General features: G+C 42.6%; 2 protein-coding genes across 2 annotated transcripts in view; one reads left to right on the top strand and one right to left on the bottom strand.

Annotated features, from left to right (window-relative positions):
- The first annotated feature begins 28,937 nt into the window (after window positions 1-28,937).
- Window positions 28,938-30,725, top strand: LOC133825086 (uncharacterized). Its single transcript, XM_062258077.1, has 3 exons — window positions 28,938-29,289; window positions 29,428-29,675; window positions 29,874-30,725. Exons 1-3 carry the CDS (start codon window positions 28,938-28,940, stop codon window positions 30,723-30,725), a joined length of 1,452 nt encoding a protein of 483 aa, XP_062114061.1.
- Window positions 30,726-67,709: 36,984 nt separating this feature from the next.
- Window positions 67,710-72,089, bottom strand: part of LOC133823173 (DExH-box ATP-dependent RNA helicase DExH15 chloroplastic) — a 5,761-nt gene continuing 1,381 nt past the window's right edge. The window contains exons 4-8 of the mRNA XM_062255791.1: window positions 72,039-72,089; window positions 71,868-71,954; window positions 71,585-71,703; window positions 70,472-70,649; window positions 67,710-70,332 (exon numbers count right to left, since the gene is read on the bottom strand). The exon at window positions 72,039-72,089 is cut by the window's right edge and continues 58 nt beyond it. Coding sequence (XP_062111775.1) covers window positions 68,086-70,332; window positions 70,472-70,649; window positions 71,585-71,703; window positions 71,868-71,954; window positions 72,039-72,089 — 2,682 coding nt within the window. The 3' untranslated portion in view covers window positions 67,710-68,085. The remainder of the gene's footprint in view (window positions 70,333-70,471; window positions 70,650-71,584; window positions 71,704-71,867; window positions 71,955-72,038) is intronic.

Below are 72,089 nucleotides of genomic sequence, written 5' to 3' on the forward strand. Positions count from 1 at the left end.
TTGGGCCTTTCAGGGAACTCACCTAGGGTGACCTACCTATTTGTGAATCTAGTCTCGAGGGAAAAATGATAATGCGTCCATTCTCCGTGATGGGAGAAAGGGCCAAAGAGTCACTAGGGCTAGTATATTAAAATGTCTAGGGACAAATGAATGTTCAAGCGAGGGGTGGTTATGAGTATTTTGTCACCTTCATTGACGATTTCTCTAAAGACTCATGTAAGTACCTAAAGCATAGGAATTTTGAGAATATGTTAAGAAGTTCAAAGAATTCATTGCTATGGCTTTAAAACCAAATTAGGTAAAACATTAAAGATCTGGCGATCTGATTGGGGTGGAGGATATATGGATAACTAGAACCAAGATCGTTTAATTGAACTTGGAGAATTGTCTAAAGAAACTACCCCAGGTCCATAGTAGAACGATGTTGCTGAGCGGCGTGAATCGTGCGTTTACAAAAATGTGTGTTCTATGATAAGCTATTCAACTCTACCAACTTCTTACCCAGATATTTTCTGGAGTCATACTACCTAGACCGCATGTGACATTTTTTAAATGTTGTGCCATCTCAAAGCTGTCTCCTAGACACCACTAGAATTATGGAATGATCGTGAACCTGGTTTACGTCATTATGGAATTTGGGGGTGTCCTGCTCATGTCCTGAGGAAAAAGGTAGGAAATCTAGAACAGCGAACTGAGGTTTGCTTGTTTGTTGGCTATCCTAATGGTACTCAGGGTGGTCTATTTTATAGTGCACTAGACAAGAAAGTGTTTGGCTCTACAAACGCTACTTTATTGGATAACAATTACATAATGAATTTCAAGCCTCATAGAAAAATAGTATTAGATGAAAAATGATAAACTATTGTTCCATCCTCACCATCGCAAGTCGATGAAAACAAAGTAGATTTACAAACCACAAATCTTAGTCATAAAGTTACAATGCCACCTCATAGTGGGAGGGTTTCTCGGAACCCGGTACCTATGAGATGGATAGTGAAACCCACTAGTTGGTTGGGGACACAAGTAACAATGATTCATTGGACTTTAAACATGCAATGAGTATGTCTAAAAGGGATCTTTGGCTCGAAGCCAAGTACTAGGAAATTGAGTCAAAGTACCCTAAATTTGTTTGAGATCTTGTAGATGCGCCATTTTACTTTAGGCCCATGGGGTGAAAGTGGATCGATAAGAAGAAGAGATGAACTGATGGAAAGGTCGAGAAATTTAAGGCTCGACTCGTGGCAGAGAGAGAAAGTTGACTTAAGGAAAACGTTTTCTCTAGTAGCCATGTTAAAATTCATTTAGTATACTTTTATCCATAGCCACAACTCTTGATTAAGAGATAAGGCAAATGAACATCAAAGAAGCATTTTTAATGGATTTCTTGATGAGACCATTAAGATGGATCAATCTGAAGGATTTAAAGTAGCTAGACAGGAAAGTCGGCAAGTTGAGTAGGACAATCTATGGAATTAAACAAGCTTCACGCTCCTGGAACTTAAGGTTTACTGGAAACATTAAGATGTGTGGTTTTGAACAAAATGTAGTTGTGCCTTGTGTTTAGCCAACTTAGGGAAAAATATATTGTGGTGTTCTTAATACTTTATGTAGATGATATCTTACTCATTGGAAACAATGTCAAGAAATTATTAGACATAACGAACTAGATGGAAAAGCAATTTCAGATTTCGTTGTAGCAAGTCGTGTTCTTGGTATCCAGATCATTAGGGATAAAAAGAACTAGATTTTGGCTCTAACTCAAGCGGCCTACTTAGGTGAGGTGCTTGGGCGTTACTCTATAACAAATTCCAAGAAAGTATGTTTAGCGTCTTGACATGGAATTTATTTTTCTAAGCAACAGTCTCCTTAGAAGAAAAGAAGAAACGAATTCCTTATGCATTTGCAATTGGAAGTCTAATGCATGTTATGTTGTGTGGAGTGGTGAGCAAGTGCTAGTGAAACCTTGGAAATGAACATTAGATAGCGGTCGGTATCTTAGATAGACTGGAGACTATATGTTAGTCTATTTGGGTGTATCTTTGAACCTATTAGGCTACACAGATTGAGATTTTAGACTAATGTTGATAACAGGAAGTCTACTTCTGAAAAAAGGTGTTTACTCTTAGGGGTGGAGCTATGATTTGGAGAAGGTTTTCTGCCATCTCAGTACCTGTGATTTGGAGAAGCGTTAGGCTATCTTCCATTTCAGATTCCACTTTGGAGGCTGAGTAAATAGTTGCCTCTGTGGCGGCTAAGGAAATAGTCAGGTTGAGGAAGTTCTATATGGATCTCGGTGTTATTCCAAAAATGGATAAACCACTCATTTTGTCTAGTGACAATAATGAGGCAATAATGAATTTGAAAGAACCTCGAAGCCACAAAAGAGCAAAGCATATAGAGAGAAAATACAACATTATCAAGGATGTGTGGCAAAAGTGTGATGTGAAGGTGATGAAGATAGCATTAGAAGGAAATCATTCATATCCCTTTACAAAGATATAAGCAGAGAGCATAATTGTGAAGCATGCAGAATGAATGGTTTTGAGAAACATGTCCCGTTTATTTTAAAAGGGAAAGTGGGAGTTTGTTGGGTTTTATACCCTTATAAAACAATGACTGACATGTAACACGATTTTATATTGTCAATAAAAGAAGTAGAAATTATTTATTTTGACAACCGTGTTTCTTGCTTGTTTTATTATATGATTATTGTAATTATACAAATATTTATAAAATCTCGAACATATAAATAGTTGCAATTATAGTGACTAGGTCCTGAACATCATAAGAACAAGTCCTATGATTAAGTAAATGCATTAGATTTTCACTGATCTGGTAATCTATGATATGAACTACTTACACATTCAGGGTGTGATGTATTATCCAAGGCATTGACCAAGTAGATAATATTAGATGCATATGGGTACATTGAATTGGGATCGATATTGAATATTGATGGATAAATAAGTATCATTGTTATCGAATCTAATAAATGTCACAGTGTTGACCATAGGTCAAGTTGATCTTAATTCCAAGTGATAATATTATGCTAATTATATTATTTCAATCTTTTGACTTGTTCATTACCAGTTTACCCTGCGGTCTAACCCATACTTACATCTTGGAGATTTAGTAGTGTAATTCAATGGGAGTGTTATTCATAGATATGAAATCTATAGCTTTTGTATGAGAGGTGAAAAGATGAGTTCCTTAATAGCTTAGTCCAAAAGGGTAAATGATTGAGCGCTCATATATTTGTGATTAAGTTCACGGGTTTATCATTTACAAGAGACTTAGTGGGAGTTAAGGATAAAATACAAATGAGGGGTAAAACGGTAATTTTCACCCAACTCGTTAGTAAGTAATTGATAGAGGATTTGACTGACTGTAACAGTTATAACAATGGATACATATTTTTGGTTTGGTAAAATCGTTCTATGAACTCAAGAGTTCAATTCTAAGTCTATAGCGGAGTAGAATGCCTAGCCGTAATAACCTTACTCATGCATGCATTCTATTTAGATAAGTGACTACAATGTCATACCGGGGTCCGTTGGCCTAGATGCATGACCATAGAGTCACAACGGGGCTTGTTGCCCTAGGATATGAGACTATAGAGTCACCATGGAGCCCAATGCCCTATCCTCTATAAAACTAGCCTTAGAGTTGGCCCAGCGTACATGGCGCTTAATTTCCAACCGACCATAGGGTCGGTCAAGCGTATACAATGCTCCTGATTATGCCTAACCATATCGGCCTACGCTCAACGCGCTATTGCCACCCTTGACTTATAAGTCAATGCTTTCGACCAGCGCTCAGCGCGCTATTTCCGTCCTTAACTTATAAGTCAAGTCTTTTCAATTAGATAATGCAAATAAGCATACATCATTTAACAATGATTCAAATACAAAGCATTCAAGCATGCTTAATCAAACAATCACATGCATAATCATAATCATAGTCATGCTCATTCATAGGGGCCCGAGCCCTAATCATATCCATATTTAACAATCGGGTCAAGCCCTAATCACATATATCACGTATTGGGTGTAGTTTTCTTGTCCAAGCACAAGCCAATTAACAGCAACCCCCAAGCACAATCCCGTTTCGAGCCCTAGAGGTAGCCTAGTCACAAACATAATAAGCGATATCCATCAATATTGAGTAAATAAAGACTTCTGGACCGAGTCCTAGCCTCCCGAACCTCGAATTCTACTAAACCGGGTAGTAGAACCCTTCCCGAGCCCTTAGGTTTGAGCTCCCACCACCCGAATCCTAACTTGGCCAATAACCCAAATTTGAGCCGCGACGCCCCTCACTAAGTGTCGTAGACCTCCACAAGTCTGAGAACCCTGACCCTATTTCACTGGACATGCGCTGCGACGCCATTCAGATTCAAAGAACTGTCCTGGCCTCTGAATTGATGAGAGTCACAGCACCCCAAGAACCCAGTTTTCAAACATTTCTCTGAGCCAATCCCTCAAAATATCACCCCAAAGCATTACCAAACCCATAATTGAGTCCTAAAACATCATCAATACATTATAAACATAAAAACCCAACCTTAAACTTAACAAACTATCCACCAATTACAAAATTCAAGCCTTGAGTTCCAAAACTCAAGAATACTTAAGACCAACCAGAAGTTCAGCAAAAACATGGTATGGGATCTTACCTCAGCTTCGTAAATCAACATCCAAGCTGCTCCTAATTTAGAAACCTAGCTCCAAACCTTCAATTCCCAAGTTAATCTTCTCAAAAGAAATTTACAACCAAGCTAAGGGAGAGAAAGAGAGAGCAGAGAACGCAAGGAAAAGAGAGAAAGTATAAACTTGTTTCTAACAGGTGCCCTTGGCTGAGTATATTATTCATTTAGGCAAGTAAATGACTAAAGTTCCCCTTGCCCATTAGCTTACTCTTCAATGCCCTCAAGGGAAAAATAGTCATTTGCCACCACTTCCCGCTAATCACAATTAACGCCTCATAATTTCCCCGTTACCTCCAATATCCTTAAATAATCACCAAATAATTTCCCATTACCAGATAAATCTCGTAATGTACTAAATCTCCAAAACATCCCTAGGCTCACCTCGAGCCGGGTATTTGACCTCGTTATGACTAAACCGCTAACTTGCTCCTTAGGATCACCTCATGCTGATTAACCTAAACATATTCAGATAATAATGAGGTCTCTATCATAAAACACACACACACATATATATATATTCAAATATTCCCTCAACGGGCCAAAATTACAAAAGTGCCCTTCTAATAAGAAACGGGCCCACATGCATGCTTAATACACCTAAACATGCAAATACAGTCATATATAATATAACTCACATAATTCATATAATCATGCATATAATGATAAACATGCACATAATATTCAATTATTGCTCTCTTGGCCCCCTAATCAAGGCACTAAGCCTTATTAGGGAAATTGGGACGTTACAATTATCCCCTCCTTACAGGTTGTCCTCGAAATTTACCAGAACAACTCGGGATACTGATCTCGTACGTTGGACTCTAATTCCTAGGTTGCCTCCTCGACATTGTTGTTCCTCCATAATAACTTAACCAAAGGTATAGTTTTATTCCTCAAGACCTTGTCCTTACTGTCTAATATCTGGACTGACTGTTCTTCATAGGAAAGATTTGCCTATAGCTCCAAATCTTCGTAACTCAATACATGAGCCTCATCTGATACATACTTGCGAAGCATTAAAATATGAAACGCATTGTGTACGATCGACAATGTCGGAGGTAAGGCCAATTTATAAGCTACTTGATCAATCCTCTCTAGGATCTCAGAAGGTCCTACAAATCTAGGGCTCAACTTTCCTTTCTTTCCAAACCTTTTAACCCCTTTCAATGGTGAAACTCTAAGGAAGACATGGTCTCCCACTTGGAACTCCACGTTCCTGCGCTTCAGATCTGAATAAATTTTCTAACTACTCTGAGACACAAGCATCCGAGCTATGATTTTCTCAATAGCCTCATTAGTCCTCTGAACTGCCTTAGGACCCAAGTATTTCATTTCTCCCATCTCATCCCAGTGAATGGGCGATCTCATTTCCTACCATACAGCATCTCATAAGGAGCCACTCCAATGGTCAACTGATAGTTGTTATTGTTGGAAAACTCTATCAAAGGCAAATACTTACTCCAGGACCCTTCAAAGTCCATCACACATGTTCACAACATGTCCTCTAATATTTGTATCGTGCTCTCAGATTGTCCATCTGTCTGAGGATGATTAGCGACACTAAACTTCAGTTGTGTACTCATAGCCTTCTGCAAACTTCCCCAAAACTTGGAAGTAAATGTGGGGTCCCAATCTGATACAATCGACTTCGGAGCCCCATGAAGGTGCACTATCTCTCTCACATAGAGATCTGCATATTGATCAACTGTATAAGTCGTCCTCACTGGTGAGAGTGAGTTGATTTGGTGTATCGATCCACGATAACCCACATCGAATCATGTTGACCTATAGTCTTGGGAAACCCAACCAAAAAATCCATTGTGATATCTTCCCATTTCCACTATGGGATATCCAGAGGCTGTAATAGCCCCACTGGTCTCTGATGCTCAGCTTTGACCTGCTGACATGTCAGGCACTTAGCCACATATTTGGTTACATTTTTCTTCATCCCAGGCAACCAATATAGCGCTCTTAAATCCTGATACATCTTCGTGGTGCTTGGATGCAAAGAGTAAGGGGTGGTATGAGATTCATCCAAGATCTCCCTTCTGATAACAACATCCATCGGAACACACATCCGACCCTTGTACCTCAGTAAGCCCACATCTGATATTGTATAGTCCTTAGCCACTCCAGCTAGGACATCCCCTCTTATCCTCATTAGTCGTGGATCACTCAACTGACTTTCCTTTATCCTATCTACAAGAGTAGAATGTAGGGTGATGTTAGCTAATTGGCACAATACTAACTCTATCCCTGCTCTAATCATATCCTCTGCAAATTCCTTAGATATATGTATCGCATTGTATAATTGTCCCAGGCCTTTCTGACTTAAGGCATCTGCCACCACATTGGACTTTCCTGGGTGATACAAGATTTCATAGTCATAATTGTTAGGAAAAAATAGATTATTGCTCAATGGAAATATGGAAAAACCAATACACAACTCTATGCAAAAATACAAAAGACAAGGTAATTGATTAAATAAATATGACAACTCAATTGCTCAAAATACAAGTAAATAGAAATAAGAGAAGGAAGAGAATTATAAGAACTAAAACCCTAAAACAAAAGATACCAATGAATATGTAAATAGAAATAGAGGAAGAGGATTATAAACTCAATACACTAATAATACAATAAGAACAACGTAATGATAAGATCAATGGAAAACACAAACTCTCACACAACCAAAGTGTAGAGTAGTGGGGATCACCAACTTGAACAAGGTTCAAAACCTTTGTCCAAAAGCTTATTTCCCCTTATTCTCTAAGCACTAAGGGATCTCTCACAGATTTTTGGAAATGCTTTTTGGAATAATCAAGCCTCAAGGTGTATTTTCCAGCCAAGTGCTTTGTGGATGGAAAATAGTGTGTCTTACAAGTGAGCATTAGGCTCCTATTTATAGAGTTTGAGATACCCCTTTGAATTTCAAATTCCACCAACCCCCATGGTTGTTACCAATGTTTAATTGGATGTTTATGGAATTAAAATGGAGATTTGGGAGTTATTTGGGATGTTAGAACCGTTCAATTTGGAAAAAACTGAAAAACCACATAGGCTGCCAGCCTCACTGATGATTCTGGCCGCGGCCACTGGCCTCTGTCCCCCAGGCCGTGGCCAGGGAAAGACAGTGGCTGCGGCCACAACCTTTTTTTAGCCAAAAATGTGATTTTTCCAAAAACGTCCCAAATCCTTTCCCACATGATTTTGTAACCTCCAAACACCTATTGGGAGTTAAAAACATGTCTCCAACAGTCATATATCATCATGACTTTGTGAAATCCAATCTCAAATGTGTAACATATAATATACACATTATTGGGTAATATTTGGGAGTTACAAATTTGTAACTGATTTTGTCACTCCAAAATATGTCACATTTGGGCACACACATGTGTCCAATTTTGTGACTCTCAATAATGTGTTACAAGGTGTGACAAATCACATTTTGTCACATTATTTAATCTAATATTATATTATATGAAATAATATAACAATAATCATTCACCAATTCTAACCAACGCCTTTGTCTCATGTTCAAATCCTTCTGTGTGAAGAAATACTTCAAGCTCTTGTGATCAGTGTATATCTCACACTTTCCCCATTAAGTTAATGCCTCCATACCTTTAGTGCAAAGACCACCGCTGCTAACTCCAGATCATGCGTAGGGTACCGCTGTTCATAATCCTTCAGCTATTGTGATGCATAGGCAATCACCTTCCCTGTCTGCATAACATCCTAACCCTTGCCTCGACGCATCGCAGTAAACCACGAACTTCTCCTGATATGCTGGAAGGCTCAAAAGTAGAGAGGTAATCAAACGCCGCTTCAAATCCTAGAAGTTGTTATGTAACGCCCTGGATAGCCAAGACCGCCACACTGTGTACTTGTAAAGGTGCAAGACTTGCTAATCAAGTCATTAATTTAAAAACGTGTCACTAAACATGTATGAGCTAGGGTTAAAAAGGTTTTGGTCTCAAAAGTTTCTCTTTATATAATTAAACAGTTATATACATGGGATCCCAAAAGAAACAGAGTTTAAAAGTCGGATTATAGACTCCCCAAAATACATACAACTGTCAGCCATACTAAGGCAAAATGAACATTTATGGGTCTCGCGTCCCTGGCTAAAACTCAACTGTGGCAGTTGAGCAGCTGGTCATGTACATTCTGCTCGCAAAGCTCTCCAAATCAGGGCTGATCAAGTTTTCCCTTGCCTTTACCTACACCACGTAGCACCCGTGAGCCAAGGCCCAGCAAGAAAACATAATGTGCAACACAAACAATAATAAAAAATAGTCAACTCTTTAAACACGATCATCCATCAAATAATCCACATTAGCCATTCAGCATATACTCAAAATCAAGGGTGCAACTATTCACATATAACATTCATGTCTCATGATAACTAAGTCACATAACAATCAGGGCCGACAACTTAGGCCGCACCCTCTGTTTACCCCACTGACTTTGGCCCACTTAAACCGAGCTCAGTGCATATTAAGCTGTCCTCGGCTACCAGTGGTAAAGTTGTGCCCTGTGCGCTAGTGTAACCCTTGGCACTCTTAGGCCGTTGGTTCACTATTTAGTTTACATGGCATAATACCATCCTTTCAAGCATACATATTAGGGAACCCTTATCCCCGTTACAAATATACAATCGGGGTGCAGTTTTCTTACCTTTAACTTCTTCATTCACTAATTACGAGCGACGTCCCTTGAGCACGATCTATTTCCCGAGCCCTAGCTTTAACACCTAATCACAACCAAGGTATTGGATTCCATTAATATTCAAATAAAGGTTTTCGGTTACAAAACTAGCTTCCGGGAAATCGAATTCCACCAAGCACGGTGGTGAAATCAATCCCGAGCACTCTAGGCTAGATTCCCGTGGTTTAAAACCCTAAATGTTCAAGTACACACCTAAGGGTTGCGGCCCTTGAAGCTTAACCGCGGCCCTGCCCTAAAATAGAACCAAGGCCACTCCTGAAAGAAGACACGCGTCACGACGCTTACCCCTGGCCAAGCCTCCCTGGCTCCTTTGCATCCTAGGGCCGCAGTGCTCTAGAACAGAGCCGCGGCCCTTCCCTTCGTGCCCAAAATTTCCACCATTGCCAACCTCTAAACCTTACCCAAAATCATCCCAAAGCTTCCTAATTCAAAACCAATTAATCCCAACACTTTTAGAATGACTCTAACAACTTAATTCAACTTAAAACTCATTGAAATCCTACTTTCAATTTCTGAAACTCAAGAACTTCAAAACACCAAACCAGCCATGCAAAACTCAAATTTAATCCTCTAATTCACAAATTGAAGCTTACCTCTTCTGCTGAACCACTTCTCTAAGCAAAATCCAAGTTAATTCCCAAGCTTCCAACTTCAATTCAACCTTAAACATCAAAATCACAATTACCTCCCTACACAGAAAAACTTAGAGTTTCCAACCTCAAAAACACAATTTAATTCTCACCTTGGCCTTGATTAAATGGTCCTTGGATAATCCTTGGGATAAACTTCTAAATCCCCACCGAAATCCTCTGAGATCCCCGCTCAAATCCTCCAAATTTTCTCTATTTTTCTTGTGTTTTTTTCCTAGTTTCCTTGAGAGAGAAGAAAGAGAGAAAAAGAGTTGGTCTAATTTTCTTTTCCCTTAGCTTCTGTTTAACTAAGTCTATCCTTTATCCCGTTAAGTCAATCCCGAGGCTCGGGGTGCCGGAAACGTCCCCGAGGGCAAAACAGTAAAATTCCCCAATATTCCCGCCTAGACCTCCTAACCTCAAATATATCTCCATATATTTATTTTCATAACCCGATAGTCTAAATAACTACCCGATACCTAAAATACCCCTGACTTATCCAAAGTCAAATACTAAGCCTCGTTGTGACTTTTCCCGCTATCTAGCTCCCCAGGATCGCCTCAAGTCGCACGCTGCAGATTTGCCCACATAATAATGTGGTTCTCACAATTATAACATTTAATCACAATTTAACATCCATATAATCAAACAAGCATACTTAACATATAATCATGTATTTAATCAATTAATTCACACATGGACCAAATATGCCCTCCCGGCACACTAATCAGGGCCCTTAAGCCATATTAGTGATTTTGGGTCGTTACATGTTCTCACACCTATCTGCGTGTCAGTTCCGTCAATGGGGTAGCAATCCTTGAGAACCGTTCCAAAAAGCGCTTGTAATAACCTGCCAAACCAAGGAAATTCCTGATCTCTGAGGTGTTCCTTGGCCTTGGCCAATCTCTGACTGCCTCAATCTTAGCTGGGTCCACCTTGATTCCATCTCTACTGACAATGTGACCAAGAAAAGTCACTTGTGGTAACTACAACTCACACTTCTTGAAATTCGCATACAATCTGTGCTATCTCAGTATCTGTAGCGCCAGCCTGAGATGGTGCTCATGCTCTTCCTCTGATTGAGAATAAACTACAATATCGCTGTAGCATCCCAAATTCGCTAATAAGGCTTAGGGCCTTGATTAGCGTGTCAGGAGGGCAATAATTGATTTAATTATGTTAATATGTGAATTTGATGATTATGTGATCTGAAATGCATGTTTATGTGAATTAATTATGCATGTGGGCCCCATATGGCTACTAGGGGCATAATTGTAATTTTAGCTTATTGAGGGCATAAATACAATAATTGTGAATATTGTGATCTTTACCACCTGTAAGTGGTGATATATTTGTGACGCACGATCCGAGACAGTCCTAGGGAGTGGTTTAGTTAGAATGTCACAACGGGGTCAAATACCCGGCTCGGGAGGAGCCTAGGAGGGTATTTTGGGTATATAATAAGTGTTTGGAATTTATGGTGTAACAGGTAGTAATTTAGTAACCATTTGGACATGTCGGGGTTAAACAGGGATTTATAGGAACACTCGAGGGGTTAGTGGGACACAATAAATCACAGAAGTGCCTTTGGGTCACATAAAGATAGAGGTTAAGCTTAAAGGGCAGTTTGGTCATTTGGCAGGGGTAATACTTAACTTAGAAGATTTGAGAAATAGCTGGAACTAAGTAAAAGGAAGCAAATTCTCAGCTTCTCTTCTCTTGGTCGGTTCAGCACTTCTCTCCTTGGAGCTTGATTTTGAGGGATTCTAGACAAGAAATCTAAGGCTTAGAGCTTGGGAGGAGTAAGCTTGGGAAGTTGAAGAGCAGGTGTAAGCTTGAATTCATCATTGAGGTAAGGAGCCTAACACTAAATTCTTTTAGGTTGTGCTGAGTTTTGGTTAGAATTGTAAGTTGCATGTGAACTAGATTCTTAAGTTAAGTTTGATTATGGGTTGAGTTTATGGGATTGTGTTGGACTTGTTATGGAGCCTAGATGGTGTGGTAGGAAAGTCCAAGCTTAATTATGGGTTTAGATATTGATTTGGGTTGATTTTAGAAGAATTGACTCGAAGGAAATGCATGTAAAAATGGAGGCTTTCTGGGTTTGGGGGTGTGAGCCGTGGCCCGCGTGTGCATAGAGGCCTGGGGAGGTCTCTATTCTTAAGGCACGCCGCGACCCTAGGAAGGGCATGCCGCGGCCCATGCCTCCCAACAGGGAGGGATGATGCCTCTGTTTTGAGGCATGCTGCGACCCTTAAGGGGCTGGGCCGCGGCCCTAGTTCAAAGTGTTGGTCATTTGTGGGTTTTTGGCTCGAGAACCCAAAAGTTAGGGCTAGGAAAGGATTTTACCACCCAGATTGGTAGAATCCAAGGTCTCGGAGGCTAGAATTATATCCTGAAGTTATTTATTGGACTATAACTTGATGGATGGCTATTATTAATGCCTTGTGACTAGGTTTTCTGCAAGGCTCAGGTTAGAGGACTGTGCTCGGAATTGTGGTGCTCAGGAAGCTTGGGACATAGGTAAGAGAACTGTTTGTACCCGTAGAGCTATGTGGTGTGTATTACTGTATGTATTTTTTATGGTTTGTTATGTCATATATGTGAATGTGACTGATCGGCAAAAGCTAGGAGCAACAAGAGCTGAGAGCGACAAGAGCTGGGAGCGGCAAGAGTCGGGAGCAGCAAGAGCCAGGAGCGAAAAAAGCGAGAAGCGGCAAGAGCCGGGAGAGGCAAGAGCCGGGAGCGGCAAAAGCCGAGAGAGGAAAAAGTCGGGATCGACAAGAGTTGAGAGCAGCAAGGGGCCGAGAACGATGTTGAGCACGTGGAGTGCAAGCCGTTAGGGCGAGACTCTCCTAGGGTGATGGAGTCATCCTCTCGGTGCAGACCGCAAACCCAGGGCTCAGAAAAGCACTTGGGACGGCATGGCCGCTATGTGTTTAGTATGTTGGTTGCTTCGTTATATGTTGTTGTGATATTGAACTGCTGTGATATTATACTGCTGAGATGTTATGCTATTGTGCTTATGTGTTAATATATTGCTATGATGTTGTGTTGATGTACTTATGTGCTACTATACTTCCATGATGTGATCTTGTTCTGCTATCATGCCATTGCGTATTCTAAGAACAGTTTTTAGATGGATTATTGCCTTGAATTAAGTATTTATTTGTTGAGATAAATTATAGTATGTTTTGCTTTAAGGTTCTCTTGCTAGGCCTCGGCTCACGGGTGCTCTGTGGTGCAGGTAAGGGCAAGGAAAAGACCAATCAACCATGAGTTAGAGGACATGGAGCGGTGCGTACATGTTTGGCCTACCTGGCCACCACGGCTGGGGTATTTTGAGGAGCTGGTCATGAGCATTGATTTTGTCGCTTAGGCCGACTGTAAAGTAACTTTTTGAGTTGTAAAAAACTGTTTCTAAATAGTATTTTTGGATCCCAATGTAACCCTTTTCATGATCTAAAGGAACGGCTGACTTTTTACACCAAAATCTTATTTAAATGAGTTTATATTTTAACCTAAAACCTCGATTAGCAAGTGATTAGCACATTTTAAACTCACTTAGTAACGACTCTAAGGAAGTAGGGCGTTACAATCGCCCATGAATACGATCACAAACCGATGAAGATAATCTTTGAACACCCTGGTTATCATATCCATAAAATTTGCTGGGGCATTAGTCAAACCAAATTACATAACTAGAAACTCATAATGCCCATATCTGGTGCGAAAAGTAGTCTTCGGTATATCATCCTCCTTAATCCTCAGCTGGTGATAACTAGATCAAAGATCGATCTTCGAGAATATCGTCTTACCCTGCAACTGATCAAACAGGTCATCTATCCTTGGAAGAGGATACTTGTTCTTAATGGTTAACTTGTTCAGTTTCTTGTAATCAATACACATCCTCAGAGAACCGTCCTTCTTCTTTACAAATAGGACTGGCGCACCCCATGGAGAGAAACTAGGTCTAATAAAATGCAAGTGTTACAACTCATGTAACCGTACCTCCAGTTCTTTCAACTCTGCTGGGGCCATTCTATACGGTTCCCTAGACACTAGTTATGTCCCTGGTACCAATTCAATAACAAACTTTATCTTTGTGTGTGGCAGAAACCCTAGCAAATCATCTAGAAACACATCCAGAAACTCACAGATTAGTTGGGTCTCTTCTGGTCTCACTGGCACGACCTGAGTGGTATCCACCACACTAGCTAGGAATCTAATGCAACCACCTCGCAGTAGGTCTCTAGCCCTCAACGCTAATATCATAGGTTCACGGGGTCCATGCACAGTGCCAACAAATACAAAGGGACCCTCACCCTCAGGCTCAAAGGTTACCATCTTCTTTTTGCAATCTATGGTTGCCCCATATTTCACTAACCAGTCCATTCCCAAAATCATGTCAAAGTCATTCATTACTAGCTCAACAAATCAACTGATAACTCTCTGTTATTCGCTGTCACTGGCAACGATCTAATCGATCTCCTAGAGACTACTAACTCTTAAATGGATAGTAAAGTTCTTAACCCCACAGTACAATAATCACATGGTCTACACAGTCTCTCAATTGGCCTACTATAAACAAAAGAGTTTGTAGCACCAGAATCAATCAAAATAGTATAGGAGGTTCCAACACTAGAAAGATGACCTGTCACTACTGAGGGACTAGCTTCAGCCTCTGCCTGCGTCAATGCGAACACTTGAGTTGGATTCGAGCTGTCCACCTTCCTTGGTTCTTCTTTCCTTGCTCTCGAGTAATATTTCTTCAAATGTTCCACTATCCCACGCAAAAAACAGGCATTTTCCTGACACTCTCACGCATGGTACCTCTTACATTTAGCACACACTGGGTAGGTCCTCAAGACCTGATTGTCGCCCTGGCGGCCTATCTGTAAACCCCTTGGCCTCCTGTCGAGGTCTGAAGATGAAAAGGTATCTAGAGTCTTCCTTTTCTGGTCACTAAGGCCTCCGTCTCTACTAAAACCCATAAATGGAGGTCCCATCCTCCTAGTGTCTCTCCTGGCCGCGTTCTTGCGCCAAATTTTGTTCTCTGCACCCTCAACAGTAATGGCATTCTCTACCGCCTGAGCATATGTCGTCACCCTAGGCACGGTAGTAATGCGAACATCTCGGGCTATCATAGGTTGTAGGCCCTGAAGGAACCTTTCCTTCCTAGTCCCATCAATGGGTACCAAGTCTACAACAAACTTGGCCAGTCTATCAAATCTCAGTGCGTACTTTGTCACTGACATGTTCCCCTATAACAATTTACTGAACTTTTCTGCCTTTGTAGCCCTAACTTTATCATTGTAATACTTCTCATTGAACAAAGTTCTAAACTCTTCCCAATCCAGAGTATTGACGTTCCTGGTCTGGGATATCACTTCCCACCAAATTCGAGCATCCTCTCGAAACATATATGTGGCATAGGCCACCCTTTCATTACCAACTACCCTCAAGAAATCCAGGATACCGGTAACCATACTCATCCATTGCTCGGCCTTTGTAATACCCAAATACCTTAGAGTCGTTACCATGTGATTTAAAAATGTTCCATTAGCTCGCTAATCGAGGCTTTAGGTTGAAAAGTATGATTAAATTGAAATAAAGACTCATTGGATAACATTAATTATAAAGTTTGGACATTCATTTAAAACCGTAAAAGTTATACATTTAGGATCCCAAAATAATGTTTGAAAATGTTTTACAACTCAAAATGTGAATATAGTTGACCTAAATGACAAAACCAATCATTACAGCATATTCCTCAAAATAACCCTGGTCGTGGCAGCCAGGTAGGCTAAACATGTACGCGCCACTCCACGCTCTCCAACTATTGGTTGGTCAATCTTCCCCTTGCCCTTACTTGCACCATAGAGCACCCATGAGCCGAAGTCCAGCAAGAAAACTCAACGCATAACAACTCACAATTCAATCCAATAATATATAGCATAAACAGTCAACAGATTAAACATATAGCGGCCTATGCTGACCCAGGTGATTTACCAGGCTCTGGTTTTGTGGTCTTCACCGAGCGGGTGGATACAACACCCTTAGAGGGCCTTGCCCTAGTGGCCTACACTCAGTGTGCTTTTTTCGTTCCTGGCCTTCGTTGTTCTTGACTTTCGTCGTTCTCAGCCCTTTGTCGTTCTCGGCCTTTGTCATTCATTCATAATCATGCACAACATAGCATAGTATTTACAAGTATTCGCACATACATTAAACACAAATATTAGGGCCACACCCTGAAACACAAACAATAGGACCATGCCCTGCTCTACGGGCACAAACATTTTTCTTACTTGTGTCCTGGGCTAACTGACTACTGCGATCCCGAGCACAATCCCTTATACCTGAGCCTTGGCATAAAACCTAGTCACAACGCCATAATAAATAAATATCCATCAATCCCTAACCAATTAAAAACTTCAGATTAAAATACTAGCCTTCGGGACCTCAAATTCTACTAAACCAGGTAGTGGAATCCTTCCCGAGCTTAAAACCCTCAAATGGCCAACCTTTCCTATTTGAGCCGCGACCCAGCCCTTAAGGGTAGCGATGTGCTCAAGTCAAAGATCCTTGGGCTCACATCAATGGGACACGAGCCGTGATGCGCCTCAGCCTGCGCCACGGTGCTTGGGAAAAATTTGAGGCTCCCTCAAGCCTCTCAATTCACGCGGGTTGGATCACCTGATGAACAGGGTCGCGGCTCGAGCCTCAAAACCCCGAAATCCCACCATTTTTCTTCATTTTTCCCCGAGCCTAAACCACCAAATCACACCCCAGAAAACATCTAAACCTAGAATTAAGTCTAGAACCCTCATCCACACAGCCTAAGCATCACAACAACTCAAAAAATTATTCCATATCCTCACCCAAACTCAAAATCAATCTAGAGTTCAACCCTCACGCAAGCCTTTGGTTCACAGTAGAATTAAACAGAAAAAGATCAAGTTTTAACCCTTACCATACTGAGAATTCGACCTAAGCTAGCTCTCCGGCACTTCTAGCTTCACAACCTCAATTCTTTGCCCCAAATTCTGAACTTCACCACCAAAATTTCCCAAAATCCTCTAAGTCACCAAGAGAGGGAGAGAGAGAAAGAGAGACAGGATGAAATTGTTCTATTTGTTGTTTCTCCTTAGTTCAAGAGTTTTGATCAGCTTAAGCCTATCCTCAGCTACCTAATGACCAAAATGCCCCTAGATATAACCTTAGTCCTTTAATGCCACCAAGGGAAATACCGTCATTTGTCACATCCCGCTAATTCCTCAAGTGTTCCTATAATTCCCCATTTAATCCCCTGACATACTCAAATGATCGCTAAATCGCCACCCATTACCCGGTAGACCAGAACACACACTATGTTCCCATAATACCTCTAGGCTCACCCTAAGTCGGGTATTCAACCCCGTTGTGACTATTTCGTTATTCTGCTCCCTAGGACCGTCTCGGATCACACATCACAAATACATCACCACAAGTGGTATCAGGCACAACATACATATAATTCATATTTATGCCCTCAATGGGCCAAAATTACAATTATGCCCCTATTAACTAAATTGGACCAACATGCATATTTAATTCACCTAAACATGCATTTTTAGTCACATAATCATTTAATCCACATATTAACATAATTAAATAAGTTATTGCCCTCCCAGCATGCTAATCAAGGCACTAAGCCTTATTAGCAAATTTGGGACGTTACAGCCTTGGCCGGATCTGCACTGCCCTCAAAGACTGGAGGGTGCTACTTTCTAAACCTTTCATAAAGAGGTTCTCATCTATTCCAAGCCTCAGATAGTTGTACCACTGTCGGTACCAACGCAGGTGGCACCTCTGGCTGAATGTTCCCTGTTGGAACCTGTTGTTGTCTAAGTAGACAGATCTCTTCATCCTGCCTCTGTAATCTGGCTTGCATATCAGCAAGCACTTGCTGCCAGCACTCTAGAGCTGGCGAAGGGGTCTGACCATGATTATCATTCTCGGCCTGTATTTCTTTGCCGACCAATGCATCTGACTACCCTGGAAGCATACTTCCAAGCTTATATCTTTCTGTAGTAATCAACTCGACCTGTTAGGTAGTAATAACAATACCCCTTGCCGCCCTGTGGCCCAAGACTGAACAAACAAGCATTCACACTCAACAGACATGCTAATAAGCATGTCAGTTCATATTCATACTCAAACATTGTGCTAATGAGCACTTCCTAACATTTATAAATAGATAACGATGCTAATAAGCATTTCCTGGTATACATATGCTTATAACAGCGCTAATAAGCATTTCCTTCACATTAACAAGCAATAATGGCACTAATAAGCGCAACTTTAACATGCATACTGCAGTCAAGGGCTAGGCCCTATCAGAATATCTCATGCTCCTTAATAAGGCGGGCAGATAAGGCATTTATATCTTATTTAAGTAGTTAAACACATAATCACATACATAGTTACCAAACCCTGAGTCGAGCTTGTCTGTAGTGGCGAGTGTACATGCCCAACTAGTCTTTAGGAACCCTTAACATGGCACGCTCTGATACCAAGTTGTAACGCCCTGGATAGCCAAGGCTGTTACACTGTGTATTTTAAATAGTGCTAGACTCTCTAAACAAGTCATTTGGCCATAAACGTGTGACTAAACGTGATTAATGGTTTAGGGTTAAAAAATTTGTCCAAAGGAATAACCATTTCATAAAAATGTTTACGTTCGTACATAGAATCCCAAAATAAACATTTAAAAGGTTATTTACATCTCAAAAGTTACAATAAGCCGACCTAAGCGGCAAAATAGGGTTTAACCCTAGTTCCACTGAGAAACCCCGGCCGTGATGGTTGAGTAGCCGCATATGTACACATTGCCACCGAAGTTCTCCAACTCATGGTTGGTCACAAATCCCTTTCCCCTTACTTGCACCACAAAGCCCTCGTGAGTTGAGGCTCAGTAAGAAAACTTAAACATGCTCATAAGCAGTTAATAACATATTAAATAATCATAATAAGCATGCCTAGTAGTAATAACCATACTCATGCATGCATTCTATTCAGATAAATGAATACAGTGTCACACTGAAGCCCCTTGCCCTAGATACATGACCATAGAGTCACAGTGGGGCCCGTTGCCCTAGGATATGGGACTATAGAGTCACCCTGGGGCCTAACTCCCTATCATCAGTATAACCAGCCTTAAAGCTGGGCCAGCGTACCTGGCACTTAGTTTTGAAACAACCATAGGGTCGGTCAAGCGTATACCATGCTCCTGATTAGGCCTAACCATATCGGCCTGTGCTCCACACGCTATTGCCACCCTTTATTGCCACCCTTGACTTATAAGTCAGTTCTTTCGACCAGCGCTCAGCGCGCCATTGCTGCCCTTGACTTATAAGTCAATGCTTTCGACCAGCGCTTAGAGTGTTATTGTCGTCCTTGACTTATAAGTCAATCATTTTCAATCAGATAATGTAGACAAGCATACATCATTTAACAATTATCCAAATGCAAAGCATTCAAGCATGCTTAATCAAACAATCACAGGGGCTTGAGCCCTAATCATATTCATATTTAACAACCTGGCCAAGCCCTAATCACATATATCTTGTATTGGGTGCAGTTTTCTCATATTTAGTCCAAGCAAAAGCTTATTAACAACGAGCCCCGAGGATGATCCAGTTCTGAGCTCTAGCGGTACCCTAGTCACAACCATAGTAAGCGATATCCATCAATATCGAGTAAATAAGGACGTCTGGACAGTGTCCTAGCCTCCGAAACTTCGAATTCTACTAAACCGGGTAGTAGAACCCTTCCCGAGCCCTTAGGTTCAAGTTCCCACCACCTGAAGCCTAACTTGGCCAATAACCCTAATTTGAGCCGCGACGCCCCTCACTAAGCGTCCCGGCTCTCCATAAGTCAGAGAAACCTAACCCTATTTTACTGGACATGCGCTACGACCACTAAGCATCGTGATGCCATGGCGGTTTAGAGAACTACCCTGGCCTCTAAGTTTATGAGGGTTGCGGTGCCTCAAGAACCCAGTTTTTCAAACATTTCTTTGAGCCAATCCCCTTGTGGTGGATATCCCAGTCCAAGGGTCAAATCTCACCATGTGGGATCTAGATAAAGCTTCCGGGTCCATCCTCCCATTTCAACTCACTATCAGGATACACCTTTCGATCCATCATAGCTAACTGATGTCTACCTTGGTAAATGAACCTGAACCTTGGTAAATGAACCCGGACCATACGTCCTGGTAGAACTAGACCAATATTCCATCTGGTTGACGTGTCCCTGAGAAATCCAGTAGTTGGTCTCCTTAACTAACCTGCAAAAGGGATACACACGAAATGTACAATGTTCCTAGGGATCGGTACTGACACTACTCTGACAGATCCTGTCCCCAGAATCCCCCTGATGGCTCACGCGCACCAATCTGTGTCAACGTACAAGAGACAGTTGTAGTGCCCTACCACGCTTAAGACAACCCAATGGGCCTAGATTAAACACTATGTATTTAAATTCTCCACTTGTATTATAGATCCATTAGAGGGTAATTATGCTTATATCTTTATTGGGCTCAGATTAGTCCAACCCAAACTACAAGGCCACCTATAAATAGGGTCATTAGTGCACTATAGCAAGGATCTGATCCAACCTTTTCATGCATGCAAAAATGCTACTAAACTTGATAAAACCTCCATTGTTAAACTCTCTAAAGCTCAATACAACTGACTCGTGGACTAAGGCTCATTAACGCCCAACCACGTAAAAAATTTGGCCTTGTTTACTTCCTTTCTTTCTTTTTAGCTTTCTTAATATATTTATAGTTTTCGAAAAACTCAGTATACATTTTGGTGCTTTAATTGAGAACTATAAGAAAGCATGAACCAATCTTTGTCATCTACGAAGATAGTGAATACCAGACACACTGTGTTCGATCCCGCTCAACAGCAACAACAACAAGACAATGGAGAGTCATTGCAAGACCAGCAACTTCCTCAAGACCAACCGGAGGATGTACCTTATAACAGGCCCTTACCTGATGACTCCCAGCACTTCGAAGAAGGGGTGAATACGACGAAGAGTATTACGAAGAAGATGGAGAGGGGTATGAAGACCATGAGGCTGAAAATCCCATCAACCTAGACGAGGATGATGTGGAACCTAAGCTCGAGGACCCGGAGATGGTTCTTTTAAGACGGCAGGTCCTCGATCAAAAGGCAAAGATGGTGAAAAACCAAGAGATCACTCACCAGATGCAAGAATCCCTCCTGGCTCTTCAAGCATTTATTGCTTCTCATGGCTTTACAACTGATCCCACAACAGTTCCTCCCCCAGGGACTCAGCTAGTTATCCCACCTACAGGGACTGGCTCTCCCAACCATGCGACCCCCATTTTTCCTCCGAGACGATCCAATCATCCTGGATTCAATCCTTCTAACCCCATTCAAGACAAAAGGAAAGCCAAAGCAACTAATCCCATAGAAAAAAACAAACCCCCAAAAGAAGACTCCTCTAGCTCCTCCCGCTCCAAAGGCTAAGGTGGACCCTAGGAAAGAACGGGTGAATATTTTCCTAGGACGGAATCACCCGAACAATCCGCAGGGGAAACTCCCGCAGGGTACCAGGCCTCGGAATGCTCTAGGGCATGACGCTCAAGGAAGACGTTTTTATCCCATTGCTTCTGTGAACAAGGATCATGGAGGGCATAAGCACAGGGAGGAGCTAGAAGCCGTTAGTTCAGGAGATGAAACATCCCACGTAGATTTACGAGATGGCATCAACGCTTGAAAGAAGTAGGCTCATAAATAGAAGATTTGCCCTCGGGGAGGCCTTTTGAGGAATAACCTTAATGACAGGAGAAACAAGAAAGTTCCCATCGATGATAGAATGGTCAGGAAATTCATGGAATAGCTGGCCAATCTCAAAAAGGTCACGGACCACCTAGTCCGTAAACAAGAAGACGAAGGTTTCTATTCAGAAGACGCGGAAAAGGAACCATGTGCAAAACACATCCTTGACGTCGTATTACCCAAGGGGTTCAAGATTTTGGATATATTCGTCTACACCAGGAACACTGACCCTAGAGACCATATATCCCGCTATAATCGCCTGATGATTGTAGCCCATGTCTGCGACAACAGCAAATGTCTGTGTTTTTCAATCACCTTGGCTGGATCTGCTGAAGAATGGTGGAAAAGGCTCAAGACAGGATCAATCCAGTCTTGGTTTGGTTTGCAATCAACCTTTCGTAAGTAATTCATGGCCACCAAGAAAATCAACCTGGAGGTCAGTGCACTGGCCAACATCAAGCAACGTCCCATTGAGACCCTTAGGGCTTACATCCAATGCTTCACAGAGGAAGCTTCAAAGACTAAGATGGATGATGGGCAACATCTAGTAGCCCTCCAAGTCGGTATCAGAACTGTATCCCCTCTCTGGGATGACATGCAACGCCATAAGACAGACACCCTAGAAGAGTTTATAAGAAAAGTTCGAGGCTTCATCAACTGGGAAAAAGCTCGAATCCAAGCTTTTGGATGGCCTCCAGAACCACAGGCGACAACACAGACCATTCCTTGATACGAGATGCAATACTCGATAAACACTTATCTGGCACCACCAACAATGTCCGGACCTGCTAGAACTCCCGGGATGCAGTTCATGACCCCGACTGTTTATGCGTCTGCTTCATCAGGATATGCTCCAATGTCTACAACCTCTTTTCTGGATAAGGAGTGGCACCAACAGGATATAGTGTCGCTCCCAAAGAAATTCAACCATCCCAGACGGAATCAGCAAAATTGAACGTAAATCATTCCCAGGGAAAACATTCCAACAAGAACCAAAGCTGAACTAAGTCCGCAAAGAAGGGAAAGAGGGGGTACGAGCCCCAATTCACAGAATACACAAACTTGGTTGATACCCAGGAAAATATCTACCTCACAACAAGCAACGTAGTTCATTACCAGAAACCAAGCCCCATGTTTAAAGAGGGAAAGAACCCGAGGGACGCGAGTAAAAGATGTGCCTATCACAAGGACATCGACCATACAACTAAAGAATGTCGCCAGCTGAAGGATGAGATTGAGAATCTAATCAAGTTGGGGCATCTCCACCAATGGGTCGGGATGGTAGCTGGAGTTCCGGGACAGCCTATAGCTCTCGGACAACCTCTTGTCTAGGGAGCAACAGGATAGTTTAGACCTCCTCAACAAGGATGTGCTTCAGGACTGGGAGCACATGCCCCTCAGGGGGGCCCAATAGTGCAACCACCTGGAGGCCCTATGGCTCCTGGACCCAGAATGTCGTATCCACCCGAAAGTGTGCCACCTCGAGTGGATGGCCACGTAGCCACCATATTTGGAGGCTTGCGTCTGGGAAGACCATCCCAGAATGACCAAAAGAGATTCTCAGTGAGCTTGACCACGAAGACGAGGTGTGCACGTTAGTTCAGACTCCGGTCCAGTGCCCGAAGCTAATGAATCTTCTAATAACATTCACGGAGGAAGATGCCCAGAATGTCCATTTCCCGCATCACGATCCCTTGGTCATTGACGCCAACAAAAGAGTATCCTGAGTGTTGGTAGAAAATGGAAGTTCCATCAACGTCTTGTTCAAGCCAGCCTTTACTGCAATCGACTTAATAAAGGCAGACCTAGCCTCGTGTTCTACACAAATATATAGCCTCAGTGGACTCATTGCTCCCGATGAGCAAAATACAGCTCCTAGTTACATTGGGAAATGATGCTCAAAGCACGTTCAAGTACTGCACATTCGTGGTGGTGGATTGTCCCACTTCATATAATGTGATTTTTGGGCGTCCCACTCTGGTCAATTTTGGTGCCATTACCATCATCTGCCACCTATGCTTGAAGTTCCAGTGTGATAACAGCAGAGTGGGGATAGTACAGGGAGATCAGAAGAGCACCTGAAAGTGTTATCACGTGTCTTCCAGACCAATCTTCATGGTCCGCGAAGAGCCCCTGGAAGAGGAGGACATCGCTCCAGTTCCATAACCACAACCAGCATTGGGGGTGGTCCGGGAAGACGACGAATTGGATCCCCAAAAAGAGGAAGATATGGCATTAAAACCAATGGAGGAGACAGAAGAGGTGTGCATCAGTGACACTGATCCAACCAGAGTAATCCGAGTAGGAAGAAATTTGAATCCGGAGGTCAGGGCTGCCATAGTCACCGAGTAAAAGAAAATTAGGACGTCCTGGCCTGGTCCCATGTGGATATGACTAGGATTGACTGTAACATTATATGTCACACCCTGAACATTGATGAAAATGCAACTCCATTCTGGCAGAAGTGCATGCCATTGGGCACGGAACGAGCAGAGGCCCTCAAATTAGAAATTGAAAGTTATCCTTGATCAACTTCATCAGGGAAGCACTATGTCGCGTAAAATAAAGCTAAGTGCAAGTGTACACTGTCAACAACAATTAATATAGTAGCAAGTACCAAATATCGTCTCCACAAGGACTATTTTTATGCTTTTACATGTGCAAATAAATACTAGCAAAATGATTCAAAAGTACAAAAATAAAATTGATGGTAACTAAACTAGGCAAAGAGAACTAATTAAATGCATAAAAATAAAATAAAATAAAAACCAACTAGAAGAATAATAACACGAAGTTCCAAATATGAGATGTTAAGCTAGAACAATTTTCCCCCTAATATGCAAAATACTTACAGTAATGCTGGATCAATCCTGCAGCAACAGAGCGTTTATTAGTCAAGAATTCCAATTAATTTCATAGGCTTCCGTCGAAGTCACTATGGTTTCAATCCTTTAATTAAATCACATATGTCTATGCTAATTTAATTTCAAGACTACAATTATCGTATCAATTCTCTAAGACTATGCATGGTAATAATATATGTCTATATCACTACAATATTTAAATAGAAGAATTCAAGTAATGCACCATTCAAATTGTGTGTCAATTAATTTTAACCTTTTCAGAATTGAAAATTAACTCAATTATTTACTAAAGGTGATCAGTCAATAGAAAATATTAAACAAGATAAATATTTCAATGAATAAACCTTATATTGCATTAGCATTAATATAAAAGTGTCAAGACAATCACATATTAGGGTTCCAATTATCCTAGCTAATTAGAGTTTAGCCCATAATCATAATCTCAAAAACACCCAAATAATAACAATCCATAATCTGAATCTTAGAGTATAAATTAAAAGAAATAGAAATAAGGATGAGAAGTTCAAGCCAAATTGATGTCTCAAGTGACTTTGTCTTCTTGCTTTTTTTTCTTCTTTTTCTCCTTCCTCTCTTTTTCCTTTACGTTAATGGCTCTCCAAAATTGGGTCTGAATAATTGCCTCAGCTGCTGCCCCCTTTTTCAGGTCTGGTTTGTGTCCCTCCTAAAGGGGAAAGATGACGATGTATATAAAACTTAGGGCATCTCCTTCTTGTCACTTGGGCCTTGTCCACTCATCCTTTAATTGAATTTGTCTTTTTATCACCAATGGATACAAGGCAAAATAAAGTCCAATCATCTATTATTTATTTATTATTCAGCCCAATTAAAATAATTCCCAAAGTGAGCTGGAGAAATAAATAGTAGCTTCCAACATGGGTCATCCAAATAAATTAGCTGGCAGAACACGATATTGCTGCAATGCTGTAGCATTCCCTCCGGCTGAGACCATTTAAAACTTCAATTTCTTTCCAAATGTCCAAAATTCTACCAACTATCTGCCAAGGCAAAATTTCACAATTTAGGGTATAATTTCCAGTATTATACTAATATTTAATATTATCTTATTATATTTAATATTTGACAAAACTAAAATAAAGACACTACAAAAAGTTTGAGGTTGAGTGATGGTTTGTTCTCTCCCATGGCGAAGAAGAAGAAGCTAATACGTAAGCCAGTTCTTTGGGTAGGAGAGCAAGATCTACAGCTGAGTTCGGAAGAGAAGACTCCAATTCATGCTTTGGACAACGATCGGGTGCCTGAAGGCCAAGAGATTGCTGTAACAGGTGAAGAAGAAGAGACCAGTGTTGCGGATTTGAGTAGCCAAATTGAAGAGGTCTATGGGTCGGGAGAAAAAGGAACCCAGGTTTCTACCACTGTAGGGAATGGAATTGGTGCTTCGACTTCTACGATGGCTTCATGGGCAGACAAGGTGGATGAAGGAGACTTTCAAGCTTCAGCTCAGAGACAGTGGCAAAATTTCACGGCAAGTAAATTTTCCTTTTCAGACCAAAAGCTTGAATTCACTGAATTGTTATACAGGGAGGGACGGAAATTTGCTAGACTTGATGTTGAGGAGGTAAAAATACAATCCGCAAATTGGAGCTCGGCAGTCATTTGCATGGTGCTAGGTGCTAAACCCCCAATGGCTGTATTTGAAGGGTTCATAAAAAGGGTTTGGGGTCATCTAGGGATAGCTCAGATAGCAAGAATGACTATGGGTTTGACTATGGTCAATTTCAATGATGATGCAACAAGGGATCATGTTCTAGAAAATGGCATTCTTCAATTTGATAGGAAACCTGTAATTGTTCGGCCATGGATGACAGATTTGAGTGCTATTTGACTTGTGCGATCTGTTCCTCTTTGGATTCATCTACAAGACTTGGGGCTTCAGTATTGGGGTAGTAAATGTCTTAGTTCCCTAGTGAGTACAATTGGCAAGCCAATAATGGTGGAAAAATTCACAAGGGAGCGTTCACGTATTTAGTATGCTAGAATTCTAGTAGAAATGGAAGTTACTGATAACCCCCCTAAAAGTATACAATATATCAATGAGCATGGCCAAATCATGGAGCAGGGGGTTGAGTATGAATGGTTACCGATTAAGTGTAAGACTTGTGCTAGTTTTGGTCACTCAATGAGAGACTGTAGGAAGGACAAGAATACTCAATGGGTTGTGAAGGAGCCTACAACTAATACAGAGAAAAAGGATCAGAGAACTGAAGGACTTCAGGATGTAGAGCTGGAGAAGCTTGCGACTCAGGCTAGTTCAGACGATGGCAAGGTTCAGGTCATCCCAGTCGAGACTGTACAGCCTAATAGTGAGGAATCAGCTGCTAGAGATAAAGGTAATCAGGCAAGCCAACCTTGGCTTACTCCGAAAAGAGCTGCTGTTCCAGCCAAGGAAGGACAAAGGTCAGAAATTACTGCCAAAAACTCAGGTCAAAAGATCAAGAAATCAAACAAGTTTGTGGTGCTACAAGAGCCAATGGTGAGTGGTAAAGAAGGTAATACTAATTCTGTTTCCTCAAATGGATAACTGTAATATTTTGAGTTGGAATGTCAGAGGGATTAATGGTTCTAATAAACATAGCCCTGTTAGTGACCTTTGTAGTAGAAATAAAATAGGAGTTGGTGGTCTTTTAGAGACTAAAATGAAGGGAAACAAAATAAGTAGGTTCATGGAACATCAGTTTCTGAATTGGGATTTTCACACAAGTTCAGTTATTGAAGGCTGACTGTTGATAGTTTGGAGAAAGTTATTTGTTAAAGTCAATATTATAGAGGAATCTAATCAATTTGTTCATTGTTTGGTGAAGATGGCCGGTGTTCAGCAAGATTTTGGTGTCACTTTTGTATATGGTTTTAATTCGATTGAAGGTAGGAGAAATCTCTGGGAAGGGTTGCAAAGGCCTGCTCTTATGAACAAAGCTTGGTTAGTTATAGGGGACTTTAATGCCCCTTTTTCAGGCAAAGACAGATCAGGTGGTAAGCCTATTTCAGACTTAGAATTGGTTGATTCCATTCGGTGGCTTGCGGGTGCTCATGTTGAGCCTTTAAAAAGTGTTGGTTCGTATTTTACTTGGACTAATAACCAAAATGGTGCAGCTAGAATTTACTCTAAAATAGACCATGTTCTTGTGAATGAGAAATGGATTGATTTGTTTCCTCAGTCCACTGCAGTGTTTAGTTGGGAAACCATTTCAGATCACTGTTCCTGTCTAGTAAGAACTCAACCTTTAGAGAAGATGGGGTTAAAGCTTTTTCGGTTCTATAACTCTTGGACAGAGCACCATGAATTTTGTGATCTGGTTTTATATAGCTGGAGGTCACCGCTTAGAGCCACAAGTATCAAAGCAATATTTCTTAAGCTGCTGAGACTTAAACACTGTTTGAAAACTTTTAACAGGGACAGAATTGATGATCTGAAGGTTAACTATTATAAGGCTAAAGAGACATACCAAGAAGCTCAATTGCAAGCCCAAGCTTACCCTCATGTATTTAGTTATCAGGAAGATGAGAGGATAGCAGTTGAAGCCTTCTCGGTTCAGGAAAGGCTTTATCATAGTTTTTCAATCCAGAGGAGCAAGATAACATGGCTGAGATAGGGAGATATGAACACTTCATTATTTTATGCTTTTTTAAAGAAGCGTAAAGCTGAAAAATGGTATTGTCTCTTTCATCACAGAAGAAGGAAAGTTAGTTGATAAATTCTCAGAAGTTGTTTCTCATTTTGTGGGTCATTTCAGATGCTTTTTAGGTAGTCCTAGCTCGGCTACAGGCAGATTAAAAATCCAGAATGTTGAGATGGGTCCTAAGCTTTCTGTTGAGCAGCAAGTGAATCTTCTGAAACCTTTTTCAAAGAAGGAGATTCGGGATTCTTTGTTTGGCATTCCTATTACCAAATCTCCAGGACCTAATGGATTTGGTTCAAGCTTTTTTAAAGCTATTTTGGCATGATATAGGGGATGAGGTCTGTGCTGCAATAACTCAGTGTTTTGAAACAGGTCATTTCCCATCTGAGCTTCATGAAATAACCTTGTCTCTGATTCCTAAGGTAGCTAACCCCTCCTGGGCTGTTGACTATAGACCCATAGCCTGCTGCTCTACATTGTTCAAGTGTATGGCTAAATTGATTTGTAAGAGACTGGCTTTAGTTCTCCCTGATCTTGTACAGCCAAATCAGGGAGCGTTTGTTAAAGGTCGCTCAATAGCCCATAATATAATGATTTTTCAAGATCTCATCAAAAACTATGGGAGGACTTCTACTTCATCTAGATGTGCTATCAAGATTGATCTAAGTAAGGCCTATGACACAGTAGACTGGGAGTTTCTTGATGACCTGTTAAAAGCTCTAAGATTTCCTATGAAATTCATAGGATGGGTTATGTCATGTGTTCGAAATACATCCTATTCTCTACTGATGAATGGAAGAATTCAAGGCAATTTTAAAGGTGAAAAAGGGCTGAGACAAGGTGATCCCATGTCACCTCTGTTGTTTGTTCTTATAATGGAATATTTGACAAGAAGTTTACAACTAGCAGCGCTTAAATCCCCTTTTAGATATCACCCTATGTGTAAAAGTCTCAAGCTTATTAATCTGTGCTTTGCAGATGATTTGCTTTTATTCTGTAAAGGTTCTATCTCAGCTATAAGAAGTGTCAAGGAGGTTCTTGATGAATTTGTTGCTGCTACTGGGCTTTCAATCAACTCTGGTAAATCTCATATTTTTTTTGGTGGAGTCACTAGCAATGACAGAACTCGGATTGCCCAAGAAATTAATCTGACTAAAGGTACTTTTCCTCTTAAGTACCTTGGGGTTCCCATGAGGCCTACCAAATGGAGACATGAATATTGTGAGGTAATTATTCAGAAATTTCGTTTAAAAATTCAGAACTGGGCGAGTAGACATCTCTCCTTTGTTGGCCGCATACAACTTATCAATTCTGTTTTGCTTGGGCTTCGAAACTATTGGATGACCATTTTTGTTTTGCCTCAAAGCATTATCAAGGAAATTGAAAAACTCTGTAGGAGTTTTCTGTGGGGCACATCTGGGTAGAGAAGCAAGATTCACATCCCCTCTTGGCAGAAGGTTTGCCTCCCGAAAGCCTATGGTGGACTGGGATTCAGAGATGGAGGAAGTTGGAATCGAGCTGTTTTAGCAAAGTATGTATGGGCTATATCTGCTAAACCAGATTTGTTATGGGTTAAATGGATCAATTCCATTTATCTGAAAGGAGTCAATATCTGGAATTATGAATTGAAAGCAGATTGTAGCTGGTACTGGAGGAAGCTCTGCCATCTCAAAGATCGTTTTAACCCTGCTGCTATTCTCTCTGTTGGTGCGCAAGGGAAGTTTCAGTCTTCAAAATTGTATAACATCCTTTTAGACCAGCAAAGGGTTGATTATTATCGGACTGTTTGGAGTAAACTAATCCTTCCTAAACACAGATTTATGCTTTGGCTGGTGGTTAACTCTCAGCTATTAACAAGAGATAATCTCAGTAGGCTGCATGTTCATATAAATACATTGATCTGTCCGGTTTGTGAGAGATATCCTGAGAGTCATTCTCATCTATTTTTTGACTGCATTCTCTCTAAAGTGGTGGTTAAAAGTGTCTTTGAATGGCTGGGGTTCGATGCTTGGCCTATTGAATTTAATAGCTGGATGGTGTGGCTGGCTAGAGCTCGGATTGGAGTTTCAGCTGCTATTGTGAATATGGATTTTGCTGCTGTTATATACAGCATCTGGAGAAATAGAAATAGATGTTTTCATGATGGTTATTCTTTGATTGTTGTGAATCTAGTACAGGAAGTTAAATACATAACTAAATATAGGCTTTACATAGTGACCAATAGTCAGCTGTCTGTTAAAGACCAAGTGTATATTCGGAACCTTCAATGTAATTAGTTGAGTATCTTGACTGGTTTGTAGTTGGCAGGTGTTCCTGTTTGTTTTCGAGTCTTTGACTCTCAATTGTAATGTTCATTTGTTCAATGAAGTTCATTTTTCTTCTTGATCAAAAAAAAAATACCCTAAACCACTCTTTCTTGATAAAAATATAAGTTTAAAAGCATAAAAATAACTCTAATTCCTAGAGTTATCACACTATATCCCATATGGTTGGCGAACCCGGTGTTGGTGCCAAAGCCAAACGGGACGTGGAGAACTTGTATAGATTTCAGGGACCCCAACAAAGCATGTCCAAAGGATTGCTTCCCACTGCCCCGAATAGATCAAATGGTGGATGCCACTTCTGGATACGAGTTGCAAAGCTTCATGGATGCCTACTCCAGCTACAACCAAATTTCAATTCATGTAGCAGACCAGGAACACACCAGCTTCTAGACAGACAAGGGTGTATACTACTACATTGTCATGCCTTTTGGGCTAAAGAATGTCGGAGCCACATATCAAAGGCTTGTTAACAGAATGTTCCGGGTTCAACTCAAAAAGAATGTGGAAGTCTACATAGATAACATGTTGGTTAAGTCCAAAACATCAGCCCAACATGTAGACGACCTAGCAAAGGCATTCACCATTATTCAGAAGTACAGGATGAAACTAAATCCCAAAAAGTGCACTTTTGGCGTGGCATCTGGGAAGTTTCTAGTCTTTATAGTAAACTTGAGAGGAATAGAAACCAACCCAAATAAGATCAGAGCATTGATCGACATGCCATTGCCACGGAAACACAAAGAAGTTCAGAGCTTGACGGGAATAGTAGCTGCTTTAAGCTGCTTTGTGTCAAAGTCCACAGACAAGTGCATCCCATTTTTCAACATACTTTTCAGAAACCAGAGGTTCAAATGGACAGTCAAGTGTGAAGAGGCTTTCCAAAAATTGAAAGTGCATTGAGCTCAAGCACCAATCTTGTCGAAGACGGTGGATGGGGAACCACTGTACCTATATTTGGTCGTGTCAGAACATGCCATAAGTGTCACCTTAGTGCGTGAAGAGGGAAAGGTCCAACTACCAGTCTATTACGTAAGCAAAAGGTTGCTGGGCACGGAGTCCAAATACCCTTTGATCGATAAACTGACATTTTCCTTACTGACCGCTTCCAGGAAGTTAAGACCTTACTTTCAGGCACATGCCATCAAGGTACTAACGAACCATCCCCTACAACAAGTATTGCAGAAACCAGAATCAACAGGAAGACTATTGAAGTGGGCCATGGAGTTGAGCCAGTTTGATATCGCCTACATTCCCATAATCTCCATCAAGGGACAGGCCCTGGCCGACTTCATCGTAGAATGTACGGGGATCACTCAAGACGAGGATCCAATCGTTCCTGTAGTGCCTATGTGGAAAATATTTGTTGACGGAGCCTCCAATGAGAACGAGGTTGGGGCCGGGATTATCCTAATATCGCCCCAAGGTCACCAATTGCAAAGCGCCCAATGTTTCCGGTTTGAAGCATCAAACAATGAGGCTAAGCACGAGGCCATGCTGGCCGGATTACGCTTGGCTCAAAAAGTGGGGGCAGGGAATATTGAAGTCCATAGTGAATTCTAGTTGGTGGTAAGACAAATATCAGGAGAATACAAAACAAAGGGGGAGAAGATGGTCGCCTACATGGCACGAACTCGAGAGTTACTTCAACTGTTCAAGAGATACATTATCTACTATATCCCTAGGGAACATAATGTGTTCATAGACACACTGGCCAAGTTGGCCACGGATGTTGAAGAAGAACTCTCCGAGGTAGTTCCAATCAACCATCTATCTACACCCAATATTCAAGCCCCCACAATCGTGAATGCCATCTATTACACCACGTTCTGTATGGGGCCTCTCATCTGGTATCTAACCACTTAAGAATTGCCCACGGACAGGGCTGCCACAAGAAAGCTCCAATACCAGGCCCCCACATACGTCATAATGGATGGGAAGCTCTATCGCATGGGGTTATCCATGCCTTATAATTGATGAGTATCTGGGACCAAAATGAGTGCAATCATGCATGAAGTGCATGAAGGCTTTTGCGGAGATCACACAGCCAAACTCATCTTGTCCAAAAAGATCCTAAGGCAAGGATTTTTCCCAACAATGAAGAAAGATTGTGTAGATTACGTTTGCAAATGTGAGCAATGCCAAAGGTACGCAAAGATCATGTGAGCTTCTCCCACGGAGATAACCTTGATGACAAGTCCCTGGAATTTTGTTGTTTGGGGAATTGATTTGGTAGGATCCCTCCCGACCGGGAAGTGCGAATTAAAATATGGCATAGTATATGTTGAATATTACACTAAGAAGGTCGAGGCGGAACCAATGAACACCATCACCTCCGAAAAATACTTGGACTTTGTCATCAACAATATTGTGTGTCGATACGGGCTCCCCCACAAAATCGTGTCCGACAACGGGAAGCAGTTTGATAGCATCCCCTTCACCGACTTCTATGAAAGACATGGAATCGTCAAAAGTTTCTCCGCATTCGCAAGGCCTCAAGAAAATAGGCAAACGGAGGCCATGAACAAGATTTTAAAGCGGACACTGAAGAAAAAGCTACAAGCCTGCAAGAGCAAGTGGCCGGAAGAGTTGCCCGGCGTCCTATGGGCATGTCGGACCACGGAAAGAACTTTGACCAAACATACTCCCTACTCAATGGTTTATGGATGCGAAGTAGTCATCCCAGTAGAAACTACAGCCCCATCCCACAGACAAGACACATACGATCATGTCTGGAATCATGCCTTGCTCCAGGAATCCCTAAATCTCATAGAAGAGATCTAGGAAGAATCACAAGTGCAACTAAAGATGTACGGGGAAAGATCGCAATGCACTTTAATTCCAAAGTTAAGAGTCGAAGGTTCGGGATTGGTTATCTGGTCCTAAGAAGAGTTTTCCTCGCATCTCAAGATCCGGGAATGGGGGTTCTAGGACCTTACTAGGAAGGATCGTATGAGATCCAAAATGAAGTATGTCTGGGAACATATTGCCTAAAGCGGCTAGACGGAACAGAGGTCCCAAGGGCCTGGAACACTGAACACCTCCGCCAGTACTACCAATAGTCGAAAGGATTTAGCCATATCTTCTCTTTTTAACATTTTTATTTTTCAAGTAATGTACACTCCAGGGGTGTTTTTTATTTAATGAAAATGGTGGGAACAAAACACCATGAGAAATGTTTTAAGAAAAGAAAAAGCTCATGTCTGTCTTTAATATTTACACGATCAAGTGACCAAAGACTACACTCTTTGATCACTTGGGGGGTAGGAACATCTACACATTCTAGGATAAAAAAAAGGATGCAAGACTCAAAGCTTAGTCCTAATACAGATTCGTGGTTACTGGGGGGGTTCAAAATCCAACTCCCAAAAAACTGGTCCAGACCCTACATGGTCCGGGATAGTTTAATCCTCATTTATTGTTTCCTTATAAGGGTTCAGGACCGTTGGAACTTGAATCTTAGGTTTAAATTAATTAAATTTAGTCTCGTTAATGGTCCAGGTCGTTGGAATTTGAACCTTATATTCGAGACAAAGCATTCAAATTCCATAATGGTCCAGGCCATTGGAACATGAACCTTAGATTCAGGATAAATGGATTAAATTATATCTGGTAAGTCCAAAACGGTCCAGGCCATTGGAACCTGAACCTTAGATTCAGGATAAATCAATTAACTTCCACAATTTTTCCCCTAATGGTCCTGGCCATTGGAACCAGGATTCCACATTTAAAAAATTCATTCATAATGATAAGACACTTAGTGAAATTTTAAAGAAATAAATTAATATAAAGCGGGAAATAAAAATGTGCAAGGATAGAAACCGATATAATAACAAGATAATATGATAAACAATTTTCTTAAGCGCATCCGCGCCCATAAAAAAGATTATACCAAAAATAATAAAAAAAAAAGTATGATCTAAAAAGAGGGAAGTCCTAAGTAAAATTACAAAGGCTCAGACCTGGGCTTCATTCTGATCCGGGACATCTGAAGCAATTTCATTCTATTGATCCTCGGCAAGGAGCTTCGTGTATTCTTTCTCCTTGGTCACAAATTCGGCCCTCTTTGCAACCGAGTCTGGATAAACTTGGATATTCATATTTTTGTCCTGGAGCCAGGCCATGTAAATGGCTTCATCAAAAGTGGCTTCCAGCAACTCTTCAGCTTGCTCCTTCTCCTTGTGGGCCTTTTCGCTTTGCTCCCACTCCAGTTGGGTCCGGACCTCCAAAGCCTGGACTTGGGCCCCGAGAGACTCCACCTTCTCTCTCTCTTGACGCAGCTCGATCTCAACGACCTCCAAGAGTGCCTAGATTGAAGTTTCCGAGCTGCAAGCACTAGACAGCTCCGCCTACGACTTCTCTAGCTCCCTGGTCATGTTTTCCACCACCTTCTTGTGGTCAGCATCCTTCATGGACAAGGATTCCTCATGCTGAGCTTGAACCCGGGCAGTCTCCTTGTTAAGGGTCTCCTTGGCAGCTTCACGTTGGTTAATGGCCCCCTCCAGCTCCATCTGGGTCATCTCCAGCTTCATGGCAGCCACTAGGTCCGCGTTCTTATGAGCCAGCAATGCGTCCTAGAACAAAGCAAAGTTAGAAACAACACAAAAAATATAATAATGATACAAAAACGAGACAAACAAATGAGACTTATCGTCGTGGCTTGGTGACGGATGGCCTGGGAAATGAAGAGGGCATCATCACTGGCCAAGGTGGCGTAGCGTTTGAGCCGGAGGCAGGACATGGAATTCCCCACTTTGGCCAGCAAGTCTGCGGCGAATGGGACCAAGTCCTTCCCCAACTTAGGCCGAAATCCAAGCTTGGCTCCCAGCCGATCCACGATCTGTTGGGGATCATTGAAAGCCTCGAGACACCCGAAGAACTCCACATTCTGGAAAGTGTTATATTATTTTAAATAATATAATGTTAGATTAAATAATGTGACATAATGTGATTTGTCACACCTTGTAACATATTATTAAGAGTCACAAAAATTGGACACATGTGTGTGGCAAATATGACATATTTTGGAGTTACAAAAAAACAAACTTGTAACTCCCAAATATTACCCAATAATGTGTAGATTTGATATTACACATTTTTATTTGAATTTCTCAAAAGCCATAAGAGATATGGCTGTTAGAGATGTGATTTTAACTCCCATAATGTATCTGGAAGTTACAAAATCAAGTGGGAATGAATTTGGAACGTTTTGGCAAATTTGGAATATTGGTTGCTAAAAAAATGACTTAGGCCACTGCCTATGTTTTTCAGGCCGCGGCCGAAGAGGTAGAAAACATCGTGGGCCGCGGCTCATGTTTTTCAGGATGCGGCCTAAGCGGCTGACAACATTTTCCAAACTTCGGTTTTATCCAATTTTGAACGTTTCCAACAGCCAAGTAACTCCCAAATCTCTATTTTAATTCCATAAACATCCAATTAATCATTGGTAACAGCCATGGGGGTTGGTGGAATTTGAAATTCAAAGGGTGTCTCAAAACTCTATAAATAGAAGCCTAATGCTCACTTGTAAGACACACCATTTTCCATCCACAAAGCACTTGGCTGGAAAATACACCATATAGGCTTGATAATTCCATAGAGCTATTTCCTTGAGAGATCCCTTAGTGCTTAGAGAATAGGGGAAATAAGCTTTTGGACAAAGGTTTTGAACCTTGTTCAAGTTGGTGATCCCCACTACTCTACACTTTGGTTGTGTGAGAGTTTGTTCTTTTTATTGATTTTATTTTCATTCTTTTGATCTTGTTGATCTTATTTACTTGTATTATTATTGTTTTGAGTTTGTAATCTTCTTCTTCTACCTCTTTATATTTACTTGTATTTTGAGCAATTGGGTTGTAATGTTTATTTAATCAATTACCTTGTCTATTGTATTTTTTGCATAGAGTTGTATTTTAGTTTATCCATGATTCCATTGAGTATAAATATATATTCTCTTACAATCAAAAGCTTAGTTTCATTTTCAATGGAAGGAGAAACCATAGAGATCTTGTGAGGATCCAACTTTGAAAAGATTGTAAGATAAGGTAATGTTCTTCTTTTGTTTTCTTAGAAGATCTAGTGGTTTTTATATAGTGATAGAAATGAGAAGAATAAAATTTTATAAATGAGGTTTATTGTTTTCTAATCTCCTTTGTTTTTTCAAATATAGTGGTTAGATTAGAAGATAATTCCACATCTTGAGTTGTTGCTATATGTGATTAATTAACATATTGTGTAAATAATCTAGTAGATTATTGGGTAATATGCTAACATGTTATATAATTGTCTTATTTTGAGATAATGGAAAATTATTAGAATGACAATTTTTTGAGTTTTATATGACATGCATAACTATATTGATTTTGTGAATCAATAAAAAATATGAAATCATATGTGTATGATATTTGTAGTTTATGTTTATATATTAATAAAGAGTTATGTGAGTATGATATAAGTCATATATGTTGACAACTATGTGAAATTATAATCATGCAAACATTTGTGATGTTAATAGGTTTTATCCTATATTATTGTTAGCATGTGATTTGTGAATAAAAGAATTATTTGAGAATTTAAAATTTTCTCATTTAAAAGATGAACATCTTATTTTATGAGATAAGAAAAGATGAACCTAAGGGGTTACATCTTTTAATGATTGTGTCTTGCTATTGCAAGAAAAATGGATCAAGGTGGATTCAAAAATTGTGGGATGACATATTGACTCAATAGACTTATAGTCTAGAGTGTGGTCAAATGAAATATATTTGATAATTATTTAGTGACAATAATTCTTAAATATTCAATGAGGAGACATTTCGAAATTAGAGAAGCAATTTTGAATCTTTACACCAATGACGAATTAAAGAGAACTTTATTCATTTTGGTAAAAGATGGTGATATGTTTAAATTAATCTTAATGAGGAGATAATTTTAAACAAAAGAAATATAAGTGTTTAAATAAATCAATGAGGGTTTATTTTCTTTGATTTAAAGTGTTTTAAAATTAATATCTTCATTTTGATTTTGATGAGAAAAACAATGGATGTCAAATTGGTGTTTTCAAAAGAATCTCAAAGAGACTCTTAAGAAATACACAAAAGTTGTTTAAGTGATTTTGAGATTATTTAGACAACTAAAATTGAAAATTTGTGATTATTTGTTTGAGAAATTCTCACATTACATGTGTGTTCACATTTTTATTTTGTGAAATACATAAAAGAAAGAAACTAAGTGAAAGTTGCTTTGAAAGAAATGTGCATTTCTTTAGAAAGCAAATAAATCAAGATAAAACATTGAGGTTTTTATCTTGATCTATTGAGAGTTTATCATGTGTCTTAGAGGACTCATGATGAACTTTGAGAATTATAAGTCTAGATTTATCTTGGAGGATAAGGGACTTAATAGAAATGAAGAGATTTCTATTTTTTTTTAAATGATATTTTATTATCACTATGGGAGAAATCTGGGGGTGATGCTCCAAAGTTAATCAATTTATTTTGTTGATAATAATTGATTAATTTGGTCATCCTATCAAATAGGTGATTTGGAATTCCACATTCTAAATCAAATTGGCTATATGTGTATAGAATGAACAAATTGAGACATACTTGGTGTCTAAAGTTATTGTTTTGTAATATTTTAATTCAAGAAGGAATCAATTTAAAATATAAAGGAGAATTCTAGAAACAATTAGGTTTCTAGAATTAATATTCAAATGTTTATCTTGGATATTAAACTATAAATAGTGGGGGTATTGACTATGGTCAAAACCACTATTTTAAAGAGATAAATATTTTAATCAAACTATGGCTTGCAACAAAGTTTGAATAAAATAATGAGAGTGTCTAAGTATGCACACATGAGAAAAGAAATGATTCAAATGGAATCATTTCTACATCTCAAGAGATGGGACTTAGACTCCCTAAAGAGATTCACGGTTGATAGTAACCTATTTTAATACTAGTAACCAAACTAGTATTAGGTTCAATAGGTAATAACAAGTCAATCAAGTGAATAGTAGTAGTACTCAAAAAAATTTCCCATCTGAGATATGAGTACTAAAGTGTTACCAAAATGAGGGTTCAAACCGAAAGGTTTTTTAATAGAACTCAGTCTACCTATATAGACCTAGACCTAGGGGTGAGTATTTTAGGGTAACAAAATACTGTAAAAGTTCTACCTATATAGACCTAGGGGTGGTGCCGCCCCTCATGAGAATTGGGAGTCATTCTCAAGAAAAGTCTATGAATGGAATGTGCACATGGCCATTAACAGTGCAAAAGCAAGACAATGAGGTCTCAAGTAACATTGCAAAGGTGTGTGTGTTATCACCGGTTTGTCATCAAGGGATAGTGGTTTAATGCTTCGACAACCAAAATTTCAACAAACTTTGTGATAATTACACTAAGGTAAAATTCAAGTCGAAAGACATTTTACTTTATGCACCAATGCAAAGGTTTCTATAGAGAGTCATTATTTAATCAAGTGGGGGAATATTATATTTTAATATAATGTTTTGATTGATTAAATGAGTGTTACAAAAAGTGATTATTTAATCTAAGTGGGAGAATGTTATATTATTTTAAATAATATAATGTTACATTAAATAATGTGACATGATGTGATTTGTCACACCTTGTAATATATTATTAAGAGTCACAAAAATTGGACACATGTGTGTGGCAAATGTGACATATTTTGGAGTTACAAAAAAACAAACTTGTAACTCCCAAATATTACCCAATAATGTGTAGATTTGATATTACACATTTTGATTTGAATTTCTCAAAAGCCATAAGAGATTTGGCTGTTAGAAATGTGATTTTAACTCTCATAATGTGTATGGAAGTTACAAAATCAAGCGGGAATGAATTTGGAACGTTTTGGCAAATTTGGAAAATTAGTTGCTGAAAAAACGACTTAGGCCACTGCCTATGTTTTTTAGGCCGCGGCCCAAGAGGCAGAAAACATCGTGGGCCGCAGCCTGAGCGGCTAACAGCATTTTCCAAACTTCGGTTTTATCCAATTTTGAACGTTTCCAACAGCCAAGTAACTCCCAAATATCTTTTTTAATTCCATAAACATCCAATTAATCATTAGTAATAGCCATGGGGGTTGGTGGAATTTGAAATTCAAAGGGTGTCTCAAAACTCTATTGTACGCCCTGATTTTCCCATGGGCTGATTAGCGAACTGAGCTGCGGCCTAATCATGGTTATCTCGTGGACATCCCAAAAACCGGAGCTGCCATCATAAGATCGTACCTCCTTAGCTCAAGGTAACCTAAGGGTTCGCCTCTGATAGCTTAAGGACAGGGTCCGGGCTCTGAAGGCTGAAGGTCGAGTTAAGTATCCAGCTCGTGGTACGAGCTGGAGTTGGAGGCTATGACCCTTTGTAAAGTCAACACACGCAAGGTAAACGTGCATATATCAGACATCACGTGTCTGATATGCCCCTGACTTCTCGGGCACGCAGCAGGAACGTGCATATTCAGACACTCACGATTGGGTTGGGTCGTGCGGCCCATTATCTCCTTACCTATTGATTTGACCACACTTATGTGTCAGGTTTAGGAATTAATCACAATTGTCACAGAATTGACATGATAGGTAAGAAGGTCACGGGATGACCTTCCTACCAACTCCCAGGTGCCTTCTCCTATAAATATGGAGACCTTGGGAGTTAATAGGGGTTGGATGCTCTCTTGTAAGAAATATCCTGTAATCGTATACCCAAAAGATAGCAATAACATTGACTAGTGGAGTAGAAGGATTTTAACCTTTGAACCACTTAAAAAATGAGTCTTGAGTCACCATTTCATTTCCTAAGATCATACATCTGTTTCGGTTCAACCTAAGCACTAATCCCTTTCTCTTCTTTTCTTAATTACCTGTTGGCGAAGAACCGCGTCAACAGTTTGGTGCTTTCATTGAGAGCAAGTTTGATTAAGTGCTGTCGCAAACATCCAACTATGGTGACTACTCGATCCAGGCACGGTAATGAGGCAGAACAGCATGATGGGCAGGAGGCTCATCATACTGCCATCCCTGGTGAACAAGTTCCTGAAGCCCAGCAGTGGCCAGGAAAGCAGCCAGCGGGCCAAGATGACACCGGAAGTTCGACGCCCCGGCCACCTAATCCAAACCCGTGTTATTACATGGCGGTGGAGATGGAGAACGCTCAGCTAAGGAGCCAGCTAGCAATAGCTAACCAGCAGATCAAGGATGTGCTGGCCCGACTACCCCCTCCCACAACCGACGCTAACGTCGGAGAGAGGCAAGGCGAGGCTCCTAAGTCTTGCCGGGGTAACCGGTCCAAGCATAGCCGCTCGGACAGATTTTCGACGGCCAACTCCACTCCTTCATCACACCATCAAGAGGCAAGCTTCGAAGAAGTGCCTGGAGCCAGGCAACAGCAATACAGCCGTTCGGTCAGGACGTCGACTCCTAGCTCCCAACCATCCTCGAGAGCGCCCAGGGGAGCTCGAGGAAATTCCCGAAGGAGATCCGGGGAGGGCTAGCAGCATCAGCCCGTCCCCAGCCACCGTCCTGAGCCTCGTCCAGATCGCCAAGCTCAGGATCAGCAGGTTGGCAGGGCCGAAAGGCCCCCACCGAACTTGATCCGTCCAGACAGAACCAGGATCGCCTCTCCAGTCAGGCATCCTCCGTCTCCAATCAGATATCCATCTCCTCCTCGGCCCGTCCGAGATATTCCAGCCTACGGAAGTAGTAGGAGAGATCCGCCATCAGCTGGACATTCCCGGCGTAGCAGGGCGCCAAGGGAAAGCCCAGATCCTCAGCACCAAAGGCGAGCTCCAAGCCTCTCTAGCAGGAGCTACTAGACCGGCAGTCGCCGGAGTGACCTGTCTGGCGGAGACCTGCGTCAGTGCCTAAGTTCGGCGCAAAGCCCACAAGCCACTCGGGGAGGCGATCTGCGGGATCACCTTAACTCCCATAGAGGGGAGCAGGTAGGAGGAGACAGCCATGCTCGCTCAGGGGGGGCCCTGTCCGAAGTACGTAACGGAGGGAATGCCCCAAATAACCTATCTCAAGATAGGAGGGGCAATAACCCACCAAATATGTACAATGGGTCCGGAGCTGTTGAACAGCCCCAGAATAACCAAGGGCATCAGGACCAAACCCTCGAGCGTCTAGCTCAGATGGGGGAGCTGATGAGGAAGCTCCTGTCAGAAAAAGAAAAAGATGAATATGATTCAGGGGAAGAGATGGAGCTCTTCGCCCCCAGCATAGCAGCAACGACGTACCCACCTGGTTTCCGTATGCCGCACCTGTCTAAATTCAATGGAGACGGAGACCCGTCGGATCACCTAGGGATGTTTAACACCCTGATGATGGCCCACAACATTGGCCCCGAGCTGAGGTGTCTAATCTTTCCTTCCACGCTGACTGGACCTGCCAGGCAGTGGTTCAAGCAAGGTAAAAGACAGTCAATCAGCTCCTGGAAGACTTTCGGCAGATTTCAAAAGGGCATTCCGAGCCTCCCAGGCTGCCCACGTTCAGGCCGACTCTTTGGCTAACGTGAGGCAGTAGCCCGGCGAAACTCTGAAGGCCTACCTGAGCAGATTTGCGAACGTCACTGCTCGGGCCAGAGACGCGGATGATAGCTCCAAGCTCATGGCCATGAGAACTGGAATCCTCGTCAGAGGGGATCTCTGGAAAGACATACAAAGAAAGGGAGTCAGCTCGGTTAACGAATTCCTTAACAGGGCCCAAGAATGGATAAACTTGGAGGAAGCGGAAGCCTCAGCTGCAGGAACCAGTCGGGTCCCTGATCAGCCCGCTGGAGTGGGGACGGAGGTCGTGGCAGCGACCCAAAACGTCACACAGAATAACCAGTTCGGTGGAGGCAAAATAAAGGGGAATGGTGAAGGCGGTCAGCACGGCCAAAAGAAGAATAAGTCCGTAGACAAATTCAAGCCCGTCTACGCGACTTATACAGAGCTCACCCAGTCTAGGGAGAATATCTTCCTAGCTAACTCCGCTCGAGTCCCCTGGAAGAGGCCGGAGCCATTAAAGCACCACAAGGGGAAGAGAGATACCTCCAAGTTTTGCTGCTTTCACAACGATGTTGGCCACAACATCGACAATTGTAGGCATTTAAAAGATGAGATCGAGACCCTCATCCGAGCTGGCCCCTTGGCTCAATACGCATGGAAGAGGGTTCCAGCAAGCCTACCTGCTCCAGAAGTCCCGGCCAGTCAGCCTGGGCCTCGGGTAGATCAGGATGTCCCTCCTCCCTTGGTTGGAGGGGAGATATCCACCATCTCCGGAGAACCGCATTTGGCTGGCACGAGCAGGGGCGCCCAGAAGAGATACGTGAATGAATTGAAGGCGCATAACGGAGTAGAGTTCGTCCCGGAGCAGCGCCTGCTGAAACAACAGTGATTGGAAAAGCAACCGATCATTTTTATAGAGGAAGATGCGGGCCATGTCCAGTTCCCTCACAATGACCCTTTGGTCGTGGCAGTTTAGCTCGCCAATCGGAGGGTGAGGAGGGTGTTGATCGACAACAGGAGCTCGGTGAACCTCCTATTCCGATCCACGTTAGAGAAGATGGGTTTGACCGTCGCCGAGCTGAAGGCGACCTCCATGATGTTATATGGTTTTTCGGGAGAAGGATCGGCAGCCATAGGGACGATCAAGCTGGTGATCACCCTGGGAGAAGGACCTTGAACAGTCTATAAACTCCTCGAGTTCGTGGTCATTGACTGCACCGCTGCGTACAACGCAATCTTGGGACAACCTACGCTCATAGCGTTTGAGGCCGTCACTTCCATTCGCCACCTCGCGATGAAATTCCCTACTTCCACTGGAATATGCACTGTCCATGGCGATCAGCTCGCTGCCAGGGAATGCTACAGCATTTCCATGAAGGGAAAATCTAAACCCGGGCAGCTGGCAATGGCCATCCAAAGTGGTGAAGAGGAATCTCAAGAACCCTTAGCTGATCCTGAGATTGAAAAAGCTCAAAGCAACGAAGGGGAAAATGTCGTCTTAAGTGAGGATATTGACCCCCGAATAGGCGAGGACAGATCCGAGCTCCAGGCTATTGAGGAGCTCAAGGAAGTGAACATTGATCTGCAGAATCCATCACGGATGGTCAATCTCGGGAAAAACCTCTGCAGCAAGAGGAAGGCGGAGCTGACTGAGTTTCTGCGAAATAATCTAGACGTATTTGCATGATCCCATGAGGACATGGTGGGAATCAGCCCGAATGTCATCATGCATACACTTCATCTGGATAAAAGCATTCCCGCCAAGTCCCAGAAACAAAGACGCCTAGGAACGACCCGGGCTGAAGCCCTAAAAGAAGAAGTAGCCCGGCTCAAGAAATGTGGATTTATCCGTGAAGCCAAGTTTCCAATATGGGTCGCCAACCCCGTGCTGGTCCCAAAGCCCAACAGAAAGTGGCGGACCTGCATAGACTTCTCCGACCTGATTAAAGCCTGCCCCAAGGATTGTTTTCCATTACCAAGGATTGACCAATTGGTATATGCCACGGCGGGGCACGAGCTCATGTCATTTATGGACGCGTACTCGGGCTACAATCAGATCGCCATGAATCCGGCGGATCAGGAGCACACCAGTTTCATGACCCCGACTAACGTTTATTGTTACAAGGTCATGCCATTCGGGCTGAAGAACGCCGGAGCTACCTACCAAAGGTTAGTAAATAGAATGTTCGCGGACCAGATCGGAAAAAACATGGAAGTGTACGTTGATGACATGTTAGTCAAGTCAAAGACTGCTGATGACCATGTTTTTGACCTGGAAGAATGTTTTAAGATACTGCGGGGATATGGCATGAGGCTTAATCCGCAGAAGTGCACTTTTGGTGTCGCGTTCGGGAAATTCCTGGGGTTCATTGTCAATACCCGAGGAATCGAGGCAAACCCTGACAAGATTAGATCGTTGCTCGAGCTTCCCTCGCCCAGGTCGCGAAAAGATGCCAAGGCCTGACAGGAAGAGTGGCGGCCCTCAATCAGTTTATTTCCAAGTCCACTGATAAGTGTTTGCAATTCTACAACCTGCTCCGAGGAAACAAGAAGTTCGAATGGACAGAAGAGTGCGAAAGCGCATTCCTCGACCTGAAGGCACACCTGGCCGAGCCACCCGTACTATCCAAACCAAAGGCAGGAGAGCCTCTTTTTCTCTACCTAGTTGTCACGGAGGATGCAGCTAGTGCCGTATTGGTACGAGAAGAAGACCGAGTTCAGAGACCAGTCTACTACATCAGCAAGAGACTTCTCGGGGCTGAATCCCGGTACCCGTTGATGGAGAAATTGGCGTTCTGCCTCATCACGGCCTCTCGAAAGCTCAGACCGTACTTCCAGTCCCACTCGATACACGTCATGACCGATCAGCCTTTAAGGCAGGTTTTGCAAAAACCTGAAGCATCGAGACGTTTGTTAAAGTGGGCAATCGAACTCAGTTAGTTCGAGATTCTGTACACTCCTCGATCTGCCATAAAAAGTCAGGCCCTGGCCGATTTTATGGCAGAGTGTACGGGATTCCAGGAGGGTCCCGCAGAAATATCACCCCAGGTCACCTCGCCCCAAACGTCGTGGAGAATCTTTGTGGATGGCTCATCCAACGAGAACGACTTCGGAGCTGGAATCATTTTAATATCCCCCGAGGGACATAGATTCCACTCAGCACTGAGATTCGGATTCAAGGCCTCCAACAACGAGGCTGAATACGAAGCTTTGCTGGCCGGGCTGAGGGTAGCCTTGGAGTTGAAGGCGAGCTCCGTCCAGTGCTTCAGTGACTCCCAGCTCGTGGTAAATCAGGTTCTGGGCGAATATCAAGCACGGGGACCAAAGATGGCTGCCTATCTGGCAAAGGTAAAAGTTGAATTGTCCGCGTTTGAGCGAGGCTCGATCGAGCAGATACCTCGAGAGCAGAACGCTAATGCAGACGCTCTTGCCAAGCTTGCCACTTCTGGGGAAACGGAGACCTTGGGGTTAGTGCCAATAGAATTCTTGGAGAATCCAAGCATAGAAGATGTCAGGACGGAGGTCGAGATGATCGATGCCAGGCCGACCTGGATGACCCCCATCCTTGAGTATCTCATCGAGGGAAAGCTGCCTGAAGGACGTAATGATGCACGACGAGTCCTGTATCAAGCTCCCAGGTATACAATGGTAGATGGAGTGTTATACTGATGTAGGAACTCCCTACCTCTCCTCCGATGTGTTCTTCCAGGCGAAGCAAAGGCCATCCTGCAGGAAGTGCATGAGGGTTTTTGCGGAGATCACGCTGGGGGGCAGAGCTTGGCCCTAAAGGACCTAAGGCAAGGATATTACTGGCCCACTCTGTCCAAAGACTCGATATCATACGTGAAGAAATGCGACAAGTGCCAGCGATTCGCTGCAGTTACCCGAGCTCCTCTAGTCGAGCTGAAGATGATCTCGTCCCCATGGCCGTTCGCAGTTTGGGGGATCGACTTGGTAGGCGCCCTCCCTACTGGAAAGGGCGGAGTCCGTTACGCCGTGGTGTCCATCGACTACTTTACGAAGTGGGCTGAAGCAGAACCTCTGGCGACGATAACGTCCAAAAAAGTGCTTGACTTCGTGGTTAAAAGCATTGTTTGCCGATTCGGCCTGCCCAAGAAGATCGTTTCCGATAACGGCACTCGGTTCGACAGCGACCTGTTCACCGAGTTTTGTGAAAGGTACGGAATTGTGAAAAGTTTCTCCTCCGTGGCCTATCCTCAGGCGAATGGCCAGGTCGAAGCTGTCAACAAGACTCTAAAGGCGAACCTCAAGAAGAGATTAGATGAAGCAAAGGGGGTCTGGCCGGAACAGCTCCCCCAGGTCCTATGGGCATACCGAACCTCACATCGGACTCCTACGGGTCATACTCCTTTTTCCCTAACCTTTGGGAGTGAGGCAGTCCTCCCCGTGGAGGTTAAGGTGCTTTCGCATAGGGTCCAATCTTACGACCAGGACCGTAACCACGAGCTACTTTTCAATTCCCTCGACTTAGTTGATGAAAGGCGGGAGGATTCGCAACTCCAGCTCGCCCATTATCAACAGAAGATCACTCGCTATTTCAACTCCAAAGTCCAAAAGCGCGCTTTCAGCGTTGGCGACCTGGTCCTAAGGAGAGTTTTCTTAGCCGGTAAGGACCCCAAAGATGGAGTCTTGGGACCGAACTGGGAAGGACCATATCAAATCATCGAGGTCATTAAGGAGGGAACTTATAAATTAGCTCGGCTTGAGGGAGGCGCAGTCCCGCGGACTTGGAACGCCATCCATTTAAAGAAATACTGTCAATGATTCACTTGTAAGGCCTAGAAGGCCATTTTTTATGTATTAAGCAATGAGAATCGGCTTTTTGTTTATGTTTGTACATGTTTTCAAGTGTAATCTAAAGTAACCATGAAAGACCCTTTCCCAGTTACTTGGGGGGCATATGGTACCTGGATATAACCAAGTCTCCTTAATGACTTAGAAGTTGATTCATATCGATTGACCGTTGTTTTTCTTAAAAAGCACGAGATATTGATAAGGATTAACGCTAACTAAGTCCTATCCTGGATATAACCGGGTCATAAAACTTAGAAGTTGATTTAAATCTATTGATCGTTGTTCTTCCTAAAGAGCTCGAGATATGGATAAAAGTTAACGCGAACTAAGTTTTCAAATTAAGTTCCTGGATATAACCGGGTCATAAAACTTAGAAGTTGATTTAAATCTATTGATCGTTGTTCTTCCTAAAGAGCTCGAGATATGGATAAAAGTTAACGCGAACTAAGTTTTCAAATTAAGTTCCTGGATATAACCGGGTCATAAAACTTAGAAGCTGATTTAAATCTATTGATCGTTGTTCTTCCTAAAGAGCTCGAGATATGGATAAAAGTTAACGCGAACTAAGTTTTTCAAAGATTGTAACCAAAATGCGTAGGGACAAGAAAGAGGATCAATTAAAAGCAAAATTGAGTCAAATTGTCTCGAGGTGGAAACACCTCATGCAAAGGTTACACAAAAAATATTAAAAAATAGTGAAGGAAAGGGCACAAGAGAAGAAAGCCCTAAGCTCCGCCAAGTGGCCCCTTGGAGGTCGCCGTCTCGCCTTGCTCAGCTGCGCCAGAGCCTTCCCCGACCTCGGAGGGCGCTTCTTTATCAAGGCGAGCTTGGAACTTCACCAGCAACCGCTCCCAAAGGCTCGCTGACAGGAAGGAGTAGTCAGCGTCCGGGTTGTAGGCCCAGCAATTGTAGAACAGGTCTTCCAAGGCTTTTTCCAACGCTGTCAGCTCGGCCTCCAGGGCGGCCTTGGCCTCAGTCTTCGCGGCATCTAGATCTGTCCGCGAGGTGGTGAGGGCGATCTCGAGCTCTTGGACCTTCGAGCGGGTTTTTTCCAACTCGGCCTGCGAGGCCGCCAAGGCATCCTTAGCCGCCTGCATAGAGGTCTGGTGCTCGCTCCTCATATCCTCGAGCTGAGTTTTGGTCCGGCGATGCTCCGGTAAAGAGCAACGACGCCCTGCGAGAGATGAGGGATAATTGTCTTAGAAAGAAAAAATAGGGTGAAGTGTAATAATAAAAAGCCATAAAAAGGGTAAGTCAGATTACCGTTAGGGTCATGCCCATTGAAGACTCCATCACGCCCACCGGGCTCATTGTCTCGATGGCCGAAAGCTCCTTCTCGGTGAACTTGTATATGTGGCTGACGGCGTAGTTCACCGACTCATACACCGTTCCCCGAAAGGCCTCTAGGATCTTCTCCAGGTCCTGGGCCTTGACTGGGATGCGTACCTCGGAGGGCACAATCGTCGAAGCCTCGAGCTCCGTTCCTACGTCCCGGGCGGCGGCCGGAGCTCGCGGAGGGGGTGGGGGCATGTTGCTTACCCCTGCAGCGGGAGGGAGCGCTCCCATGACCTGGGCAGTTGGGGCTTGCTCCTTCTCCTTTGCAGGAGACTTAGTGGAGGTCCTAGCGGCATGCTTGGACATCCGGAACCTTTTCATTCTTGGCCCAGCGACCCTAGCTGCAGGGTTCCCCCCAGCGAACGCACCTCGCAGGCTCTCTTCAGGCTGAGACATCTCTTCTATCAATGCAAAGATATGATTAGTACAAGTTAGCAATCACACAGAAACAAAAACAAAGGGGGAAAAAGAGAAATTAAAGTATATGTATACTAAAAGGGATCCTACCCCCCGGACTAGCATAACCTATGGTTACGACCATCGGCTCCGGAGCTCCCGCAGGAGAATCTAAGTCGATTATCTCCCGAGCTGGTGAGAGTTCTAGATCTGACTCCGGTTCCGAGCTAGATTCTTCTACATATTGCCTAAGCCCCGGAGCTACAGCACCCCTCCGGAGTGATGGCCATGACCGAAGGTTGGTCCCATACTCCTCAAATAGGATCGACCTAAAGGCTAGGGTGTTATCTACTACTACGGTAGCCCTAGGCCGGCTATCTTGGTAGTCCAGCACAAGCCGATCGACACAGTGGAGCAGGGTTGTGTTCAGGTCCGGATCACTTCGGTGACGAAGGACGAGCTGCCTGGGATTGAACCTAGCTAGCCGGGGGTCTGCTGTGGCCCTATCTACACTCCTAAACAAGTAAGGGTTACCTTGGCCAGAAGGACCCGCGGCTGCTCCAGACTAGATCCTCTCCTCGCTCGTCCTTTGGGCGACCTCCGAAGCCCGCTTCCTGTTCCTCACGAGCGGAACTTCGTCGTCCTCGTCCTCGTCCTCCTCATCTTCATCTCCCGCGACCTCCTCCACGATGATGGGTCTGGTGTCGCGAACTGGGGGAAGCCCCCGGGGCCTCCTTAGGTTCAAAGTCTGATTTGGGAAAATCAGCTTGCAGGCTACCATCGTCTCGTCTGTTACGAGCACGCGATAATCCTTCTCACTGGGGGGCAAGCCCGCCAGTGTCTCGTATTGGGCCCCGAGGGTCACAGATTTCTCTGTCCTCGCGAAGATGGCTGCAGGATTAATTTAAGTCAGAAAGGAATAAAGGAGGTACTAAACAATACTTAACTTACGAGCTAAGGATGAAAAACACTTACGAGGACGATTGAAGTAATGGAGCTCGCAGTTTTTGAACCCCGTCGACATGAAGAATTGATCCTTGAAGTCGTTGGGGTGGCTGGGCAGCTCGATGACCGCAGCCATATTGGTAAATCGGGTTAGGTAGTAAAACCCGTCGCCTCGCCCCCGCTGATCTGGGCTGGCCTTGAGGTAGAAGAAGTACAAAATGTCCGCCGGAGTGGGGACCTCCCACTCGTGCTTCAAAAATAAATATCTCAACCCCACCAACAACCGATAAGAGTTGGGGGTAGCTGAAATGGGGCCAACTTCACATAATTCAGGAAGTCAGCAAAATACTGGTCCAGCGGGAGGAATGCCCCCGCCTTGAAATGCTCGCCACTCCAGGCCACGAATTCCTCATCGAGCGGCGCGCAGCTCCGCTCGCCTTCCACGGGAGGTCGGGCAATCACTGACGCTCTCCCCAGCCCGATGTTGTGGGAGAGGAATAGCTTTTTGATCTTCGTCTGGTCGGTAATCTTTGAGACGATCCTCTCCACCTCGAAAAATGCATCAGGAGCCACCTCGAGCTCCTGCTCCACTGTCGGGCCAAAGTTGGGGATCGGGGAGTCCGACATCACCGCTTTTCCTTTGTCTTGCTGGGAGGCCGAGCTGCCGACGGTCTTCTTTGGAGCATTCCTCTTCGGTGCCATCTGGTCGCCTAACGAACAAAAGAAAAGATTTCAGAAAAGGCGACCTAAGCATAAGGAAGAGTCAAAAAGGAGTGTTCTTTGCACGAGCTGAGATAAGCCCAGCCCGTGGAGAGTGAGACCACGCGGTTCAATGAACACGCGCCTGTGCTCCCAACAGATCCCCGATTACTCAGAATTCATGTGTCAGGAGGGTCAGGTTAAAATTTTGCCTTGGAGGGAAGGTTCCAATAGGTATGAAAGGCAAAATCGCCTGTGAAGCGTGTCCCCTAAGCTACCCGGTTTTGCACCCAAAATTCCCAAAACTCCTACCCAGAAATTTTCCCCAGAAAATACATCCTGTAAACCATACTCCTAAAACGATTTCCTACAACAAAAATACCGTAACCTAAAAGGCTTTCACCTTTCATACCCACAAAAACCAGTAAACCCTTGCATGTGGCTACAGTAAATATTTACCTAAGCTACAGTGAAAAATATTTTCAAAACACGCGTGGTCAGGGGACTTACAGAGTGTTTGGTTGGGGGGTGGATGAAGGTGTTGCCTAGGTGGGAGCTTCGCCGGAGTGTGTGTTTCTTAAAACTTTGAAGGAATCCTCACGCTTGAGCTTCTTGAACGCTGAAAATGACAGTCGGAAAGAAGAGGGTTTTTCTTCTGAGATGAAGAGAAAAGAAGGAAAGGAGTTCTGAGGCCCCCGCAGAAACTTGAGCTCTCTCTGGGGCCCCCGCAGCCGGTTCTGTGGCCTCGACCATCTAGTTGATGATCTTCGTCCTGGCCAGGTCCTTGGTGGCCTTCTTCGCTAGTGCCTTGGCCTTGGCAGCCCTGGCCTCAATCATTTCTTTCATCTTGGCCACGGGATCAGCCATGTCTGGTTCACCTAAAGTATGAACAAAATACATATTAGTAATGAAGCGGGAAGGAAAAATACAAAAGAAACATGCAAGTCTAAGTCCTCTGGGACGGACCCTTATCTATGATACAAGCCTGACTTAATTCTCCTAGGGCAAAAGCATGAATTTGATCCCTCATGTCATCCAGGCCCAAAAAACTATCATATTGAAGGAACCAGGAAGAATGCATGAGGGTCAGCGAGTCCACGGCAATTGGGTAAGGAAGCCCCACGTTGCTAGCAGTCTTGGTTAAATAGTCTCGGTTCCATTGCCTATTCCTAACAAAGCCCTCAATAAGGGGGGCATAAGTAAAAAATGGAGGTGTTTTACCTTGCCCTGAGATGCTAGCTCCGGGAGCTCTAGTGTTGGGTTGCCTCCCCTTGAGCAAGGCATCCACTCCTCGGACTCGGCCCGTTCTGCAAGGCTCACACGTTCTGCCTTTAACCTCTCCGCGCCTGCCCTGACCACGGCCTCCATCGCCTCAATATGAATGAGGGCCAACTCTTCCCTCAGAGCAGGGTCCCTCTCACATTGCATCCCCCGGAGGTTGGGGGTGTCTATTGATTGATGGGCGGCAAGAAACCCGGCCAGCCGAAGATTCTCCGTGCTCACTAACCCCCCCCCCCCCCCCCCCACGTCCAGATCTTCGGAACTGAAGGTGGCATATTTTTTCTTCCGGTCCAAGATGAACTTAGTCATTCGGGTCTACGCATACAGACCAGTTCAAAGGAACGTGAATATCCGATGAAAGATAAAAAATAAAAATAAAAAGTGTAGAGTGGGAAATGAAAACTTACCCACACGCTGAAAGTCTAGCACTAAAGTGAGATTCTTCTTCAGGAGGAACCCGGATGTCATAAACCAATAGTTTCTGACATCCGGGGGGTGTTTCCAGGTGTTGGATGGAGTCGGACCGACATTACGACTCTTCAATCTGTAAAACACGTCCCACGTCTTATCCTTAGAGTTAAGTTGCGGCTCCAACCGGTAGTATAGCACCTCCACGGGGGTGGGCTTCACCATCTCCTTCTAGGCGCAGAACACATGCCACCCCGCGAGCAACTTGTACGCCTGGGATAGGAGTTGGAACAGTGCGATCCCCACAAACCAGAGGAATCGCACAAAATATTCGTGAAGTGGGAGACTGGCTCCCACACTAATGTGGCCTGTGCTCCACGCCCCAAATACACCCACTCCAATGTGGGCCTTTTCCTCCTTCCAGGCCAGCCTGTTGAAGAAGAGTCCCGAAGTCGACTCTACCCCGAAGGATTTCTCCAACTCATTCAACATCTGTTAGTTCTAGAACTCGTTTGTCTCCGCTTCCATTTCCCACGTGTTTCCAGTGGGAAGCTTATGTCCCTCTAGGATGACTGGGCCCGCATTTACATCATCCTCCGGGTAAAGTGTGACGCCATGAGCCATGATCAGGGACCTAGAAGCGACAAGAAAATCAAGAACCAAGCAGTTAGCAACAAAACCTAAGAAAAATGGCTAAAGCACGGGGATTCTCCTAAACTACTTGGAGAGGTCCCCTCCGGACAGTGCTCCGAGAACAACTAAGGTTCCAGGAGCATAAGTCGGGAAATAAAAGCAAAAAAACTTTGCAGGAAGAAACGATCTGCGTGGACGGTTTTCAAGCATTCGGTTTTATCGCTTCATAAGTCACGGCGTAGCCCAGAAATTTACCCTAAAAAGCTCTATTATTCATCACACTACTTAGAACCACCCTACACGGTGGCCACGTCTCTAACAGACAACATAATCACTGAGGTAACACGATAATAGAAAACAAAGAAGTGGCCAGGAAGACTTACTGGAGAAATTTAAGCTTGAGGTTAGTTGGTGAAGAGGGGGAAACGTCAGTAGAAACTCAGCCTTGAACTTGAGAAGATGGTAGAACAACTCGTCAATGTATTCGGAAGGATCGTCCGGGGCGAAGTTGTCCTCCTGATGAACGAAGGGCGGTTTCGATGGCAATAGTTGGGCTCGGAAATGTAACAAACGTTGGAAAATATCGTCTGGGATTTCATGACATTCAAGGTTTTTTCTCTCTGCTCTCTGGTTAAAAATTCAGGATCAGTAAAAATGAGGAAGAGAGCCCACTAGCGTATTTATAGGAGAGAGGTCTCCTTTCCAATCCAATGACTCATATTGAATATCCCAAGACAATCCACATCTGATGGTTCCGGACATTGCAAGTACATTAAATAGCCCACTCGAGTGCTAAAAGTGTCATTTCACCTAGATGGGACGCTTCGAAAAACACGCTGACAACCATCAGTCACCCAGGACAACAAAGGAACTTCCCCACATCTTTTGGGCGAGAGTGGCACCAACGTACCTTTCACCTGGAGACACGTGCCCAAGTCATTGGGAATCCGAAAGGTTGGGGTTAATCAGTTGACCCCCAAGGAAATGAACCGGGACTTAGGTAAATGAACCAGGACATAGATAATTGATCCTGATTTCAAGTGATTGAACCAGGACGAAGAGGCAAGTCTCCACCGTGCAAACACGGATGAAGACTTGGGGGGTAAATGTTGTCCATATTTTCCACCAAGAACACGTGGCAATGTCAAGTGGGCTTCACGAGCCCTCAGGAGAGGCCAGGGCCCAACCAAGGCCCAGCGAACACTGAGCAACCAAAGGCCTGAAGGCCCAGACCCATCCAAGGTCCAATGACTGGCGAATAATCCAAGTATAACGAGAACCCGGACCTAAGATGAAGGCCCAGACCAACCTCATGAGTGCCTGCAACCTCCATCCTCTAGGAAGTAGATCGTTGTTGTGGGATATCGCAGTCCAAGGGTCAGGTCTCACCATGTGGGATCCGAATAAAGCTTCCGAGTCCATCCTCACATTTCAACTCACTATCAGGATACACCTTTCGATCTGTCATCGCTAACTGATGTCTGCCTTGGTAAATGAACCCGAAACATACGTCCTGGTAGAACTAGACCAATACTCCATTCGATTGACGTGTCCCCGAGAAATCCGGCAGTTGGTCTCCTCAACTAACCTGCAAAAGGGATACACACGAAATGTACAATGTTCCTAGGGATTGGTACTGACAACTCTAACATATCCTGTCCCCAGAATCCCCCTGACGGCTCACGCGCACCAATCTGTATCAGCGTACAAGGGACAATTGTAGTGCTCTACCACACTTAAGTCGACCCAATGGGCCCAGATTAAACACTATGTATTTAAATTCTCCACTTGTATTATAGCTCCATTAGAGGGTAATTATGCTCATATCTTTATTGGGTCTTGATTAGTCCGGCCCAAACTACATGGTCACCTATAAATAGGGCCATTAGTGCACTGTAGCAAGGATCTGATCCAACATTTTCATGCATGCAAAAACACTACTGAACTTGCTTAAACCTCCATTGTTTAACTCTCTAAAGCTCAATACAACTGACTCGTGGACTAAGGCTCATTAACACCCCAACCACATAAAAACTTTGCCCTTGCTTACTTCTTTTCTTTCTTACTAGCTCTGATTTCTTAATATATTTATAGTTTCCGAAAAACTTGGTAAACAAGTACCAAACCTATAATTGAGTCCCAAAACATCATCAATACATTATAAACATCAAAACCAAACCTTAAACTTAACAAACTATCCACCAAATACAAAATTCAAGCCTTGAGTTCCAAAACTCAAGAATACTTAAGACCAACCAGAAGTTCAGCAAAAACAGGGTATGGGATCTTACCTTAGTTGCATAAATCGACACCCAAGCTACTCCTAATTCAGAAACCTAGCTCCAAACCTTCAATTCCCAAGTTAATCTTCTCAAAAGAAATTTCCAACCAAGCTAAGGGAGAGAGAGAGAGTATAAACTTGTTTCTAAAAGGTGCCCTTGGCTGAGTATATTATTCCTTTAGGCAAGTAAATGACTAAAGTGCCCCTTGCTCATTAGCTTACTCTTCAATGCGCAAAATAGTCATTTGCCACCACTTCCTGCTAATCAGAATTAACGCCTCATAATTTCCCCGTTACCTCCATTATCCTCAAATAATCACCAAATAATTTTCCATTACCTGATAAATCTCAGTAATGTACAAATTCTCCAAAACACCCCTAGGCTCACCCTGAGCCGGGTATTTGACCCTGTTATAACTAAATCGCTAACTTACTCCCTAGGATCGCCTCGTGCCGAATAGCCCAAATATATCCACATAATAATGTGGTCTCAATCATAAAACACATATATATTCAAGTATGTCATCAATGGGTCAAAATTACAAAAATGTCATTCTAATAAGAAACGGGCCCACATGCATGCTTAATACACCTAAACATGCATATACAGTCATATCATAATATAACTCACATAATTCATATACTCATAAACATGCACATAATGTTCAATTATTGTCCTCCTAGCCCCCTAATCAAGGCACTAAGCCTTATTAGGGAAATTGAGACATTACAGTTCCGCTACGTATTCGTAAGTTTCTACATCTTTATGTTTGTTTAAATTTACGAATCTGATGTTCATATGTATGACATGTCATTCTATGTTTCAATTATGTTTTTGGAAAAATACTAGGGAGCATGCATCTAGATTTAAATTTCATGATGTATATATATATATATATATATATTAGTTGCATCTTGAGCTGATATTGTTTCAAATATTGTATTGGGTAATGCTCTAGTAGTCCCCATAAAAGGAGACTATCGGTGTACTCCTCTGTTTTTGGCACATAAATAGTTATAATCCTAATTTTTTTTATATGAATGTGTACATTTTAGTTATAGCATGCATCTCACTGGTTCAAACGTTATGTTTGAACACTCGCCTGTTTTGTTATACGTGCGTGCAACATAATATTTGAACCCTAATTTTAGTATGATGTTTGCTATCATTACAATTTACATAGTCATATAAAAATTAGAATTATAACTATCTACGTATCGAAAATACAAAGGTACACCAATGGTCCCATTTCTAGGGAACCACTGGAGAACTACCTTATAGTATTAATTTATTTATTTTTACAAAATTTAGTATTTATATTTAAAGTTTTTGTATCTAATACTCTAAAAAATATTTGGTGAAATTGTTGACACCTCATTTATTCAATCTTCCTTTTTAATTATTTAATTATTACTAAATATATTATTCTGAAAAAGATATTCCTCATTAAATATTAATAAATAAAATCAATTATACTTCCACAATATATAATATATTAATTAATTTATTATTTTTAATAAAAATAATTTGTTTAATATTATATTTGTTTGTAAATTTGCAAATGTACTTTAATTTGATAACTTTTTTAATTTTGAATTATTTTTATTTTGGGATAAAAATAAAATTAAAAAATGTGGTTTACTTTTTTATTATTTTAAAAATATTATTTTTAATTAAATATTCAAAAAGATTTCAAAATTTCAAACAATAAATATTTGTAAAAGTGAAATTTATTTTTAAGTTACTTGTTATCCCCAAAAATTAGAGATCGATGACGTGGCAATAGAGGTGACAAGTGGCAGTACATGGTCCGTAAAAGACACATTAAATAGTCAATAAATACATTGACTCCTCAGAGTTGTGAAAAAGTGACCCGGTAGACTGATGAAGAGTTTTGACTGCTTGAGAAGTGTCATGACAGACCAGGCATGACCTTGTCCGACCAGCCACGTGTTTGTCTGCCCAGGAGTGACATTGCTGCCCAGGAGTGACATTGTCCTACCAGCATGCACATTTCCTACCAGCACTTGCATATGTCCAGCATGCATGTGTCCGACCAGAACTTGCATGAATGGTCAGTAGGAGATATGGGTCGACCAGATAGAGGAGGACTAAGTTAAGATTCCCAGAAACGGCTTCAACAAGAACCGGTCTTGGCACACGCGGGAATCTCTCATTCTTCCCACAAATTTGGTGTTCTGTTATATTTTGAATATTTTTGTAATTTAAATATAATAAGAATAATAAAATATCCCGATTCTAGGGGATATCAGATGTATGATCCTAAGCCTATAAATACATGGCTTATGAGATCAGAAAAGGATCTTCTTCTTCTTTTGAGACTTTTTGGGGAAATTTTGGGTCTGAGTTTTCTAGAGAGAGAAAGTGCTTGTATCTGAAAGAACTCTTGTAATCTGTACTGAAGAAACTCAGTTGGCTCAGTTCATCTGATCTTGAGTACAGATCTATAATCACAACTCTAAGTGGATTAGGCTATTACCAACATATTGGGGCTGAACCACTATAAAAATTGCTGTGTTATTTACTTTCTGTTCAAAACCGTCTGTGTCGTTTAAATTCTCTTGAAGGTTTTATCGTTTTTGACGTTCTCACGTCGTTGGCCAAAAACGCGGTCAACATTACTAATATAGATATATTGTACTGAACTTATTTTATAGTGTGTAAAAAAATTTAAAAATTTTATGAGGGGTTTATTTAGAAAGCGCTAGAATGAGAATAAAGTATATATAGAAGTACCTAAAAATACTTTAATTGTGACAAACATGCATTGCTATTGCGAATGAAATGAAATTTAGTTGAGTAAATGTGAGGCATGTAGCTATATTTTCCTAAGAATATGTAATATTATTAAATATATATATTTATTAAATATATATTACTTTTAACAAAATTAAAAGATTATTCTATTTCTCTTAAATTAGATTGTCTCCTACCATGAATTACAACCAGCCAATTGAATTTACTAAAATATCGATGTAATTAAATTTGGTCGATACATGCGAACTGTCTCAAATTATTTAAGTAGGATGCACATGTGAATTGGCCATGTTGATAATTGGTTTAAGATTTGGTACCTTGTGGGGCACTACGGAGAATTCAAGTCAATATGGGTCGTTTGATCAATTTGCAAGTACCTCAGATCAATTAATTGTCTTTTCTCATTTTTTGGTTTGTTTTGCATTCTCTATTAGTAAAAGAAACTCACAAAATTCATTACAATTTATAATAATAAAAAAATGAATGATGTTGTTTTTAGATAACAAATGTTTAAAGTTGATATAAATAAATGAGATATTTGCGTCGAAAGTATATAAATTATTATGTTTGTAGCACTTAAGTATCTGAGTCATTTTTTTGGTGGCGAAAGTACATTGTGTTATCCAAAAAATTAGCATTGATGATGTGGCAAATGATCCCTGGATACGTGGCTGACACCTGGAAACGTTCTGCTAGAGTATCGACCAGAAGACACATTAGAGGCAGTGCGGACCAGTCTTACCTGCGACCAGTCTGGTCGATAGTTCCACATACAAAACAACATTTATGAGAAGATCTTTGTGAATCCCGAATTTATCTCACACAATCTCCTGGATATCCGATTATTCAGGAGAGAATATCTGTAACAATCTTTTGTAATCCCCCTTGAGCCTATAAATAGCAAAAGATAGCTCAAGGAAGGGACTTTTGGCTTTTGAATCATTAGAGACTATAGTAATTCTCCTAGCAATATTGTATTGTTCTTCAGAGGTAAGTGAAACTCATTGAACCCTTGTTCTTTGATCACTCCTTTGATCCTTAGATCAATATCAGTCTAAGTGGACGTAGGTCATTACCAGATCTTGGGGCCGAACCACTATAAAATACTGTGTCTTATTTACTCATTTCATTACGTTTTTCTCTACGCATTCATTCATATCAAGCATATTTTGACTCTATGTCAGTTGGCCAAATCGTGGGTCAACATTCTGGTGCTTTCATTGAGAGCTTGACATATCATTGCTGAGAAAAACCGATGGCGAAAACTACAAAGAAAACTGGACAGGCGGCCGCCGCTGCACCGTCAAACCCGCCACCTCCTCCTCCTCCTGCAAGCATGGCGGAAGATGATCCACATCTGGACTTTGAGGAGGAAGAGATGGATGATGCAACGCTGAAGAGTACCCTGGGCGCGTTGCAAGAAAAGCTGGCTAATCTGAGAGCCAGTCAGGAGACTGCTGCCGGAGTTGTGGCACGGCAGCGGCAGGAGATTGAACGGCAGCGGGCGGAGTTAAGCGAAAGGCAGGCGGAGATGGACCGCCGCCAGAACGAAGCCATGGCAGCTCTCGAGGCGGCCTTGCAGCTGGCAAGGAATCGGCCCGCACCTGCTTCGCAACCTGACCAACCTGGTGATGGACCACCCCAGAGGGGTCCTAATCCAAGCCCACCGATCTAGCCTTCGAGTCCGCAAAGGCCCGAGCAGCCTCAAGCGCCCCATGACGACGCCCCGCTGGACCCTGAGGTGCAGCCACCATCCCAAGCTGCTCGGGGTAATCCCCCGCAACAGAGGCAGAATAGGGCCGAGCATCAGCCTCGCAGTCCTAGACGTCGTAGGGATGATGGGCCAAACCTACCAAACAGAGGACAGTATCCCCCTGGTAACAGGAGGGATTCAGAGTTAGGCTCTGCGGTCCGGGGTCCCCCACGGCACTATGATGCACGGGGACACCACGACCAGCGCAGGCCACCCTCTAACGCTCGGGACGGTTCAGCCAGGAATGGACATCGAGGGAACAGTCGGTCTCACCATAGCCAGTCGAGGTTCAGGGATGGCCATGGATATAATGAGGCTGACTCAGGCAAAGGGAACGCTGGCCGAAGGAGCGAAGAAAGAGGTAAAGGCAGGAGCCAGGTACATCAAGATGAACAACCCAACGGACGGGATGCTGGGGGGCAACGATTACAAAATAATGTCTTCAACCGGCTTGGGGGTAGCGAGCAGCGAAGAAGAGACGAGGATTTGCGTGACGTACTTAACGATCGCCACGAGCGACATGGCGAGAACGTCCCCCCGGCAACAGAGGCCACAGCGATTCCTGCCGCTGTGCAAGCTCAGATAGACGCCCTTAACCAGGCAGTGCAACAGCTGGTCGGGGGAAGGACATCCTACATCGACCACGATAGGAGGAAAGGCACTCCTTTCGTACAGAGGATTGGTAATGCCGAGACCCCAAGCAAGTTCAAAATGCCTACACTCCCAAACTTTGACGGGTATGGAGACCCAGTCTCGCATGTCAATAAGTTTGAAATTCAAATGGACATTCAGAAAGTGTCCGAAGACACTCGGTGCAGGATCTTCCCTGCAACACTTTCTGAAGCTGCGCAGGAATGGTTCTTCAAGTTCCCTCCCGCAAGCATAGTTTCCTGGGAAATGTTCGTAAGGGAGTTCTACGGACAGTTCTATGCTGGTCGTGTGCACCCAACCGAAGCAAACCAGCTAGTCGAAATTCGCCAGCAGGATGGGGAGTCAGTAAAGGATTACGTCCAGCGCTTTATGCGAGCGGCGGCTGGAGCAAAAACGGTGGGAGACGAAGGCAAGATGATGGCCATTACCGCGGGGGTTAAACGTTGTTCTCCCCTCTGGAAAAGTCTCTGAAAAGAAGGAGTGAGAACTACCCAATAATTTTTAGACCGAGCTGACCGCTACATCAAGCTCGAAGAAGGCATTGCTTATGATGGAAAGCCCTCGAACAAGGGTAAGAAGGCTGATGAACCCGCCAAAGCCGCCAATGGTTCCAAACCTAATGGCAACGGCAAAGGCAACGGGAACGACAACGGCAATGGCAAAAATGGTGGAAAACGGCCATATAACGAGCCTTCCACCTCCGACAACAAACGAGCCAAGGGTAATCGTTATGAACCTCGGTTCACTAACTACACTGCCCTCGTTGAGTCTCGGGGGGAGGTTTATCAGGCCATAAGCTCTAGTGTGCCTTACATAAAACTTGGCCCCATTCGGAAGGATATTTCGAAGAGAGACACTACCAAGTTCTGTCATTATCATAACGACTACGGATCTGACACCTTGAACATCGTGCCAGTAGAAAGACTGAGTAAGCCGAGCATACCAGCCACGAAATCATGTATGGAGATTCGGATGGAGGATACGTGGATGGCGCCTTTCTTGGAGTATCTGATGAATGGTACGCTGCCAACAGATAGGAACAAAGCTAGAACTCGACAAAGGCGAGCTGCTAGATACATACTGGTCGACGGTGTAATGTACCGAAGAGGATATTCCTTAACATTACTCAGATGCGTTACACCAGAAAAAGCTAAGGAACTCATGAGAGAGGTGCATGAAGGCTTCTATGGGGATCACGCTGGGAGGTAGAGTTTGGCAAAAAAGATTCTATGACAAGGCTACTTCTGGCCAACTATGAACGAGGATTCGATGGAGTTTGTACGAAGGTGCGACAAGTGTCAAAGGTTCTCAAAGATTCCAGAGCGGCTCCAAACGAATTGAAGCAGATGCAAAGTCCGTGGCCTTTTGCAGTATGGGAGATAGATTTGATTGGATCCCTGCCTACAGGGAAAGGCAGAGTAAAGTACGCAGTCGTAGCGGTCGATTACTTCACCAAATGGGCCGAAGCTGAACCACTCGCTACCATCACGACCAAGAAAGTCCTTGACCTCGTTATCAAGAACATCGTCTGTCGATATGGTCTGCCCAGAAAGATAGTTTTAGACAACGGGACCCAATTTGACAGCGATTTATTCACCGATTTCTGCGAAAGACATGGAGTCATTAAAAGCTTTTCTTCAGTTGCACACCCTCAGGCGAATGGGCAGGTCGAAGCCGTGAACAAAACTCTTAAGGACACCTTGAAGGAAAGACTCGAAGAAGCTAAGGGAGCGTGGCCAGAGCAATTGCCTGAAGTCCTCTGGTCGTATAGAACGTCTCACCGAACTGCGACAGGACATACCTCATTTTCCTTAGCCTATGGATATGAGGCAATGTTGCCTGTCGAGTTAGATCCCCCCTCACATCGACGTCTAACATACGACCAGGATCAGAACAGCCAACTAATGATGGAATCCCTAGACTCGATTGACGAGATACGGGAGAAGGCCCAACTCCGAGTTGCTGCATACCAACAAAAAGTCGCCCGGTACTTTAACTCCAAAGTTAAAGAAAGAAAATTCATCGTCGGAGATTTGGTGCTACGATGAGTTTTCTTAAATACCCGCGACCCTACTGCTGGAGTGCTCGGACCTAATTAGGAAGGACCTTACCAGATTGAAGAAGTCCTTCATCCAGGCACCTACAAACTTGCACGCTTAAACGGAGATCTCGTTCCACGTTATTGGAATGGAGAACATATGCGCAAGTATTATCAGTAAACAATCCTTTTTAAAGGGATGTCTTGTAATAATTTTCTCTTTTTTACAAGTTTAGCAAAGAGGGTTAGCCACGATGTATGGCTAATCGCTCGTATATGTAAGATTCTATTTCAGAATCACTCATAAAGACATGTTTAGTCTATTTTTAATACGAGATTATAAGGGACTGTGCGCAGCCAGTCATTCTTGCCAACCTCTGTGAATTTACATTTACAAGTATTTGTTCATTACGTGTGTTGTTTTGTTGTATTACAAGTATCATTTTTGCACACGAACAGGAATGTTCGAACAGGTCATGGTCATGGCAAGTGACCAAGGACCTAAAGCTCCTCGATCACTTGGGGGGCATATAAGGCACATCGATAGCAAAGCGTACCATGAGGTATGTAAACACATGAACAAAATAAGTGAAAGCATGCTAGGGTACTTAGAGTATTTTTCAAAATTTATATTTTGTTAAATCATGCCAAAGTACTATGCTAAGCTCGGTAATACAGACAAGTGTTATAATAAATGAAAATATTATAGCATCATGCAATCTTTTACACCGTAAGCATCACTGCTTGGATGTAATTGTTCAAGTAAAAGAAAAAAGATTTACTGCCCGCGCAGCAAAGTTTAAAACAAAAATATTGTCTTTACATCACGACCCGTGGGTCGTGTAGCCAAAAGGAAAGAAAAAAATAATAAGAGTTCAAGAGGCATTTGGGGCCAGAGGGTCCTCACAGGCATCCTGGATAGCAACATCCTCAGCAGCAACTTCTTCTTCTACGACAGCCAGGCTTGGGGAGTCAGGGATCCTCGCTCTTGCCTCCTCTTCGGCCAGTTGGGCAGCACAACGCGCCAGCTCGGCAGTCCTAACGTCTTCAGAAAGATAGCTGAAGTCGGCACCCTGATTGTGTTTCCAGAAGTTGTAGAAACATCGGAGCGTCGTCCTCTTGTACCTCTCCAGATTTTTGGAGTTGTCAAGTTCCAACTGCTTGACTTTGCCTTCGAGAGTAGCAATGGCCTCGTCCTTGGACTTGTGCATCTCTTCCAACCTTTTGATTTCGCGAAGATGGGTCACGCTGGAATCTCGATACTGCTGCCTCGACTTTATTGCAGCTTCCTTTGCAGCTTCAACCTCTGACAGCTTAGTCACCGCAGCGTCCTTCTCTTGAGCCATTGCCTCCAACTCCTTGGCGTGCCTAGCCTCTGCAGCCGAAAGCTCCTCGGCTGCCTTCACCTGATGCCTCTCAATGGCCTTTGCCTTAGCCTTCTCGATGGAAGCCTGGGCACGGGTACGAGCAGTAATAGCAGACAGCAAGGCCTGTAAATAAAACAAGAAGGAGTTAGAACCTGTCGTGAAGACTAAAAGAATAAGGCTTGAGAAACAAAGAAGTACTTACGCTGGAAATTTCATTCAGGGCCCTGTTCAGGATCAGGTCGACCGACATGTTTTCAGCCTCAACCATTGCATCCTTGACACGGTCGCTTTTACCGATGCGTTCAAGGCGATCCCTGGCTGATCGCAGAGTGCGGCTCAAGATTTTGGCCCCGAGAGCTTCTTCCCGAGTAATCTGCTCTCTGGTGGGCGCAGCAGGAGGTTTTGGCGTGGCAGAAGGAGTCTGTTTTTCTGTAGGAGCTGGAGGATGGGCAGGAGTTTGCTCAGTTGGCGCGTCTTGGGGAGGGTCTTTTGTTCGACCCTTCTTGGCTGGAGGACCCCGACTGGATTCACCAATTCTCCTCTTAGACCTCCGCTGAAGTTGGGGAACTTCCTCCTCCTCCTCAGCCTGATACATGTCAAAGATGTTGGGAGTGGCCATGTCTGCATGCAAGAAAACACAAGCAAATGATAAGACAAGAGACAGATGAAAATTCTTTATACAACAGAAAAGAGGTAACAAAGTGAATACCCGAGCTACAACTACTGGTCGCTATACTATTGACTCTATTAGTCATACATTCACTATCTGGCATGAAGAAGTCTGGCCCTAATTTTGGAGTATATGTAAAGTTGCCTTCCTCGTCAAACAAGTGACAGGGAATTGGCAAACTATTCAAAAGTAAAATAGTGTTACCGTTCTCATCAGAAGACTCCCCCAAGTCCACGACTGGCTCTTTGGCCTTTTGTTTCCCCTTGCCTTGGGGAGCAGAAGGCCTTTCTGCGGAAGGATTGCCCGTGGATTCCCTTATAGTAACCCCCGTTGGCCTCCTCCGAGGAGGAGACGCAGGAGGTTGCTGCTCGGGAACCCCCTCACCAGTGGCTTCGTCCACCATGGACCCTCTAGTTTCATGGCGAGGAGCCAGGAGGCCAAACCGCCTTAGGTTTTCATCAGTAACCAGGATCTTGACACTTTTTGCTGCATCAGTCATCCTAGCCAAGGTATTGGACCTCAACACCATGTCTGGTGTTAGGGTCGGACGTAACCATGGGCCTGAAAGACAAATTTCAGTTTAAGAAAAATGAAAGAGAACAACTTGATGAAAAAGTATCGACCAGTCGAAGACAAGCTCTTACCTCCTCGAGCGAAGGCCAAGTTGTTGCTGGTTATGTCCGGGGTAAGGAAATACTCCTTATTATACTGCCCCACATTCGAGATATGCGTAGTGTCACTCGGGAATGTTCGGTTGGTCTCCTGGTGACAGAAGTGGAAGAAACCCGTTCCGTGCTGTTGCGGGTTAGATTTGAGGTCAAAAAGATAGTTGACCTCATGAGGCGTAGGCTCTGGCCATTTCTTGAGTTTATACAGGATATAGAGTGCGGCCAGCATTCTATATCCGTTTGGAGTGATTTGGAAGGGGGCGACACCGAAATAATTGGCCACCCCCTCAAAAAAAGGATGAAGAGGGAGGTAAGCTCCCGCCTCAATGTGATACCGAGACCAGGCACTGTTTGCACCTCCGGGGAGGTTAGCCCTCTAGTCTGCGGCAGGACGTATAATGGAAACCCCTGTGAGAGGGAATTTCCTGAAGTAATTAGCAACCATCCGCATGGTCACTGAGCTGGCCGGGGAAGTGTACCACTCGACATCAGGCAGATTCTGATGTCGAGGGCGGGCCCTAGTTTGGATATTAGGGTTAGGGATAGGATTTTCTCGACCGCTGGTCGAGGGAGCTCTAGCCTGCAAATCAGGCTGGGCAGGATGGTTCGGACTGTTTTCAGGTTCAGGTCTTTTCTTGCCTACTGATTTTGAACGAGCCATTTGAGGAGAAGGACGGGGTCTAGTAGAGGACCGTGAGAAGGGAATCTCGTGAACCCAGTCGGCCGGTTGTTCTTCACCCTCGAGCAGCTGGGCGAGAAGGTCGTCGTCAATAGGCCGCTCACCTCCCCACAAATCTGGCATCAATGTCTGCAAACAGAAGAATGGGGAGGTGAGGATAGAGAATTTTCAAAAGCTTTTTAGAATAACGCTGGTCGAGTATAAAAATCCAAGCTTTTATACAACAGCATTCTAACAAGAAGCTAAAGTTTTCCATACGAACAGTTTGAAAGACGGATTAAAGGGTGAAAGCAAAAAGTTTTTCAAGAAAGCTTTTTCAACTCCCCTTAGGGCGGGAAAAACCTATTTTCCAACTAGCTTAAAGATCGAATTTTTACTTCGATCTTACGTCCTAAACATACGATCCTGACTAATCAAATTAACTCGTAACTCTTTTTGCCTACAAAACATCCTATTCACAAGCATCTCAAACCAGAAACAGATAATCTCATACGGTCTACATACAGAAACATGCGCCACAAAAATATGAAGCATGGGAATTCGAAAACTTACCAAGAAAATGATCGTGGAGATGGAAGAAAGGTCTTCGGAGATCAAGGAACTCTCGGTCTGAGTCTTGGAAGTGCAGGAGAATGGTCTCCGGAGAAGTTTAAAACTCTGGTTTTTAGGGTTTCTTGCAAAGACAGTGGCGTGCGTAAAAAGAAAAGGAAGACTTCGAAGGTCTTATATAAGTTTGTCTCTGGCATTAAAAAGTGTAATCATTAGTTTCCCTTTTTCCAAGTATGGGGAAGCGGGATGGCCGTCGAAATCATTTCTGGGGAACCGAAAGGACGTGATTAGACAGAAGTGGGTTACTTTTTCCAAGAACACACGAAGGGTTCTGACACGTAAGACGGGGTTACCGAAGAGTCGTTCGTCCAAAAGTTTATTTTACTGCTCGTGATAAATAAACTTGGGGGGCAAATGTTATCCAAAAAATTAGCATTGATGATGTGGCAAATGATCCCTGGATACGTGGCTGACACTTGGAAACGTTCTGCTAGAGTATCGACCAGAAGACACATTAGAGGCAGTGCGGACCAGTCTTACCTGCGACCAGTCTGGTCGATAGTTCCACATACAAAACAACATTTATGAGAAGATCTTTGTGAATCCCGAATTTATCTCACACAATCTCCTGGATATCCGATTATTCAGGAGAGAATATCTGTAACAATCTTTTGTAATCCTCCTTGAGCCTATAAATAGCAAAAGATAGCTCAAGGAAGGGACTTTTGGCTTTTGAATCATTAGAGACTAGTAATTCTCCTAGCAATATTGTATTGTTCTTCAGAGGTAAGTGAAACTCATTGAACCATTGTTCTTTGATCACTCCTTTGATTCTTAGATCAATATTAGTCTAAGTGGACGTAGGTCATTACCAAATCTTGGGGCCGAACCACTATAAAATACTGTCTTATTTACTTTTGTCATTACGTTTTTCTCTACGCATTCATTCATATCAAGCATATTCTGACTCCGTATCAGTTGGCCAAATCGTGGGTCAACACATTGTTTTGGTGCAATTTAGTACAGCTGTCTATTTCGTCATTAAGTCCACTTACATTGTGTAAATTTTTTTATTAACTTGGGTACTTTCACTGCAAACATCTCTTAAATTGAGTACTTTTGATGCAAACATTTTTTAAATTGGATACTTTCACCGCTAATATCCCTTTAATTTGGTCTATCTGTCTACGTTTTATAGACGAACTTAACGATGAAAATTGACGGTTGTATCAAACTGTACCAAAACATAGATGAAAAATATTTTCGCTGCCAAAAAAATAACTTTAGTATTTAAGTGCTACAAACATAATAACTTGAATAATTTCACTGCAAATAATCCTAAATAAATAAATATTCATGTACCATAATATTAAAATTAAAGTAAGATAATATTATTAAGAAAAAAGTAGGTAAGGTATTCGTTAAAGAAAAATGAAAAGTTGGTCGAGCAACGCATTTCAACAATTAAATAGCAGGTCTTCGATTCCTAAGCAGCCTCCATTCATATTTTTTTTGTCGGATTTTATATTATTCTCCACCATCAAGTGGGTATATGAATATCAATTTATACGATTTTATAAATTAATAATTCATCACAACCGTTTTAGATCGATTAAGTTCTCGTATCTAATCGAGGGCAGGGCCAAGAGGTAAGATTTGATTTATGTACAAGTTCAACTAATATTATTATTGATAAATAAATAACACTTTTTTTAATATAAAATTTATCATTAAGTTCTCGTATCTTATCGAGGGCAGGGGCAGAGGCATGACGTGTGCTGACTTGGAAATTATGGAACACAATTAAATGAGTAACTTTGGAGTTTGGATTGGAAACAAATAGAAGACGATTCATTATCCAGCCAGTTCACTTATGGGAGGACGATCCATGACCTCCGAAGCAGTCCGAGCATTACTCTGTAGGACCGGGTCAATATCGGGCAACTTGGGAACTTGGGCCAACAAATCAATAGTCCGTCGTAAGAGACGGGCCAGATCACCCTCGTCCATCGCACAATCCATCATCATTTCCCTCCATGTCAGCCCAGAAGCCCAGGCTTCCACCATTCCCGAAAATTGGCTATCCAAACTACACACAATGTTCACCCCATGTTTTTCTTGTAGTTGTATGAGGGAGCTTCTTTGCTCGTTTAAAAAGCTTATTACTTCGACTACAACTGTCGATGGTTCGTATATATAGCTGTTGTTTTTCCAGGGACGAACTTTAATCCCTTCGGAGACTAAACTAGCTAAAACGCCCGCCAGTTGTGCCGGCTTTAGTTCCGTTAAGATGTTATTCCGGAGAACCATTGCCAGCCATAGTTCGTTCTCACCTCGAATTGAGGCTGCCGTCTCACCAAGCGGGAATATAACATGAGTGTTGATGTCTAATGCCCGAGACTCGTGTATCACATTGCTTATTTGCAAGAACTCCTTCCACCCAGATGGTTCAATCTGCTCTATTCTATTTGTCAAACGTCTTAATCTAACCTTCAACCGCTTGATCTTTTCCTCCGTCAGCTTCGTCGTGTCGATCACTTTTTTGTATTCTTTAAACCCCTGTGTGCGTGACATCTTCTTCTTCAGACGTGAAACTTTGGTTCTTTGTTGTTTGTAAGATTCCACAGCACTGTGGTATGCTTCTGATGTATGTAACAGCTCGTCGTTTTCGGAAAGACTGTTTAAAACTGGCACGTTCAAACTCCACGACCATGTCTCGAGAGATCCTTCCATGCACCATACACCACCAAATTCAGAATCTGAAAGCTTCTCCCATTTCATGCCATCCTTGTCAAGAAGCTTCCTCATAATTTCCCGTGGCAAAGCATCCCCCTGAGCTAAAGCAACATTTGGGAAGCCCGTCTTATATACTGTCTTAATCCATTTTTCTGTTAATAGGTACCACGAATTATCTGAACCTAGAGCCACATAATACGATGGTTCTAAACTTGGTTTAGTATCAGAACCAGACCTTTTTTCTATGTTGTTTAATGAAAAGGCCTCATCGGAAGATACCATATTCTTAAGTTTTGAACCCTCTAATGAGTTTACCTTCCCCAGATAAACAGCAGGAACAGCATGTTGAACTCCTTCTGAATCCTTATATTGTAGACATAGAAAAGGTAGTTGTCCATTTTCAAACTCCTCTAATAGAGGTTTCAGTGAATGAATCTTCTGTGATTCCATCTTTCTTCGTAATTCAGTCCTTGAGCGTTTTTGTGCCCTCAGTTCTTCCTGCAGATCTGTAATCTCCATATATGCTGCCTCTGATAGAAGCTTCCTACTTTTTCTGTCTATAGCATCATCAGTAAGTTCGGAACTAAGCATTTCAATCTCTTTCTTGATTTTAGTTACCTCCTCTCTTGCAGCAAGCATTACATTACTGCTAACATAGTTTCCAAAACTTTGCTCGACCAACTTCCTAGCTTCATCCAAAGTTCGCCCTGTTTGGAAGGATTTTGGATCTTCTGATACATTTGCTCTGCGGGTGACTTTTGCACCAGCAAGAAGATTCAAAACCATTCCATAGGAAGCTGTAAACTGGGATACAAGAGGTTCAAGTCCAGAAAATAGAATCTTTGTGCATTCTTCAGCACCATCAAAGGGGGTCTGAACAAGCACAACGTGACCCTTTTTATCAATGCCTCTACGTCCAGCACGTCCAGCCATTTGTAGCAGTTCGTTTGGGGTTAAATGGACACGACCGCTGTCGCTCCTTTTGTTGAGGGATGCAATGACTGCTGTCCTAGCAGGCATATTGATTCCAGCGGCAAGTGTTTCTGTAGCAAAGACTACCTTGACAAGCCCTCGCTGGAACAGTTCTTCTATAAATGACTTCCACAAAGGTAGACAACCAGCATGATGTGCAGCAACTCCTTGCCGTAGTCCTTTGACAGCAGTTTGCCTGATGGCATCAGGATACTGAATGCGAAATCTCCTCAAGAATAGCTCAACCTCACTTGCTTCACATTCATCCAAGAGGTTGTAATCTTCAAGGTATTGAACAGCTGCATCACAGCCTTTCCTGCTAAAAATAAACCAAACTGCAGGCAGCATATCCCTGGACTTAAGTTGCCATAGTGTATCAGTAATTTGAGGAACCTAAAAGAACAAACATAGTAAGTTAATGCAGATTAAAATGATTTTCTGATCTTTAGGGACCTACAAAAAACATAAATCACTGTAGAAACAAATGCTTGTGTTTGGAAGTGTCTAGATAGTCAATGCAGTAAGTTCATACTTGGGAACGGCGTATTGTGTTGATGTCGTTCTTTGAAAGAGGTTGACCATTATTGCTACGAGTACCTTCATAATCAAAAATTTCATTTGTACGTTTTCTTGAATTCCTTCTTCTACTATCATCTCGGGAAGATCTTATTCCTGAACTATTAAGTTGTAGATAATTGAGTGAGCACTTCCTGTTGCATTTAAAGAAAAAAAATTATCATTAAATAATCACCTGTTTTACAAAGTACATAGATAGAATCCAGATCAAGTAAATGGATGAGTATGACCAGATCTCAGTCGCAATATACACAGAATATGAAATATCAGTAACTTTTTATGGAATATACTCATTTGGTACCCTGTGTTTTTGCAAAGTATCATTTTGGTACCCTCTGTTTTCAATAATGCTCATATGGTACTCTGTATTTTAAAATCGTACATATTTGGTACCCTAAACTTAGATTTGATAGATAAAATTTTGTCAATATGATCAAACTGTCATCAGTTATATGTAATTATGTAATTAAATTTAAATTTGTAACTTACATAATTGACAGCAGTTTAATTAAATTGACAAAACTTTATCTATCAAATCTTTGTTTAGGGTACCAAATATGTACGATTTTAAAATACATGGTACCATATGAGCATTATTGAAAACAGAGGGTACCAAAATGATACTTTGCAAAAATATAGGGTACCAAATGAGTATACTCCCAACTTTTTATTTCCAATTTACATCACGAATATTCAGCAGAAGAACAATAGTGAAGCTTAACCATATAATATATAATCCATTTTCCTTTTTTAACAAGTCTACTTTTGCAAAAGAATATTGCTAAGGGGTGGTGCCCAACACTCTTTGACATGAAATTACCGTAATTGGTGTAATTTAGTATTAGGTATTACATATTTTATTATACTGGATACTAAATTGCACCAATCAATATCAAGGTGGTGTTAGGAACTATGGTGCACTATTGCAATGCTCTTTGCAAAAGGCTGAAACTTAAACAGCAATAACCTCAAAATCTCATTTCAAAGCAAAGAAGATAGCAAAACAAAACCCAATAAATCAAGAGTCAGATTACTGTGCATAAATAAAAACGAACTTGAACACAAATACCTATTCATTCGTGTTCCAGTTTCGTCGAGAAGAGGTAACAAAGATGTCTTTGTAGAGAAATGCCAAGTCAAGGGTACTGGTCGCTTTGATGATGTTACCAACTCTGTTTTACCGTGAATCTAGAAGCAAGATGAATACAAACAATATCAATCCTCCTGCAATTCCTTATATCACTAATACAAATTACTCGAACAAATAGAAAGAACGTGATCAATAACTTTTTACAATTTTTGCAGCAAATAAAGAACCTAAGGTAAGGAGATCATTAGCGAAGCCACACTACCTTACCAATCCAACCAGCCAGCTCATCCGGATTTGCTACTGTTGCTGATAGACATATGAGTTGCACTTCTTTCGGGCAGTAAATAACCTAAATTTAGAAATTTGTTGAATTAAAATAGAATCATACACTAGCAAATTTGGCGCTAATAATATTATAATTTTTTACACTTACTATCTCCTCCCACACCGTACCCCGAGATATATCACTTAGATAATGGACTTC

This window comes from Humulus lupulus, chromosome 3, assembly GCF_963169125.1.
Source record: "Humulus lupulus chromosome 3, drHumLupu1.1, whole genome shotgun sequence".
Classification (NCBI taxonomy): domain Eukaryota; kingdom Viridiplantae; phylum Streptophyta; class Magnoliopsida; order Rosales; family Cannabaceae; genus Humulus; species Humulus lupulus.

Bases quoted from the DNA above. Each gene is read 5' to 3' on its own strand.
- LOC133825086 (XM_062258077.1), top strand. From the start codon at position 28,938: ATGGCTAAATTGATTTGTAAGAGACTGGCTTTAGTTCTCCCTGATCTT. The intron at 29,290-29,427 runs GTGATCCCATGT...TGTGCTTTGCAG, and splicing joins TGAAAAAGGGCTGAGACAAG to ATGATTTGCTTTTATTCTGT. The intron at 29,676-29,873 runs GTAATTATTCAG...ACATCTGGGTAG, and splicing joins GGAGACATGAATATTGTGAG to AGAAGCAAGATTCACATCCC.